The sequence below is a fragment of the Eulemur rufifrons genome, chromosome 20, assembly GCF_041146395.1.
Source record: "Eulemur rufifrons isolate Redbay chromosome 20, OSU_ERuf_1, whole genome shotgun sequence".
Taxonomy (NCBI): Eukaryota; Metazoa; Chordata; class Mammalia; order Primates; family Lemuridae; genus Eulemur; species Eulemur rufifrons.
The window spans coordinates 33,515,883-33,587,435 of NC_091002.1; the positions used below are offsets into that span (position 1 = coordinate 33,515,883).

Consider the following 71,553-nt stretch of genomic DNA (forward strand, 5'->3'; position numbering starts at 1 on the left):
ATAAACATCTCTCTCCCATGTATTAATTTCTCCATCTGTTTAAAAACAGTTTTCTACACTGGCAACATAGTGGAACCACCTGGATAGCTTCTAGCTAAATCAGAATCTCTGAGGTTTGGCCTCAGAGAGGTTTGGTATTTTTAAAGCTTGTAAAGTAATGATTCTCAGGAGACATCATAGTTAAGAACTATTGTTCAAAAATGTGGTGTGTGCATGTAAATACTGGATGTTGAAAGAGACGGGGTCGGCTAAGCGCTGTATGTCTTTTAGAAGAGGGGCCTTCAGCAAATCAGAAGTGAACTTACTTTGAGTAGGAAAGAAATGAGTAGGAAAGGCTTTGGGGACAAGGTGTCAGTCAACAGACATACATTTTAATCATACAAAGACATATTTTGTATGTGCCTGAAGGCCCCTGTACATTTCTTCTGCTTTAGACCCTGCACATCCAAACACACCCCTTCATCTTTGCCAACATTGAGAAAATTGTTACCCTCATTCAGAAGATGAGTTTTTAAAGCACCTAAATAATTGTCTGAAATCTTTACATAAACCTCTGGGGTTTGTCTTTGATCCATGATCATTAATACCATTAATAGACTCTCTAAAAGTGCGTGTGAATGTCAAGTTAGCATTTGGCAGGGCAGTGAAAGAATGAACGCTTTTAAAATAGTTTGGCTCAGAAAGTGCATCTGAAATAACCCTGTGGGAAAATCAGGAGAATTTCTCATCCTCCAAAGGATTACCTAGGATGAGATACTGACCTTGTATTTTAAGTTCAGTTACATTTCTTGAAACCTCATTCATTACCCAGCCTGATTTATTTTAGGGGGTGAAGTAGTCTATGGGAGGGGCCGTCTGATGATGCACGGTTTTTATGTTTGCTTTTTGTTTTCTGCATAGTTCCCAAAAGATTTTTATCATAACGTGTATATATATTTCTAAAAAAAAAAAAAAAAAGAGACTAGCTTCTTCATGAGATTTACTACAGTTTTTCTCTCAGAAATAAGAGCTGAAGAATTCTGTCCTCTTCAGGCTCTAAGGCGGTCAAACCCCAGAAGGCTGAGTGTGTACAGGGCGAGCAGAGCGCTGACCTCTGGCGGGGGAGAGGTCAGTTCAGCACACAAGACTCAAAAGGGAGGAAGAAAAAGCAACTCCTCAGCAGGGAGTTTGACTTGCTTTAAGGCAGAAGAGCTTTTATAAATGAGTTCCCAGTCTCCCACGCCCTCTTGCCTGCTCTTCTGTTACTATCCTGTCTCTGTGCTTAGACACACACACACACACACACACACACACACACAGCTCCTATTTCCACTCACTGCCTCACATCCGCTCTCCACCTGGCCCAGGAACTGTGGATAGACTGGCAGACCCTGCTCCAGAGGAGGCAGGTGATGGATTGACTGGGAATTTTTCTAGGCCCAGTGGCTCCCAAGGCCTTTTCAGTTCCTCCTTAACATGCTTGACTGGTGAGAAGAACGCAGAGGGCTCTTTCCCAAACTCACTACGGGTGCCTGGGAGGATTAATACCAGCTCCTCCATCCCTGTTGTCAGAGGCAGAAGGTGGAATGGTAAATCAGGGCGACCTCCAGCCAGCATGTGGGAGACTGGGCTGGGCGTTTGGGATGTGTCCCAGTAGGAGGAGCCTGGAAGGACCTTTCCTGAAACACTGCCAGAGGTTTGTGAAACAGCAGCGCTGCTTTATTCGCCTTCTCCTTAAAATGCTTCCCTGGTAAGCCTTGTCCCAGTGCCCTTCTGCTCAGCGTGTTCTGGAGAACAGTGGAAGCAGCCTGGGCAGAGCCTAGAGCATCTAGAAAAGCATTCCCAGGTGACTCTCCAGTGAAATGCCCAATTTCAAAGCATTTATGGGCAAAAGAGCTCTCTATGCCAGAGATGCAAGGGCTGGGCTCTCTGTGGCTGCCAGGGTTCTTGTTTTGATGTTAACAAGAATCTTCACTTGGAAGAACCTTGTGGAGCTCACCTTGAAATCTCTGTACAGGCTCAAAGACAAGCAGACTCTCCATCCATCTGTGTATTTTCTATAGCAAATTGTCCTTGCTTTCTCTTGAAGATAGTATTTCTTGGTATTAGTTTATCAACTCTCATATTCTCCTGGGGCCCTGGTTGTAGGAACGACTTTGACTCTTGTTTCCCATATTTGTCAGGTATAATTCCAGATCATAATAATATATTAGAAAAGCTCACTAAATGAGAGAAACTTTAACTCCCTGCCACCAGCGATGCATATCTGCCTAGGCCAGTTGCCCACCATATAAGGGCAATCCTAGTAGAGAGACGGTGGGAGAGAAAAGTTTGGCTTGACATTTAGCCCCTTCTCAGTCCGAAAGAAATGACCACACTGTGCAGTGACAACAGCCAAGGAGGGAACTTCCTTATAGGGAAAGGCCCTGGGGGTGGGAGATTCAAAAGTATTTCTAAATGTCCATCCCACTGAAAAACCTCATCAAGAAAACAAGAGTCAAACATTATTACGTTGTTTCTAAGGAGAGAAAACTGGCTCAAGACTTTTGTGTCCTGGAGGTCCTCCAAGGCCAGGCACCTGAGTTTCCCTCATTTGGCACTAATTTTATCAAACAGCAGCAAGGGGAGGGGATAGAGGAAAGAACTGTGTTGAATTCTTATTTGCAGACTGTAGACAGCTATCTACACTCGCAGACCACACACTGTTGTAGACTTTAATTGGGCACCAAGTTTTTGTTCAGCCCTGTAATTCATTCTTGTCTTGAATGAGCTTTTCTTTCTGCTACACTGGTAGGAGGCACTGAATTGATCAAGGAAAAAGCCGACGATTTGTATAGTCACAATTCAATACAGCCACCTACAAGTGACATAGTCTGGTATGATTCCCTTTAGAAGAGGCCTGTGTTAATGTTCTATTGCTGTGTAACAAATTACCATATATTTAGTGGCTTAAAACAACATAAATTTATTATCTCAATGTTTATGAAACCTTATAGTATGGTCCTCTGCTTAGGGTCTCATGGGGCTGAAATTAGGGTGTCCTCTGGATGTTCAACTAGAGAGAGATCTGCTTCCAAGTTCCCTTATGTTGTTAGCAGAATTCAGTTTCTTGCAGTTGTAGGACTAAGGTCCCTGTTGTCCTGCTGGCTGTTGGCCAGGGATTTCCTAGAAGCTGTTTCTCAGGTTGTTGCCACGTGACACCCTTCCCACCCCCTATTTCATCAATGGAGAAACTTCCTTTACATTGAATCACTTTCATGCCTTGAATCTCTCTGACTTAGGTGACCAGCCAGTTGAAAACTCTGCTTTTAAAAAGTTCCTGTAATTAGGTCAGCCCCACCCAGATAATCTGTATTTTAAGGCCAAGACGAGACTTTAATGACATCGGCAAAATCCCTTCACCGCAGTACCTGGATTAGAGTTTGATCAAATAACCAAGGGCCAGGAATCTTTGGGGGCCCTCATGGAATTCTGCCTACCACTAGATCCAACAACCCTTAGCTCTTCTCTGACTTGGGGCCCGCTTTAATGGTGAAAAAGACTGTCATTGGAAATTCACTGAATTCTTTGATCTTTTAATGGACTCTTACTGTTTAGAGAGAATACTGAAAGCAGTGTTCTTCCTACAGCTCTTTTAATATTAACAGTGGCACACACCATCGTGGCAGATGAGAAAGCTGAAGCACGAAGAATTTGAGAAACTTTCCCAAGTTATTAAGTGACAGAGCCTATTATCCAGATCTGCCCAACCCCCAAGACCCAGAAACTGTGTTGTTAGGCTACACAGGTAGAAAATTCCAAACCAGCAACTGGGAAAGAAGAGCTGCGATTGGAATCAAGGAGGAAGTCTGACTCCAGAGAGAGATGCGCTTGACCATTCAGCAGGGCAGCCTGGCTTTGCACACAAAGAAGGTGAAAGTAACAGTGGAGAAGGGTCAGACCCACGTGGAGGCAGAATACTCTGGAGGAAATGTTCAGGACGTCTTTTGTAACTGCACTGCAGCCAACACTGTCCGACTGAGAACTCACAGGAATCATAGAAATAACGGGACGTGGACGTGGAGAAAGCCGGAGGTTGCGGTGAGACCTCCTCCTCCTCCCCTCCCGCTCCCTTTCCTTTACCCGGAGACGCTTTTTCCTTAGTTTTGTGCAAACCTGCATGCTACATCACGTTTGTGCTGTTCCTTTCTGCTTTGTGCCTTGAATTCTTTCAAACAGTACTTCCAAAAAAACATCACTGCAAAGCCAGGGAGGGCTCCCAGAGGGCATCTGACTGTTCATATCCTCAACTTGGAGGATTTATGTTTCTGTCTCGGGGATGGGGTTTTCCAAGTCATTCAGCGTGGGTGCCTCAGCGTGGAGGAAACTTTTGCATAATATGTGTAATTCAGGCCTCTCCTGGCACGACAAACAGGTTAAGGACGACTTGTGGGATATGTTGCTAATCCACCAGCGCCGGGTGGGGAGAGAGGAGGCGTAGCCTTTTTGGGGTGTCAGGCGGAGGAACAGAGCTGCCCACAGGCTGTTCCAGAAACTCCCAGATATGTCTGTACCGGCCCAGTTGCACACCGGACGTGACGAACTTCGTCTCATTCAAGCGATCTGGATGCCAGTATTGTTAAATCCTCAGGTGATTTGTCCGCGATAACCTGGAAGGAACCTGCCAGGGGAAGCGAAAGTGGTTAGGAAACGTGGGGTGAGGCCAAATAACTGCTGTCTCTTGCATGACCGGGGACCTGGCCACAGCGCCTCAGACACTGGGCGACACTGCACTTCCGCAGTTGCCCGTAAGCTGTGCGCGCGCATGCGCAGGGAGGAATGGGACCTAGAGAGCCTGTCGCTTTCCTCTCTGAACCTTTCTCCTTGCGACTCGTAAGTCTGTGAAGCAGAAACTAAAAAGGAAATCTGAAACTTCTCAAGAACAAAGCAACAACCTACAAAGGAACGGGGCTTAATCTGCCTTTGATTCAGAAAACACCTATTGCTCCCGGATTTATAAAGATGTCACTCTCTAGGCAAAACCAGCTCAGATCGGCGACGCTGTCTTAGCGGCCGCTTCCTGTGGCCTCCCTTGAGCCTTTGTGTCCGTTTTTGTAAAGCGTTGATCTCCCAGTCCCTCACCTTTGAAAATCACGCCAAAAGCATGATCAACCTGGCAAATTCCCAGAAGCAGAAAACAGCAGCCCGGGAAGCAGTAGCCCCATTTTTAGTCCTGGCTGTTGCCAACTCTCTGTATGACCACGGGCAAGTCCCTGAACCTCTCTAGGCCTCAGTTTCCCCTTCTAGGAAAGTAGTGGGAGTTGGATCCTTTGATCAGTAAGGTCTCTGATTGCACTGACATCCAACGAGTCTGGGATGAAGGCTTTTCGACTGCACGTATCTCGGCAAGGATGAACTAAAGCAGCTTTTCACTCTTCAGGTGCGGAACAGAGAGGGGGCCAAGCCGTTTGGTTGCCTGAGTAGTCATTAGGAAGCCAGCTGCAAACCTGTATTTCCCTCCGGGATCACGGATGATCCCCACCAGCCCTGCCAAGAGAGCTTCTCTTTAAAACAAAGCTGTTACTTTCATGTTGCTGGCATCTGCGTTTACTCTCTGGATAATTCAACCCTTGGGTGCCCTGGTGTGGATATTTGCAGGAGGGTGGGTTGGGGGAAGCAGCGGGCAGACCTTAATTCAAGGTTCTTACTGGATTTAAGAACCTTTATTCTCCAAGTCAATTTAGCCTGACTTGCATATCACAGGTTAATACTGGACCTATTCGTAATGATACATAATTTGAGACTTGTAACAGCTGCCTTGGACTTGAAAGAAACACACTCTAAGCCAGGAGGTTGTGCCCAGCATGCAAGAGCAAGTAATACAGGTAGAACATATGTGCAAAGCAAGGGAGCCACGCCCTTTTGACACGATCTCGGAGGATGCCATGCAGGTGTTTGGGCCCCTTGGCTGCTAGGCAACCATACCACTGCAGACCTGCAAGCCTCACTACCCCCATCTTGCTCTTACTTTTAACCATTGGAAGGCAATTGTTCAAAAAGGGAAATTCGTTATTTTTAATAGACCCTGAAGTATTTCATGGACTTGAAGTGATGCAACAAGATTGCTCTAATGGTTTCTAAACTTTGTTTTTAAGACTTCTGGGGCCAGAACCATAAAGAACTGCCTCAGGCACCCTTCTACCTCAGATAACCAAGCTGTTTGTTGGCATTGTTGGAGACTGACATAGCCTGAGCTGGGATGTTTAGCTGCTTGTGGGGTGGAAAAAAAATGTTAAGAAAAATAATTGTTGTTTTTGCAAACTATCTATTTAAAAACAGAACCTCAGGAAGCAGATTTCTGTTCCAATGCTTGGATGAATCAGAGCTTACAAAGTATAAATACACATTAGCAGGAGGAGGCTTCCCATAACCCATGTGCTTGTGTGTCTTTCCAGACCAGGAACCTCTGAACTCCTGTTTCTCATTCCCAGTAGAGGCAAGAAAGAGATTCACAGTAGAAACGGAAATAGTGGAGCATTGCTCAGCCCAAGTTTCAAACCCCTGTAGGCCTGATTTCCGCCCCCACCCCCTTTGGAGGCAACTGATTTTAAGCTGCACACTTGCTCACTTTGGGGCAGACAGGTGTTAAGTTATTTAGAAAGATGGGAAACCTGTGCTCTGGAACCTTTGGCTCTTTGCTGCCTAAGAAATATTACTAAATAAGTTAACTTTGACTCTGACCCCTCAGATCAGGTAGTAAACATGAAGCACTTGGACCACAACTTGCTCAAGGGGTAGTGTAATTATTTTACTTAAAAATGATGTCAGGTGGCAATTTAGCAACAAACTGGCTTCCAGGCTATTTAATTCAGTTTAACAAGAAGGAAAAACATTATAATTAATGAAGAGCTTATACTTTAGCAGAGTTGTTCTAAATTTTTACATAAGCTGGAGAGGAGCATGGCTTGGTGAAACCTCAGATTCCCAGGCCCCACTTCTGATATATTTAGGGGTCTTGGGTTGGGCCTAGGAATCTGCGTCTCAAATGGAAACCTTAAACCCATTTGCAAGTCATACTTCTAATCATTACTGTCTCATTTGGCTTTTAGTCAATTAAGACATATCTCCCCTCCCCCACCTTCTATTGCAATTCCACAACGTGTAAGTCTAGAATCTCAGAACTGTTTCCTCCCCTAAAACATCCAACTTCAAGGCTTTCCTGGAGTTTCAAGATATATTCTAATGCTACAATTCTAGTCAGCCAAGTTTCTGGACTGAAAATTCTTTCTCTTCCAGAGCCCATGGGGAATGGTGAAGGCACTGAGTCCCTTCTTTTCCACTCTGATCCCAGGAAAACCAGGGCTCCATTGCCTGCTTCCTTTTCCCTGGAGAAAGGGAAAACTCACCCTTCAGAAGGTTCTGGCTTTGAGCCACACCCAGAGTAGCCCTCCCACCACCAAGAGCATCCCAGACAGAAGCCTCCTTAAGACAATACTCGTGAATATCAACATCACTTCCCTCCTGAAATGAAGAGTTACAGCGGCTCATTAAGCTATTTTTTTCTTGGCACAGCAGCATTTGGCAGCTACCCAAGGAATTCTGGGGTCCTGCAGAATCCAAGCTTACGAGCCGCCAGAACCAGCTATTGCTTCAGGATGGTGTTTGAAGCCAGTGCTGCTAAACCAGACTGTCTCCTGGCTAGTAAGGTCTGTACTTCTCCCTCCCTTCAACCCCACCTTGCAGAAACCAGCTGCTACCCACAGAGATTAGCGACAAAGGTTGCTACACTAGGTAAGGAGATGCCATGAGAAGCCAGACTCCTCATGGTCCAGGGTCCTTCAGGCTGCCTGTGCAATGAGCCAAAACGGTGTTGGCAGCTCCTAGGGCTGTCACAACTCAATCCTTCAAGGCCTTTGCTCATGCAGAGGACACTTAAAGCCTGTCATCCATTCTTACGCTAGATACCGATTAGAGAACACTGCTCCGAGCCTAGTAGAAAACAGCTTCCCCAAGAACGAAAGAAGAAAAATCCCATCAGCTTTTGCTCCAGTTTGTTGCACCAGATGAGTTCCACTATGAAAACCAGAGGAGGGGGATGGGCCTGACTGAGGCAGTGGGGGACAGCTCTGGGAAGGGTAAGCTTTGGCTTCCTGACCAGAAAGCAGGGAACTCCTGGCAGCTCTGCACAGCTGCTGGACGCTGTCCACGTGCTCGTCACCCTCAGCTCATTCCTCGGTGCAGAGGTGCCAGAGGCAAGTTTCCTCCACACCCCACTCCACAATGTGGGGACAGGGCCCTGAGCTTCCACCAATATGCCATAGTGACCTCAGGTCCCCAGAAGTCAAAATTGAGAACCACGGCTCTCCTGCCTTGTATAGGCAAGGACAGCCCGACACTGGAAACTTACGGAAAGCCAGAAACCCAGCACCCCAAGGCTGCATGGCCAGGCAAGCAGAACACTTACATGCCTTGGGAACAAGGTGAGGAGGAGATGGGCCTTAACACCAGAAGCTTCTAACTACTGTCTCCTGTGCAGCGAAGAAACCACCCCATGGATAAACATGCACAAACGTTGCAAGGGTGTGGTCTGTAATGATATAACAGGACATTAATATGAATCTAAGCCGCCAGGGGGTGGAAAAAAAAATAAAGCATTAAGTCTCCCTCTTCATCCCCCAACACCAATTCCAAACTCTTTAAAACCCTTTTAGCGCAGTGGCCAGTTCCCGTGAGTGCTCCCAAACAATTCACCTCCACACTGCAGGCCATTAATCCAGTGGTGTTTATTCAAGCAGTATTCACACTTGCTGTTGAATAACAAGGGAATCAAGGCTCCCCCTCGATGGGGCTCCCACCGCAGCCCCAGGTTTCTGAGAACTTCAGATGAATTTCGTGGTTGAAAAGCCTTTCAGTTCTTGTCGGTGCCCCTGTCAGGCACAGCCTGTTCGAGCCCGATTACCAGAACAGACTCAGTGGGGTGGCAAACGCAGAGCAAAGCCGAGAAGAGGCCACACTGTTCCATGTTTTCATACAAAAAATTTAATAAATATTACTTTTCAAAATTTATTGCCAGGAACAACACATCAAAGATGCATTTTTATGTTCATATAACACTAATAGGACAATACAAAGTATCCTCACGGTCTCAATGGTGAACCAACAAGATAACTCTGTTTTATAAGCCTTTTTGATCTTAAGCTTTGTAATAGCACTTTGATTTCCTCACTTAAGGCAGGCAGTGTACTCTATGGCAAATCTAAACAGTGATCTTACTGGACATTTTATGGTTCAAGTATTCAACTAGCTTATTAGAATACTCCCTAAATGCAGTAGATTAAAAAAAAAATTCTACAAGTGGTTCAGTATTACATACGAATGGTGAAAAGAAATCAGAATTTACAAAACAAGATTGGTGTGCTTCCAAAGTTTCACACAATTAATTTGATATTTTTAATGATATTCAACCACTCACGTTTTGGCTACGTTAAGTCATAGCTCAGCTTGTTCCCTTAAACTGCTCGGTAGCAGATCACCTGCCTGTCTCTTTTCAAGTCTAAAGCAGAAAAAAAAAAAAAAAACCTGTTCTAACCTGTTCTAGACTAATTCTCAAACTGCCTCAGTCAGTCCCTTAAAACATGTTTTAAAGTGATGCTATAAAGAAGGTGTTTTAAACATCTGACGTCATACAAAAAAATTCCATCAGTATTCCAGGCACAGAAGCCCATCCTATCGTTTTAAACTATCTTCAAACACCTTAATTTTGGCTTATAGGCAACAAGTAATGAGAAAATAAGTTCAAAAAAAAAATAAAGCCATACACTTACAATGCTATCAAAAACCTTCAATTCTAAACACGTACATATAAATAAAAAGGAATGATGTTTTAAGGCTCTTGATTATTAAGTTAATAAATCAAATATACACAGTGATTAATAAAAAAAAGAATTATTTACATAACTATACAAAATTCTACTTTTGACACATTTTTCCTCTTTAAATTCTTCATTTTACCAGCAACTGCTGACATCAAAGTTCCCCCCTCCCCCAACAACAAAAAATACAATAAAAAAAATAAATAATAAACTCATTTGTGATAGTTGCTGTGGTTCTGAGCTGCGAAAGGCACTTTCAAATACAGAACTACTTGTACGTCATCATAAAACTAATATACAAAAACAACTCAAGAGTCAATAAATATAAATAAAACTATGATCCTAAGGACTGCATCACCATTAGGACATCTGGCAGAAGTGGAAGCTCAAGGACTAGGAGCTGGGCGCTCTCCCGGGAGCCCGATCCGAGACACGTCGGCTGCAGGAGAACATACACCAGGGCACTGACTAGTTTTTGCATAGCTGTGAGATGCAGCGCTTGAATTCCCAGCCAACCACAGAAACTACCATTGCCAGTGTAAGCCAGCTTGTCGAAACTTAAATTAACACAGGGATTCTAAGTCAACACCAGCCTCAGACTCGAATATGACAACAGTTTTAAAGAACTACAAGCCCTCAGAGACTACCTAGTGGCAGCAGCACCTACTGTCTGCTATACGATGTACTCCATCCGGTTTAAGCTTTGGGCACTTTCCAAGTCTCTGTTGTCCTGTTTGTTTGTCCAGTTTGGGTGTTTTGTCGGCGTGCCGTTGGGGGGCTTCTCTTCTCTGTCTACCAGCGTGTACGCCGGCTGTTTGGCAAACCGGGCTTTCTGCTGGTGTTTATCCATGTCGTCCTCCTCCACTTCGGAGTTGTGTGTCCTTATTTTTGACATTTTGGAGTTTTTGTTCTCGTAATCCTTGATGGGGACCGTGTTGGCTCCATGTTTCTCGATGGGGTTTTTGATCTGGTTCAGCTGTTCCCGCACGTTGTTGGTGGTGTTGTCCTCAGAGGCTGAGTGAGTGTGGCTGCTTGGCTTCCGCCGTTTCCGTACGCACCAGTAGAAGGCCGTCACCAAGCAACAGATCCAAGCCACCGTTAAGACAGAGCTCAGCAAAGGAACCAGGAAATCTGTAAGGCAGGCACAAAACCAATGAACTCTCCCCCACCAAAAAAGAAAAAAAAGCAAAGCCATCATCATGGGAACAAAGAATACCAATAGTGGTTCTCCTGTCCTCAGTCCCTAAGAGGGGTGCCATGGGGACAAGTCCCTTTTCACAACTGCTATTGTCACTTCACAGCTTGATAAGCAAGTGCTGGGATCAGAGTCCTTGGAGACCTTACACTTGTGTCCCTGCAGAGAGCGAGTAGAACAGCAGCTCCCCCAGGCTCTCCAGTGGCACACGGGAAGGGCAGTGTCTGGTTAAGTCAAGGGCAGCTCATAGAGGAGCTGGTTTTCAGAATCACCAGAAACCTGATTCGAATCAGTACAGACAGTGCAAATGCCCCATGGTTGGAACAGTGATGCATGAGAGCCTCAAAAAAGGAAGTCTGGTCGTCCTGCAGGGCCATCAAGCCTTGCAGCACTCAGGAGTGGCCATCCCATGACACCAAAATGCCAAATCAGGCTTTGCACACAGCTTCAAACTCAAGGATAAGCGGTGTTCTGCCCCAGGGCGTAGTGATGATCTAGACACAATACCTGCTCTGCAGGGAGCCCACACAGCTTTTTGGCAGGAGAAAAGAAGTCAGGCAGCCCTCCAACCCCCATCAGCAATGTGACCTGGGTCAAGTACGCTGCCTCAGTTCTCCCACCAGTTACATTGGGGGCTCCACTGACGAGTAGGATACTACCAGGTAATTCCCCACCTGCTGGTTTCACCGAATGGTGAAATGACATCCATTTGCCAGTCATAAAAAGGGAGCATTCCTGCTAGACCCCTACCTGTTCTGTTCTTCAGAGGGCGCCTCTGAACTCTCACTTCCGCAACAGCAGCGATAAGCGAGCTGTTTCCGTCACGTTTACTAACGAGATCTATTATTTTGTCAGTGATTTCCTTGATTGGGTTTCCATCATCCCGTATGTCTTCAGCAGACTGGAAAAAAAATGTCAGACTTGAGAGTCAAGGCTACACTGAATATGTTGCCCTTACTCAAAGTTACACATGTATGTAAAGCTACCCCCGCAACCCCACATACCTGCGCCATTTGGATACTGGCTCACTGAAGTTTGTTAACTACCTTGCAATCAAATAATTAGGCGTCAGTGGGTCTTGTACTTACAATGGCCACATGTATTTCATTGTTCGCTGAAGGGGAAGGCTCACAAGCTATGTAGATTGAATATTCAGCCGAAACATTCTTCAAAATATTCAAATTCCTCAATTCGCTGCAAATGTGCTCAGTTGTAAGACCCTAAAATGATTTTTAAAAAAATCCACGTGTTTGAGACATTGAAAGAAAAAAAAGGCTGATGTTCTTTCTTTGAAGTTAGGCTAAGTTCAAGCCTCACGCTGCTGTAAGACAGGAATTTAGGCTAAGGAGATCCTAGCTTGTGACATTCCTTTAAAACGAGCCGACACACACCATTCCAAATTTTCAGAGTTACATACCGGTGACATCATCTCTTTGTTAAAGGTGAACGTGATGTTTGCACAGTTATCCTGGTAATAGGAGTCAGAGGTGCACTTCGTTTTCACCGGCTGGAGACTGGAAGACCGACACTCGCCCACACCAGTGCAGGGGCGGACAAAGCACTGGTCATCCAGGATGGGGATGCAGTTCTGTCCACTGGGGCACTCGCTGTGCCCTTTGTGGAGCAGGCAAGGTCGGGGGCCACACCAGACCTAGAAAGAGGAAGAGAGGAGCTAGGAAGCTTAGCAGGAAGACCCACCCCAATTCCAGAACACACGGGAACCACAGCGGCCATCACACCCTACCTTGGAGCAGGCAATCCGTCCATTCATGCACTGGCAAGTATTACAGTCGTCGTCCCACTTGGCCCCATCTGGTATCACACTCCCCATGGTGATGCAAGGTCGCCCTGAAACTGACAAGGTGGAGACCCACGAGCAGGAGTTTGTTTTTCTGTAGACCAGATCAATTCTCAACTCCTCACTCCCTCCCTCTTATGAAATGGCTACAACTGTGCCCTTTGTCACATAAAGATGGTTCTGCCCACAAAAACAGACACATGTCCTTCCTCCCCAGCCATGCTGAGGTTGGCCATGTGACCTGCGTGGACCAATGCAACGTCAGCAGATGTGATGTGGGCAGAGCCTTTCACCGGGCTTTCACTGTGCCTGGCCTCTTGTGTGCCTACCACCTGCCACGAAAATACACCTCATTGTTCAGTCTGCACCCAACCCACAGCATAGTCACTCTGTCTACCCTGCAGGTCATGGGCAGAAAAAAAAAAAAAAAAAAAAAAGTTTGCCGAAAGCCACCAAAGACTTAGGATAGCTTGGTTCACAGCACTGTAGCAATAGCTGAACCAAAGCAACAGCTACTCAGTTTGGGGGAGACCCCTCATGTTTCCCTTTCCTTGTAGCCTGCACTGTGTGTTCCTTCCTCGAGCACAGCACCCAGTCATGAACAATCAAATTGGTAACTGCAATGCCTGCTCAGCGCAGAAGACCTAGGGGCAGCTGGGCCTGGCACACGTACCTTCCTGGCACTTGGCACCACTGTGCCCTGGGGGACACACACACCGGTACCCGTTGATCTCATCCACACAGGTCGCCCCAAAGGCACAAGGTGAAGACTGGCATTCATTGATGTCTACAAGAAACGGAGTTCAAGTTTAGGGTCCAATAGGATGCACCAGTGGTTTTTGAAGTTTTTTATTGACAGAAAAGCAAATAAGTAAAATGTTCTCTCATGTAACCAAGTGCCCAAAGAAACAGATCAGCAGCATCCCAGAAGCCTCCCCTCTCAAAGATTACTACTATCCTGACTTCTAACAGCTGAGAATCATTTTGGGAGGCAGTATTTTTATTTAAGTTCCTTGCTTTCTGACAGCACAATATAGAGTAAGGCTGGCAAACTTTTCCTGAAAAGGGCCAGACAGTAAATAGTTCAGGCTTTGCAGGCCACACAGTCTCTGTCCCAACTACTCAACTCTGCTGTGGCATCATGAAAGTAGCCATACACAATACACAAACAAATGAGTGGGGCTGTGTGCCAATAAAACTTTATAAAGACAGACAGTGGGCTAGATTGGCCCCTAGGCCAGTTTGCCAATCCCTGACTTAGAAAAATGAAGCAGAGATAAGCTCCTGCATCCAGTGCCAAAGCCCAGTCAATCCCAGACGTTGAAATTTTACTGGTACTTGAAATCCAACAATTTGGGTACAAGAACAAACAAACACTAACAACTACTCTAGCATCTATTTTTCTGGGGGGGGGGGCGGGGGGCGGGCGGGCATAGAAGAGCATGTAAGAAAGCAGAGAAAAGCCTCAAAAGAATAAACTTTAAGCTTCCTGAAAAACTGCATTGCCTGCCCCAACTTTTCTGTTTTAATCACTTTCTCCAGGGCCTCATCATCAAACCCATCGCAGAGCGGCCTTTGGAAGCCACAGTCCCACCCCCTTCCATTTGCCTTAGCCCTATCCCACACCAGCACAGCTGCGGTTAACGTCCACTGGCCCATAATTCCATGTTAGTCACAGGGGAAAAGCACACTTTCCTCAGGGCCCCAGTGTAGATGAGCTGTCAAATCCTGTGGCTGGCACTCTCTCCCCAAGAACAGGTAGGGCTGCAAGATCCAGGCAACTACTGGTAGGTCCACCTGGGAGGATCCAGCCAGGGGCATCTTAATCCTAACTGCAGTTGGGAGATTACTGCTTTGTCAGGGCTACTTAAGGGGAAGTGTGGCTTTAATTGTTTTTAAAGAGGCAAAGTCTCTGGGGCTAAGGAGTGGAATGGGGGAATAAACCACTGGGAAAGCCAGACAGGGACAGTCCTTACTTATTCTGCAGTCGGGCCCAGCAAAACCTGGGGCGCATTCGCACCGGTACCAGTTGTCCCCATCTACGCAGGTGCCACTGTTGTAACTAAGAAGAAAGCAAAGACCACGTTGGTTACCAAACTGGCTGCCAATCAATCACACGTAGCCACACTAGTTGCCGTCAGCGGCTCTCAACCCCTGGCTGTACTCGCAGTGGCCTGGAGCTTTCAAAGTCTGATGCCTGGGTCCCACCTCCAGAGAGTCTAACTGCTTCGGGCTTGGTTGCAGCCCAGGCACTGGGACCTTTAAAAGCTCCCCAGGTGATACTGGTGTGCAGCCAACGTTGCAAATCACTGCTCTAAATGAAGACACAACCTGGCTAATTAAAGTGTGGTCCTCGAAGCAGCAGGATCGGCTTCACCTGGGAGCTCATTAGAAAAGCAGCGACTGACGCCCCACCCCAGACCTCCTGAATCAGAACCTGCATTTTGAACATGATCTCGGGGTGATTCCCACGCACACTATGGCCGACAAGTGCCAGCTTGAAAGGGGTCTGCCACACTCACCAGGGATGAGGGCTGCAGTCATTGGTGTCTGCAGAAGAAAAGACAAACTTAACAGTGAGGACTTCAACAGGGAAAGCTGTCGTAGCCCTAAGTAAAAACATCACTTATTTCCATAATGCCCAAATGATAAAGCTGTAGTTAACACCAGCAAAATACACTTAAGACCTCTGCTAAATTGGAACCAGGCCCGCACCACACTTGGTTTCATTTGCCGTGGGACACATGTACACAGGAAGAGGCCCGGTGGGGGCCGGGGGTGGGGGCAAGCATGGAAGGAGACAGGCTGCTGGTCGGACCCGGAGCTGGGAACTGAGACGCCATCTGTCTCCACTTATCTCATCGGCGACTTTCTCAGGCCCAGGTCAGGGCTGCAGCCCATCAAGTCATTAAGACAGACCCAGGTGATACAAGAGCAGACATCAAACAGCTCTGCTGCTGGTTTTGATTGCGAGTCCCCAAGGGTGTCAGGATATGCTCCCGCGGCCCTGGGAGAGCGAGGTCAAGGGGGAGGACACTCACTCTGCGTGCAGATGGGCCCCTCCCAGCCTTCCTTGCAGACACACGTGAAGGACTCGCCGTTGACCACACAGGTGCCCCCGTTATGGCAGGGGTTGGGCAGGCAGCTACTGTTTCGGGCTGTGAGACAAGAGCAGACAAGACCACCCTCCCTGAGGATCCAGAAACAACCTGGAGGGCCAACAGCCAGATGCAGAAAAACAAGCCCCCGGGGGCCGACCAGCAGACACGCTCAGGTGGCCGTGCCCACGGCAAATCCCACGTCGGGCAGAAAGTTACCTATGTTACAAGTCGTTCCTTCCCAGCCACCAGGACACATGCACTTAAAAGCATCCCCTTCGTCATAGCAGGTGCCACCATTGTTGCACGTGGCCTCATCACACTGACTGTCACCTGGAGGAAGAACAGGGGTGAGTCCTGTGAGTCCCAGCGACCCGCTCCCACGTTAGACGCAAAGGGTCGCAGAGACAGGCTCCAGGGCCAGCTACTACTTACGAGAGTGGCAGGTCTTCCCTTTCCACCCATTTTTACAGTCACAGTAGAAGTCATTGACCAGGTCGCGACACGTGCCCCCGTTGTGGCAGGGGTTCTGGCTGCAGTCGTTAATATCTAGAGTCAAAGAGGAGACACCAGCTGCAGACGAGTCCTGGGGCTGCTCACGACACGTAAGAACCAAGCCTTTCCTACTGCCACAGCCAGCCCCGTGTGTTCCCAGAACTTCCTCATAATCGCCCTTTGCTAGGAATAAAAAAACCCCCAACTGGGTTTCTTTGACTGCCTCAAGTTAAGCAAGACAAGGGGCAGGCCTCTGGAAGTCCCACGGAAATTAAAATCAAACAGAAAGATGGCTTTCCTTGCAAGCAGGGACATTTGGTGTCTTAATGACAGAGCCTGATTCTGCAGCTCCTCAGCAGAGGTCCCTCCCCCACAGCTGTCATCAGCATTAACAGAATACAGGGGATGCTGTCCCCTTGCAGAAACTGTTAAGTCTTGCTTCCAGAGATTTCCATCACCAAGAAAGGCTTCCCGAGTTGAAGTGGGGTCCTCCCACTGCAGTCCCCCACGTCCCAAAGCTGTGAAAAGTCCCCAAAGAAGGGCAGACTCACTGGTTTCACAGTAGGCCCCCTCCCAGCCGTCACTACAGATGCACTTGTAGGAGTTGACACCGTCGATGCAAGTGCCACCGTTTCTACAGGGGCTGCTCTCACAGTCGTTAATATCTGCGAAAGGAAGGGGACAGGAAAGCCATAGCTGAGCACTGTTTCCACGGCTGCCTCCCGACCAAAACGTACCCAGCACCTCAGCCTTCTAGGCCTCTCTTCAAGACCGTTTCTCCAGTTAGACAGGTGGCTGATCAAGCAGAGAATTCTAGAGAACACCCCGCCCATTTTTTTCCCATGCCCTCACTTGCTAAGTTACTTGGGAGGAGGGAAGAAACACTTCCAAAACAGAGGGACCACCCACACTAGTTAAGATTCCAGAACATTCCAACACAGACGTGGAGGGCTCAGAGGCAGAGTGATCTGGGCAAATTGAGCACGGCCTCCGTCTTAGATCCCAGATGCAATGATAAAACCTTTACAGGTTTCTCCAGTCTAAGTCTTAGTGTTTCTGATTAAAATGATTCAAACCCCCCAAAACCCCAGGGCTGGTGGGGGCAGGGTGGGGGAGCAGTGGGCCCCAGGCCCCATGAGGAGTCTTACTTTCATGACAGTATGTTCCCGTGAAGCCTTTGTTACAGTCACAGGTGAATTTGCCTCCCGACTGACTCTTGCACTTCCCGTGGGGACCACAGACGTTCGAGGAAATGTACCGCACCCCTTCTGGCGTGTCGTTGGAAGCCATGGCCACTGTGCAGCTGTCAATCACTAGAAGACAGGCTTGGGATCAGACCATAGCCGCGGCCCTACAGACACGGTGTTTCCAAGCCAAGGATGTCGGCCAAGCCCACTTTCCTAGAGACAGGCACCCTAGGGGCACCGTGGCATGTCGTGCTATGACAGGCAAAGTGGAGACTCCAGTCGGAGAGAATTTTTTTTTTTTTAAATATCTTCTCCCTATGTAGCCAAGAAGCCCACAGGCTCGTAGGTTCCCTTCCTTCCACCTTTGACATCTCCCCAATCTGGTAAATGACTGCTAAGGGAAAAGACCAGCTCTACTTCCTCCCTCAATCTTACTTTAAAGCAAGGCTAAAAGACAAACTATGGAAGATTTAAAGGCTGTGTCACCTAATGCGGCAGCCATGGGCCGCATGTGGCTATTTAAATGCATTAAAATCAAACCGGTTTCTAGTTGCACTAGTCACACTGTAAATGCTCAGGGGCCACACGTGGCTTGCGGCTGCCCTACCCGACAGAGCAGATACAGAACATTCCCACTGTTGCAGAAACCCCCGTCAACAGTGCTGCTCTGAGGAATGTCTCGGCGTTGCAAATCAGCCCACCCCAGCGCAGGAACGATAAATGGATTTCATGTCCTCGCCCCTAGGCTACTTGTAGACACGGTCCTCCCACTGGCCGGCCTCCATAGCGCGTTTCCACTTGTTCTGGCTTCCCTGTGTGGTCAGACAGGATCATTTCAATCTAGAAGTCCTCCTCACCTATACGCTATTTCTGAGAGTATCAAGAAGTGGTGGCAAATGGTGGGGGTGGGGAGGAGAAAGTATGGAGACAGCCAGGTCCTGGGGGAAGGAAGGTACCTTCACAGGGGGTCGTGCGGCAGTGGTCTTTCAGGTGCGAGCAGTTCTTGCCCTCATAGTCCTCAGGGCACTTGCAGAAATAGTCGCTGGCACGGTTGTAGCACTGGGCACCGTTCTGGCAGGGGTTGGGCTCGCAATAATCTATGTCCAGCTGCAAACATCAGGAGCAGGGGGGAGGGGGAGGGATCAGAGTAAAACGGAAGTGTGAGGATAACTTCTCCAGGGAAGGGAGACACTGGAGACTGACCCTCTGTTTGCTTCTAGTAGGAGACACCCTGTACGATACATCTTTACGCCCTAGGGACTTGCCAGTGTCTAGGTAAGTATTTTAAAAAACAAGGCAGAGCAGGAGAGCACGTGCTGGGCTGGATGAAACAGAACACAAAGCCCAAGACACTAAGAAGAAAATCATTCATCAATATGTCCTGCAAGCATTTGTCTAGCAGACATTCCCTAATCAAGGGATGTTAATAGATGACACAAAACACTCCAGACACAAGAGCCAAGAGAGGGCCAAGGGGGTAGGGGAGGGGAGGGGAGGGGAGGGGAGGGGAGGCTGCTCCACTGTAAAAACTCAAGTCATCTGAGGTTTTGCCACCACTCACCTGACAGAGGTTTCCAGAGAAACCAGTGGGACACAGACACTGGAATCTGTTGATTTCATTCTGACAGTGACCCCCATTCAAACAGGGGTTGCTGGCACATTCATCGATGTCTCTCTCACAGTGATCGCCTGCATAGCCAGGTGGACAGATACAGCGATAACTATTAACCAAATCCTGGAAGAGGAGAAGGAGGGGGGAGAAACACATGCTTTTTTTTCTATGTATTCCACAAACGCAAGGCTTCAGCGGTTTAGCATGACTGTTACAGTTCAGCTGATTCACTGGAATTGAAATAGCCAAATGCCAAGCCTCTTGAAATGGGTTAGAGGAATTTCTACGTGCATGCCTTCAAAATGACTCCCAGGAGGCTGGGGTAATGTGAGCCCTAGTGAAAACTTCCAGAGACTCAGTTTTCAACTGTGTTTTGAAATCTCACAGGGACAGAGCTTCTCCCAGCATCACGTATATCTTAAAGATTTGTTGTCAAATGTCAAGCTTTTGATTTAAGCAAAGATTTACATACCCGACAGGAGGCGTCATTCTGACACTGGCCAAGGCAGTCATTAATATCTAAAAAATAAATAAATAAATAAATACATAAGTCATCATATTAAGGAGACAATTTACATCGAAATTGGGCTTAATTGAAAAGCCGCCTCAGCTCAAGACAGATAAAAGTTTCAGATCAGATTTCCTGTGTGCTTCCCCTGAGATAAGGTTATTACACTGGGTAGGGACCCTCCCTAATTCTTCCAGACTGAGGGAGTGAAACTTCACATCATTGTTTTAGCCACCTTATCGGAATCTGGCCAGTTTTAGCAGCTAATGAGCCTGATAAAGTATGTTTTCACTGCTGCCCCAACAACTCCCTCTTAGAAAAAAACATTCCCACAATAAGGTTTTTTTTCCTTCTACTACTCAAGTCCTAGAACTGGAGCCGGGAGGATGGATTTGCAAGTCAACACCCAAGTTTCATGAAAATCAAAATCAAAACGAAGTCAACTCACTTATGTCACAATTCTGACCCATCCAGCCAGGAAGGCAATCACAGTAGTAGCTCGCAATTAGATTCTTACAGGATTTGGCATTTACACAAGGTTTGGCCTCGCATTCATTTGCATCTGAAAGAAAACAAGGATGAGCATGAGAAATGGAGTTCTAACCACATGCCCCCACCTTGGGGGCGGGGGGGGGGGGGGGGGGGGGAAGACACCACACTAATAGAGTTTTCTGGAACAGGAGATATTTTAAAAAGCTAGTTAAATAAAAGATACTAGGTTCCCTCTATACTAAGCATCTGATCCCTCTCCATAGACATTATCCAATAAGGAATGCTAATTGATAACCTTCCGGCTGCTAGTTAACAACCGGGCCCCCAACAGAATAGCAGGAAGCCACCAGGCATTTCTGTGCAAAACCCGGCGCAGCCTAGTTGCTGGGATTTAAATGTGGCAACAAGAATGCAGACAGCTCATTCCTCATGAGATCATCCCCGTTCGGAACCCAGCTGAACACTCCTCGGACAGACGATTGACATGGTTCAAGGAATCCCACGACTTTCCCACAGGGCCTCAAAGAACGAGTGCATTTGCATTCAAGTTATTTCTCCCAGGCCTGCTAGACTCTTGATAATAAATTACTTCTTAGCACGATGGAGTGGGAGCTCGCACCGCTGGCCACACGCTCGTCTTCCTTAATGGCTTTGCTTATCGAAAGCCGACCCTGGTACAGCAACTGCAGTCGGGCGATTTTCTTACCTAACTGGCACGTTTTGCCAGTCCACTGGGGGGGACACACACACTTAAACCCGTTCACCAGGTCCTGGCAGGTGCCCCCGTGGGAACAGTTATTCGGAGAACAGTCATCAATGTCTGGTCAACAAAAAAAAGGAGGAGGTTGACGATTTAATTTCAATCCATTTGACAATTAGATAATTTAACGCCACCGCCGACACGAGGGGCCTTCACCGAAGAGCCAGACACCTGCTACCAGTAAGGCTACCGCAGGACAAGTGGGACAGTGACAATAAGGCTGAAGCCTTGATTTTAGCTTTAAATCCCCCACTGCCCCAGTTCATTTAATCCCCAACCTAAGCAGTGGGTGGGGGGGGGAGGACAGCTGAGTACCCACAGAGCACCGACCCCGGGGTCACACGGGACACGTGCATCTGCCTAATCGTTATTTGTGAAGAAAAGTTTCATCACGGCTCAGAAGTAGCTAAGAAGGAAAAAAAAAAAAAATCATTCTTCACAGGTAGGAAACCTTGTTCTTATCTGCTTATAGTTTTCCCAAAATAACACCCAGGGGCGGTATTGCCCCCATCTCTGCACAGGGAGATCTAACAATTCATTTATAAGGCATGCCAGGGCTCCACTCAAAAATTCACTTCACGACAGCCCTCAGAGATGGGAATTGCTACTGTTCCATGTAAGCAGGGCCCGGAGAGCTTACGTGGCCTGCTGGAGTCCCACGGTGATGGGCGAGGGCCCTGGGGCCAGCCCAGGCAATGACTTTAAAACCCACATCTTGAACCACACCTTGGGGTGCTGCTGACAGCGGTTCTCAGGCCTGGCTGCACCGCGGTCCAGGAGCTTGTTAAAGACTATGGACTCCCTAATTCTGGAGGGAATCCGTAGGCCCAGAGATCTATTCTATAAAGCCCTGTAGGTGGTTCTGACATAGAGCCCAGGCCCACTGTCAGGGTAACTCTGTAGCTTGAATCCTTCTTTTGCGGTCCCCTGACCCTACGATAAAGTTCAGTAGTGAGTGACAACCTCCCCCAAAGGCAGCCTCCCCGTGGCTGCAAGGACAATAACCACAATGCAGAGAAGGCAATTCCAGGAGGCACGAGCAAGGGACTAAGCTATTCCATGTGGACATTTCATCCAGGGCAGGATGGGGCTGGAACACTTTCTGAGCACACAGCCACCAGACTGCCCACTGGATGGCACCTGCAGCCCTCCCCGCCCCGCTGAGACAGACATGTCACTAAGATGCTAATGTTGGACAAGTCTGGGTACCTCCCCCCCAACTCTGTATCTTGACATGACACGATTATCCTCTAGAACAGACACTAGCCAAACACTGGACTTACTTATGGAGCACGTGGGACCGGTCCAGCCTGGAGAACACTCGCACTCAAAGCCCAGGGAGGTCTCCCTGCAGCTGCCTCGGTTGTGGCAGGGATCGGACAGGCAAGCATGCTCAGCTGCAAAAACCGGGACAGCCGTCAGCAAGGGACGCCCGGCTCCATGCCACCCACACACTCTCCCCTGCAACCCAAACCCCACACCTTGGCCACTGGGCTCAAGCATATCTCAAAAACTAAGAGCAGGCGTATGATATAACCCTACTGCGTCTAGGAAGAAAGGCAGGCATCTTTCTCACTAAGCCATCTCCAGCCAGCCACATTCCAAGACACCTTGGAGCTGGGGTCACCTCATCTCCCGCCGCTTCCTATGCTAATCAGCATCACCCAAAAAACTTCAGGGACTTGAAAGAAGTTTCAGAGACCCACGGAATGGCTGGGATAACACCAGTCTTAATTTTGAAGGCTCTCTTCATTTTTCTTTTTTAAAAAACAAGTCCTTAAAGTGTATTTTTTTTTTTTAAAGATGCATGTACAGAAAAATTAAACAAAGGGATCTCACGCAGCTTGGACCACTTACCGATTTCGCAGTTGGGGCCCGAGTACCCCTCAGGGCAGGAACACTGATATTTGTCAGGACCTGTGTTGCTACAAGTTCCCCCGTTGAGACACGGCTGGTGAGTCCCACAGTAATTGAGATCTGCCAAAGAGATCCTAAGGTCACCAAGAGATGCCTGCAAAGACTGCTAGCTCACCGTGTTGCCAGCCCCAATCCTCTTCTCAAAATAAACCCAAAAAAGAATGAACGAACCCACAGACAAACCACAAAACCCCATAGCATTAAAGGAAAATTCAAACGGATCAGAATAAAAGCCCCTGCACACGAATAAATGCAAGTAAAACTCCAACTACCACCATCCTACCCCCCAAGATTCCACGTTCCTGTCAAGCAGGGCCCACATCCGGCCTTGGTGTCCCTTCCTGAGGGGCATACCTTTGTCACAGAGCTGGCCGCCCCAGTTGGTCTCGCACAGGCACTGCCAGGGCTCGTTACAGGTGCCGTGGACGCACCCGGGGTGCGGGATGCACTTGTCACAGTACAGGCCCTGCCAGCCATACTGGCACCTGGGGACAGACAGACACCCCCAGGTCAGCCTTCTGAACGTCACGGGAGAGCTGCACAATTCAAACTTAAGGCTGCAACGTCGAGGCCTTTTCTGCTTTGTTTCTGGGGATAGGATGGTAGACTCTCGAGGCTCACCGGGGGGGGGGGGGGGGGGGGGGGGGGGCTCCTCATAAACATTTTCACAGTTGGACCGAGGTCCCCTCCCAGCTGACTCCCGACAAAAAGAGGACTGTTTGGTGAGAGGCCAGGGTGGGGATGCCCTTCACAAAGCCACTCTCTTCTCAGGCTCCCAGGAATGAGCCGAGGGTGGGGGCACAGGATAAATCAACTCCCTCACCTCATGGGGACAGACCACAGAGGGGAAAGGACTCTCATGGTGGGGACAGCAATGGCTGTACCAAAGTCTGCACAAACGCTGCACCTGCAGCTCTGCTTGGTTCTCTGTCTACACAGCAAGTCACAACCCCCAGACCCCAGCACACAGAAATGCCACATGACACCCAGTGCGACAGGAAACCATCTCAAAATGATGCTTCTCAAACATCAAATAAGGAGAGAAGGCGGCACCTTCCATTGGCCAAGACCAGGGTAGGATCTCTAAACCCATTTCTGCAGGGAAGGTGAGGGAAACACAGCACTTGGAACCAATTCCATAGATAATTTATGACCCATTACTGTGCCTGGTCATGCTAATTTATAGTTATTTCTCACTTGGAAAAAAAAAAGAGGAGCAAAAAAAAAAAAAAAAAGGTCAGCTTAGTTTATCTAGTACTGGAGGAATTGAGTTTCCTTTATAAGCGCCTTGCTTAATCAGACTCTTTCTTTCGGGGCCAAATGGTGCCTTTGATCCCCAAACAAAAACACAAACATAAACCTTCACCTGGGGTGGGAGAGAGGGCAGGGTCCCAAACCATTCTCCCCTCCAGTTTCAAGCCCTCTGAAACTTTAACTGCCTTCTCAGAAATCAAGCTTTAACAATAAGAGGTGGGACAGGGCAGGGAGAAACACCAGCCAGCCTAATGGGGGATGGAGGTGGGTGCCCATGGGATGGGCGGAGTATTTCCAGAACGGGACCTGGGAAAAGCCATGATCGGCATCAACCCCCTAAGCCGCTCAGCTGTAACTCTGGAAAACAAACACCCCGCTTCTTCCACCTCCCCCCCCCACAAGGAGGAAAGGCTTTCAGTTTCCAGAGAGCTGGAGGCAGGCTAGCAAATCCTTGTCATGGGAAAATTATAGGGATCTAGCTAACAGCTAATCACCCACGGCTGAGAATCAACTTAACCCCTGAGAATACCGACTAACCACTTCCTAACTTCTAAAAACAAGCCGTCCACATCCAGATACAAAGCGCCATAGAATGTGTGGTTTAAAATTAATCAGACGCTGGATTCTGGTTTATGTAAAACAGAGTGTCAGTCCACATGACAAGTGACTATTTAAAGGAGTAATAAAATCTAGTAGAAATAATTTAAAAAGTGGACACCCAAGTTAGTGGGAGACGGTTTGGTGGGGTGGGGACATTCTGTAAAGGCTGATATTCTTAGCCTGAAGGACAGCAAGAGGAAATGGCAATATTGCTGCCATCTTCTCTTATTCTCATCCAAACTAAGGATCACTAGACCGCTTCAATTTCCCTCGTAAAAGCAAGGAGAGGCAGCTGAGGACCCAACCTCACCTCTTAATGAGAGCTCAATTCCCAGGCATAAAAAAGCAACCACAAGAGGCCATGGATGACTTCAAAAGAAAACAAATAAAAATACTGACCCTGACAGAGGCATCAACCGAGTTATCCCGGTTTAATAATATATGATTAAGATTCTCATGAGAAATTGAAGTGACTTTTCTCATACGATGATTCATAATTAAGTTTGATATTATTGGCAAGCTTGCAATAAAGCAAGCATGTGCACCCAGGAAAAGGGAATCTCAAGTCTACTTGGGAACCACAAAATCAGTAAAGAGGGGGAGGGGGGAAAAAAAAAAAAAAACAAAACCCTGTGTAATACATAATCCAAAAGACAACTTACAGGTAACTCGCCATGCAACTATTTCTGGAGCAGGACACAACCTGAACTTCCTTAGCTTGAAGGTTCTGTTTTGATTTTCTTTCAAGGTAAAGGGAATGAACTGGGCTGGAAGACTATGCAAATGACGTGTGGGAAAGTGGCACCTTAAGTAAATAAGGGCACCAGTGCGTGTCTGGGCAGGGAGTGGGAGGTGAGACTTCGAAAGAGAAAGGGCTAAATTCTGGAAACAAAGCCTGTTGTTCTGGCTCGGAGGGCCCTCCCCTGCAGAGCAGCGTGTTTATTCTGATGACAGAAGCACAAATCCTGGTCGCTGATACTCATCTGCGCAGGGAGCAGGCTCGGAGTCACTAATAGCACTGCCATTCTGACTTTCCCCAGAACACCCTTAATTACGAAGAGTTAAGGTAGGTGGATTCCTGCTCCACATTTGACAGTAATGCTATTAATACTACAGTCAGCTGCCACCAATGTTAGTAGGGGGGTTAGTAGGTAAAGCACCCCCCTCAGCCTTACAGAAAATAAACTATCTTCCTGAAATGTAGGAAGAGACAATTTCAGTACAACCTGTTTTTATTTTACTCCCATCCTCAGAGTTCAGTGTGCCCCTTGCACCGGGCAGGAACAGATGACGTGATGGAATCATAAAAGGTAAAAGCCAGATAATTTTTTTCCTCTCCAAAGCAGCAGCCTCGAAATTTACTGAGCAGCAAAATCATGTGGCAAGCTGGTCAAATGCAGATTCCTGGGCCAAACCAAGGGACAGGGAGTGGGGTGGAGCCCAGGAACCTGCATTTTAACAGTTCCCCACTTAATTCTGGGAATACACTTTGGTCTATGAGGCAATGATTCCTCAAGTATGGTCCCACCAGCAGCAGTGGCACTCGGGGGCTTGTTAGAAATGCAGACACTTGGGCCCACCCTAGACCTATGAAATCAGGGTCTGTGTTTTTAATAAGAGCCCCAGATAACATTAGTCTGAGATACACTGGTTTAGACTGTTTCATAAGCTTCCCTTTGCTACAGTCAGAGTAGCTTTGGGGACAAAAGTGACAGACCCAAAGGATCCATTTAGTGTCATATTAAATCTGTTAATCCTTATCCTTAAAATTTGGGAGGAGGGAGAGTAAAGCGTGAGACTATCAAAATGCCACAGACACCAGCCATATTTCCTGAAACGAGCCCTTCCCAAATTGGTATAATATAAATTTCAATAAGTTCCAGGACCCGTAATTGTGAAGTGGTCAGGGTAGGTCTCCGTTTGGCTTCTGCATTGTTCCTGGACCATAAAAGAACAGACTTCAAAGGCAGCAGCAAAAGTCTACATTCATCAGGCTCAACTGACAAGATTCCAGGGCAGCCATTAACCTCTCAGCACCGGCCCAGCTCCCGCCTGCAAAGGGGCCAGGAGATTGTACTAATCCCATTCTAAAGAATGCTGGACTTTCCCCTATTGATGGGAAAAGTGGGGGAGGGGGCCCGGAGAGGAAACCGGGTGGAGGAGGAAGGGGACTCACACAAACCCACATTTCTCCCCCAGCCCATTAGCACTTTAAGGGAAGATTATAAAAATGTGTTATCAATTTACAGAACAGTTAATACATGAAGTCACTAGCTATGCCCGTAAGAGTTTTTTTATTCCAAGAGAGAAGTGTGTGCATTCCACCAGACAGCTGGTATAATTTAATAAGCTTCGGATGTGCCTATCTGAATTTTTTTTTTTTTTTTTAAAGCTTTCTTGTTCTCCAGAGAAAGAGAGACATATTCACCATAAAGTCAGTCCCTCCCTTGCATTAAAGGAAAACTTTTCTAAACACTCACAAAAAACCAGTTTTGTCATTTACCTGCAGTCACCGGGGAGTTTGCAAGACCCATGCTTGAGACTGCAGCCCTGTCGGCAAATAGCTGTAAAAAACAAAAAAACAAAAAAAAAACAAACCACAGAGGGATGTGTCAGCACACTGCCTGTTCCTCGCACCGCCACTGTCATGAGAATGGCCTGGTGCGTTAAGCCCACAAAATCCTTGATTTTAAAAGATCTCATATCAAGTCCATTGTAAGGAGAGGAAGATGGGAGGGGCCCAAATAAATCTAGCTTCAAGGCCATGCTAGCAGATCCTCAAAACATGATATAGTTTGGGGACAAAAATGCAGGCAAGTTAATGGGGGAAGGGGATTTTCATCCAGTCTCTCCAAACAATAGCTACCCCGGCTCCCTGAGTGCAGCCTGGTCAGTTCCCACCCTGCCCACCCCCTTCGACCCAAAGGGAAAGAAAGGAAAAAAAAAAAAAAAAAAAAAAGGTATAGATAATCCTTTCCCAACCCACCCACTCTGTCCCATGAGGGCACATTCAGATGAGTCCCAGCCTCCTTAAAACCTCCCCAAATTGCCTGGATTCAAAAATCCTATGGGGCTAACACAGCCAAACTGGGCTGGGCCTTACTGAGCAGGCTAATCCAGCGGCCAGGTCTGGGGAGACTTGTCAAGTATCCTTGTAAAGCAATTCTTTACTTCATTAAAAAAAAAAAAAAAAAAAGAATTGAACTGACATTAAAAAATACCAAACATTAGGTAGTTTAAAAAAAAAAAAAAAAATCAGTGACAATTACACCTAAACACCAACTACTTAAAATATGATCAATTTAATTCCAGAAATGCCATCCTTTATTAAACTCTTGTCTCCAGTTATTTAAGAAAGCAGTATGGCCCAGGAGACCTGCGAATTCCTTTCCCCCATACCCTGGGGTCCCCTCCCATTATAATTCAAAAATTCATTTTTACATTTGAGTTTATCGTGGAAGTTTACCTAATGATCATATAAAATAAGCAGAGTACACTATTGTTCATAAGGGGATATTATCCTGTGAACCAGAATCACCCACCAGGTTGCTATGGATTGGCACCACTGAGTTCTAGAAGGGGCTGGGCTAGGAGATGATACCAGTTCTCTGAGAGCTCATGCCACCGTGGGTGGGCCCAATCCTACAGGAAGGAGTTGGACAGCTTGGGCTAACCGCTCAGCCTTCCCCGATCAATGCCACGGCCCCCGAAGGTGCCCAGCAAGTGTGCTGCAAGGCCACCTGGAGCTCAGGGGCTGTCATTTCCTACAGCACTGACTGTTCAGACATCAACTGGGCTAATCCAGTCCCATCTGGCATCTGTTTTGAGTCAGGTTCCTCAGAAGCAGAGCCTGAGAAGGGAATCTGGGCCCAGGAGAAAGGGACTGAGGGAAGCAGACAGGGCAGGAAAGGACATGGTCTCAGCTGGAGTCTGGCTTCAGCCTGATCCCAGGGGACACTCTGGAGTGTGAGCTGTACCACAGCGTTCGGGCAAAGGGGGCTGGCCTTTGGGCTCCTATGTCAGTTGCTCACTGACTGAGCTGGAGGGATGGGGCATAGGGTGGCTCTGGCTGGGCCAAGGACGATTCCCTGGAGAAGGAGCAGCTGTGAGCTGATAGCAGCCACCACTCACAGCAGCTGGGGCTAGGGACACCAGCCAGCCACGGGGACCTGGACAGGGCACCAACCTCATCCTTCCCATCCAGCACCTTTGTGCTTCAGGCCTAGAACAGCAGCCCAAATCCCACCCTGCCTAAGAGTGCCACATGCCACCTGACTGCTGGTACCCTGTGCCGGTTCATCTACCTGGCACACGCACGTACACATACCTTTGTTACACTCGGGGCCCATCCAGCCTTCCATGCAAGTCTTGTTGCCATTCTGGTCACAGGCATAGTGTCCAAAGAAGTCATCTCTGGGGCGGCAAAACTTATTGCAGCCAAAGCCATAGTAGTAGTCGTCGCAGGTCACCCGGATCTGATACTCAAAGTGGGCAACCCCCGTGTTCTGCTTCAGCGTCTGCCACTGCCGGCTGGGGTTGATCATGCCCGAGTGAGAAGCCTTTTCGATAATGCTGTCGGGTTCTAGGAGCAAAAGTGATGAATTGTGTTAACATCCACATCTGTGCCTTCTTCCCTGCCCATCTTGACTATTTAAAAAAAATAAAATAAAAACATGCACATGGTAGAAAATTCAAACAGCTACACAAAAAGGCAAAAAATGAGAAGTTCATGCTTCTCCCCTGTTACCACTTATCTATCTACCCTCTTCACAGGTGCATAGTATTTCATTATCTCAAAATACCAGTAAATAATTTACCTAGTTCCTGACATACAGGCATTCTGGTTGTTTTGGCCTCTTACTATTAAACAAAGCCACAACGTGCATCCTTGAATATATCTGCCTGTGTGTGATTCCAGTAGCAAGAAAAACCCTAGAAATGGAAGTGCTGAATCAAAGAGCATGTGCACAACCAATCCACAATCCACTTCTGTCCACAGACCATCCCGAACTACCCACTGGTGAAGCCCTGTCAGCTCACCCTCCCACCAGCACAGGAAACTGCGTTTCCCAACACCAGTGCCAGCACTGTACATTAGCAAACCTTCTGATCTGTGCCTGATAGATAAAGAGGCATCTCTTGTTTAATTAGCATTTAATTAAGTGATGGTGAGCACCCTTTCCGGTATTTATAAAGCCATTTGTATCTGTTCCTGTGACTGCAACCTGCTTCTCTGACGACTTTTCTATGACATCGTCATACTGACTTGCAAAGCTCTTTATGTATTAGGGAAGGTAGCCCCTTATGGAATGTTGCTCTAGAAATTTCATTACTCCAGATGAAGATTAGCAATTTTTCTGGTTTTAGATCACATGTCCTGTTTAGAAAAGTTTTGCCCATTTCAAAAGTTTTCACTGGAAGCCAAGGAGTGGACTAAGTTACATTTTTTAAAAAAATGTTAACACGGCCACCTTTTAAAGCCAGCATTTAAAACAGCAACACCATGAACTTGATGCATTTTACCTTTCTCCTCTGCCCAGAAGGCAGATGGGAAAATAATTTGCCCCAGTTTGGAGACAGGTTGAGTGAGGGCTTGGGTTTGTATTTTTTGAGCCGAGTCATGCCCCTTAAAGAATGTTTACCAAGGGAAAGCAACACCTTGAAGTCAAGAAGCTCTCAGGAGTAAGAAGTGGTCCCTGCCCTGAGGTCACTTATAATCTAGTCTGAGAAAAGAGACAGGTACAAAAATAGCTTCAGACACCAGGTGCCAGTTCAGGGGAGAGCTCTGAAGAGGCAGCAAGGTGCTAAGTCAGCGCCCCAGCCTGGCTTCGTGTTTGTTTTCTTAAACCTGCCAGCACTAACCCTTCACCACCTTGTCAAATTCAAGGCCATCTTAGAGACAGAATTAGGACCTACTCACGATGTCTTTGTGATTCTTACCCACCCACACTGCTGTTTTTCTAGGCCCTGGGCCTGGGCTCCTTCACAAAGCTAGGTAAGCCCTGCAGGTGACCAGGAGAGAAGGAACTCCTAGGTGGTTTCATCCACACACTCCACTTCCAACACGGCCCCGGCGTTCACCCTCTGGGGTTCTTGAGCTGTCGTGTGGGCAAGACAAGCCTTGAACAAGCCCACACACCTGCAGACTTACACCCCAACACGCACAGAACCACTTACAGATAACACCTTACTCACTTCAGTTTTTGCAAACAAACATGGGCCAAGGAATGACAAAAATGTTCCTCCATTAACAGCGTGTTTGCTCTGCTGGTTCAGTTAAAATGTGTAGTGGGCTATTAGCATGTGGTTACGAGACCTTCATAAAGGAGTCATTTAAACACGCAAGCCATGGCTCAAAGGCTTCCAACTTCTCTCAGTCTGGTATCAACAACAAACAGTTCACACAAGAGTCCAGGGCAGTCCTAAGAGTGCAGGCTGGCATGTGCTTCTCGGCTGCTCAGTACGCTTTCCGCTCATTTCCAGGAAACGCTATGTGACGACTTCAGAATCCTCGATGGGGCTAAAAGGGCTGCGTAAGTAACGTCACACCAGCCAAGGCAGGGAGGTGAGCATGTCTGGGTTAGAAAGAGCAAGTCTACTGCCTGCTTCTTCCAGTGCTGCCTGAATCACGCTTCCCATCACCTTGGGGCACTGTGATGTATCCAGGGTAGGTCCCTTGGAAGTCCAGCCTTCTGAGAGTGGACAGGACATCACCATGCCTCCCTGGGACCCCCAAACAGCATGGAGATGGGTCACGAGGCACCCTCAACAGCCTTGCAGGCTAAAGAGGTGACAAGGGACAGGTATGAGCACAACCCTGGGACCACACCAACCTGAAAACCTAGATGGGAGCCTTAGCCAAAGCGGCTAAGCTATAAGGAAAACCCGGTCCTAAGTGTGCCCATTTGTGTTTACGTATCTATTAAGCATAACAGGAAACTGAAACCATTTGCTGTGGGGGAGAATGAGAAATCTGGATCCTTCTATACCATTAGTCCTGAAATGTAACAGAAAGGACTCTGGAGGACTGAGAACAGGAGGGCCAGCCTTAGAAAATACCTAACACGTGAACAGCACCTGGGCTTCATCTGGGCCAGAGTCAGCTGGTAAGGGTTTACTGCAGAGTTGGAATTCTGTCCCCAAACTCAGGGCTCTGCACCTCTAGTATACATCCAAAGCCAGGATGTTTACAACTTGCTTGAGTCCCAAAGGGCAGCCAACTCCATTTGGGCTCCTCAGCTTCTGCCCTCGTGGAGTACAGTCCATTGGGAGGGGCTGAGGATGAAGAGTATGGAGCAAAGCATCTCAGGCAGAGCATATAGCACATGCAAAGGTCCTGAGGCAGCAGGGAAAGTTATGCATTTGAGGATGGCAAGGCTAGAGATATGACGGAAAATAACACAGTGTGTAAGACAAAGCCGGCAGGGAGAAAGGGCCGGGCTTTGCAGGCCACATGAAGATCTGTCCCAAGAGCAACAGGAAGCCACCAAGTGGCTGGCTTCTTATAGTAAGGGTGACAATCAAATGTTATGCTCTGAAAAAAACAGGAAGGCAGAAGAATGGAGAAAGCATTAGAAGGTGGACCAGAGCAGATATGGGCAGACCAGCTGGCAACTGCTCTCGGAGTTCGGGCATGAGCAGATGGTGACTTGACCAGGGTAGTGGTCGGGGAGATGGTGAGAGGTAGCTGATTCTAGTGAAGAGTTGGAGAGATGGTTTTCAGAACTTGGAGGCAGACTAGCTATGGATGCCAAGAGAAAGGAGGCACATAGCTCACCTGCAGATTTCTGGCTTATGGCACTGGGTATTCAAATACTGGTGCCAATCACCCAGAAAGGGCCCTAGGGAGGGGACTGCTTTTGAAGAGGGAAGATCCCAAATTTGGTTTTGACCTCACCGAGTTTGAGATTCTTTGGAAGCATCGCAAAAGAGGCCAAATAGGCAAATGGGAAAGCCACTCCCACCAAACCCACCCCCTCCTCTTCCTTCATCAGCGTTCAGCAAGAGAGCTTCAGTGACTTGCGATGGGCATCCCGTGACTTTGTGCCATCCCCTCTCTCCAAAGTAGAGGTCAGAAAGCACTTTATTCCTACCTCAGTCTTCCTTGTGCCCTTCCACGGATTCGGTTACCACCCCTTCCCCCAGCAAGAGACAAACACCCCAGAACCCCAAAACGGGGCTACTGGGAAACGCAGACGCTCGTGGGCAGCCCCAGATGGGTGCTGGCTTCCCAGGGTATAGCTCTCTGACCTGTGGGGCTGCGAAAAGCCCAGGAAAGGCCCTGCAGATGCTGAGGGGTCTCTCGCAGGTCCCTAACAACTGATCTGGCTCTTGTCACAGGCCAGGATCCACCCTCAAGGATGTTCACTCCACCAACTGGATTGTTCTAACAGCTAAAAAGGGAAGGAGAACACCATGCCTGGTCTGGAACATCAGAAGAGCCCATTTCTCCCCCCTCCCCACCTCCATCCTCCTACTGCTTAGTTACCATTGTAAGCAGGTCACAGTGACACGACGCTCACACAATCCTCAATGTTTGTGCCAGAGGGAGGGAGGGGAGAACCAGGTGTCTATGACCCTGATTGGCATCAGCCACAACCAAGGCCAGCAAAGCCCCTCTGTCACCACCACCCCCACCCACCCCTGCAGTGGCACAGGGGTGCCCTTCTGGGGATGCAGGCTTGGCTCCGGGACGTTCGCAAGCCCCTCTTCTCCAGGCAGGGATGACTTCAAACAGCAGGACTTAAGATGTCAAAGCAAGAGGCGTGACTCAAGCAGCCTGGGAGCCCCAGCAGGCCTGGGCTCAGCAAGGATTCTGTGGCCCCGGGTGGCTCGATGAGCCAGCCACGGCTGGAGGCTGCCGGCTGAGCAGCCCTCACTGCACCCACGCTGGGCATGCGGCATCCTCAGGGTCAGTAAACAGGCAAGGCAAGGGGAAAACTGCTCTTAGCAGTGAAAACAGGGGTCACTGAAAGGGTCAGAGACGTAGAAAAGCAAAAGGAACGTTCGGATAACAGAGGACAAAGACAACGAAGTGGGGTCAACTCTTCCTCATGCACAGCCCCAAAGATTTCACCGTGGATCAAGTTTTCCGATGACAACTACTCAGACTCTGCTGGCAAAAAAGGGAACTCGCAGTTTTGGCTCAGGAGGGAAAACGTTTTTTAAGTTGGAGTTAAAAAGCAAGACTACCTTTTAAGCCAGCCTGCTGCCATTTCCATACACACCCTCCACGGCTTCTCCACCAAAACCCACCCCTCACAGTCCTGAAAAGCGACCTGTGCTGAAAACAGAGCCATCTTTCAGAAGGGGACAAGGCAGGTAAGGGCTGGGAAGCTCTGGAATTCGGCCTCAATGAAAGGTCTGTCGTGCGCAGTGTGGGAAACCCGGACGGGCTTGAAGCTCACCTGCTCACCAAGTGAAATTCAAGGTCGGTCTTTAGAGCCCAGCGCCACCTTTATGGCTTTATCTTTCTGATGAGAGATTAAACGCTCACTTAAAGTTTAAATGGACTTTTAAAAAGTCACTACTTTGATCCTTTAGCCGTCTACACGGTTTTAAAGTTGTAAAACCATTAAGATCTCTATCCCAAAGATAATCTAGGTTTCATAATCAGGGACTGAGTTAACTGGGAGTCTGTTTTGGCCACTTAATATTCCAAGCTAAAATTCTAGGGGAAGTCAAGGAATAGATTCCATTGACAGGTTTGCCCTGGGTGGGGGTTGGGGGAGGGGTAGTGGCAGCAGATGGCAGTGGGTGGCAGAAGTTCTCCTAAGTACTGAGGACACAGATCTGGCTCTGACTGCTTGGCCAAGCACTGCACTTCCACGTGCATTTAAGGGAAAAGTCCATTAATGTGATACTTACGAGCAGTGTCATTACTGGAATCCCATGCCTCCACAAGCAACGTGTAGGACCTCTGCAAGACAGATAAAGAGCAGCTTAGTGATTGCGAAACCAGAATCGGCTCTCCAACGTTGTACTTTCTTGGCCTCCCAGCACACCCCCAACCCAAACCATGAAGCCAAAATGAAAATTCTACTGGCCGTCGCACTGGGATCTTGGGTGTCTAAATCCAAAACAACTCTCCTTTTTCAACATTCTCCCTAGGTTGACAAATGACCCCTCTCACCTGGCAGGAGCCCACTAGTGTGAACATGCATGCAGGTGGCCCAAAGTCGTGATCAGGAAATGCCACCTCCCCATGTGGGAGTGCTTAGCATGGAGTTTTCCAAAACTTTCCAGATCCCAACCTCAGTGCATGAAGGAGGGAAAAGAAAAAAAAAAAAAAAGGCCACACAAAGAAATTATTCTAAGCTAACCTAACCAGGTATTTGTACTGAGGGGGTATTGCTAAGGTTACACTTTGGGCCCTGGTGGGGCAGTCCCCAGGGAGGCCCCCTTTTCCTTTTCAGAACCCCTGTGAAAGCTCTGTCTGTGTGAGACCATCCTGGCTCCCACAAGTATCAGGTAACTCTAGGAAACAGGAGGGGGCAGGTGCAGGGAGGCCGGGTAAGACAAAGAAGGCAACCTCACTTGGGCAGTGGGCTGGGGTCAGACCCTGGGAGAGAAAGTACAAAGGGAGAAATAACCACACACCTTCAGGTTATATTTATTGATGAACTTATCTGTTAATAAGGTCTAACATTCCAGGAATAATCGGAGTCCACTAACTAAACAGATTCCCTGGATATTGGCGAGATGCCAGCTAATATGCTGAAGGCACCTTTTATCTACCAGGCTTATCTCAGAAGTATGCCTCCCCCCGCAAGACCCAGACTATTAGCACATTCCCTCTTTTACACAACTCTTCATTCGTAATTTACACTAAGGTCAAGTTTGACCAAACACCAAGATTTAAATAAACCTTTTGCTATCTCGGTGCCGGAGAAGTATACTCGAGGCAGGTGGGGAGAAAAGGAATATGAACATGTTTAAGCATTCCTGCTTTGCCACCATCAGAAAGCAATCCTTCGGAAATGGTAGTATATATTGATTAAATGACATTGTGCCGTGCCACCAGGAGCACACTGCTGCCAAGAGAAGGCACCTATAAGGTAAAGGTAAAAAAAGAAAAAAGCGAGTTTCATTCATAACTGAGGCCAGCTTACTGCTCTCACGGTGACACAGCAGGTTGTCTTTGAATATAAAAATATCTTGTGATAGACCCTGCCTTGGAATTCAGCCGAAATATGTTTCATACTCAAAGCAGAGTAGGATTCCATTTCGTTCACTGATAACTGTGGGAAAATGTTCAGAAAAGCAAGCAAAACCGGGCAAGCCAGGGCACATACACCCAGCCCTCTCTTGTTAGTGGCCAGAGGTCCAAATTCATTGTTGTCGTCATTAATATTTTATTGGTGAAAGTTATACCGTATTTACGGCCTCTTTAAGTTACCTAGGACTTCCTGCAAATTACAGGACTCTTCCTTAAGAGCGCCAAATTATATTTCTCTACCGATTTGAGGCAAGAGCCAAGTCGAAATGAGGCCAGATGTGTGGCTGATTCTGTATAATTAAGCCCTTCATGCGCTGGTCACGTTGAGGCCCACATCCTTCACTTCAACAATATTGTTGTAATTAATCCTCTGATTAAATGCATTGATACCAGGAGTTTTGACAGACTTGCACAAGCGCTAAACACATAATACCCGCAAACCCCACTGCAGGGGAAGGTGCCGGGACAGAGCTGGCATGGCGGTATTAACTCCGCTTAATACCCAAGGAGGAAGGCACCCTTCGTTCTTGCACAAGAACTTGGAAGACCAGGCAGTCTACCAGGCTCATCCTCACCTGGGCTGGGAAGACCTCAGAAGTTGCTAACCAACACCACCCCACCTTCAGGGAAAAGAACAGCGCACACAGCCATAGATGACTGGCTTTTCTTGGCGATTTTCCACAAATTGCCTTCTCTCTCAGGGATGGAGATGGGGTGAGGGTAGAGAGCTTCAGTGATGGCAACAAAGCCTGGACCTCCTCTCTCCCTTGCTTCAGGGAGAGGATCAGGGTTCCAGGACTGGTCTCCTGGGGCAGGAGGAGCCTTCAGAGGAAGGGAGTCCTTCCCTCCAAGGCTCCTGTTAGGAGGCACTCTCACCACCTCCCTCTCCATCCCCACACTATAGATCAACAATCAAGATAATTTGGCAATGATTATTAGTTGCTAGGAAACTGTAATTTTTCCCAGGCCCACGCTTGACCTCTGTACATCCCTGAATATACATCCAGACGCTGAGACCCCAGACCGTGCATACTTCATACTATCAAACCATGTACCAGGCCACAAGTCAGAGATCTACTCTCCCCAAGTCACACCTAATTAGCCACTGCAAATCTGACCCCGGCAGAGGCAGAGTCCCCAGGCTCAGGCAGGCCTGGCAAGGCAAGTGTTCACACTTAACAGGTTCATGCCAATAAACAGACCAAAAAGTCAGCAAATACCTGGGTTTTTCTTGGTTTCAAATTATTAAACTAAGCCTCTGACGAGCCCCCTTGGCTTTCCTCTTTTTTCCTTATGTTTGCCCAGAATATTCTGGGGGCAAAGCAGGAGGGATGGGTAGCCAACAGATCTTTAGTCTGGATTTGCAAAGTGACTTATTTCTGCCCCATCCCAGCTCCAGGCCTAAGGAAATCTGGCAACCCAGCAGTGGGTGCCCCTCCTCGTGCGGCATCGAAGAGGAAAGGTCAACTTTCCAAATTGCCTTTTGGGAGATTTCCGTGGAATTTTACCTGGAGGAGAGTCCTGGCATCAGAGCCCCAAGGCAGCCCAGGGCCACCAGGTTCCTCCCAAGGCCAGATCCCCCACGCCTCCCTCCTGCCCTCTACACAGGCTGCTGCTTGAGGGTTATTCTCTGCCCTGTCCCACTCCACGGCGGTTACCTTGGCACTGGGCAGAGCGGTAAGCACTTAATTGCCACATTAAGCAAGGGGGATGTAAGAAACAAAGGTAATTGTGTTGGCAGCTGGGAGCTTCCTTTTCCTGGCAACAGTGACGGCCAAACCAAGCCCTGAGAAGCGGCTGCCTCCCCTCCTGCCAAGCTGACGGACACAAACAAACCGCCATCCAAACGGCACGCGTGCGGCGTCCAAAACCCCAGGCTACTGCGACAGGCAGGCCCGCCAGCAGCACGCACATCCTGGGAATGCCCGACGTGCCAACTCGGGCATTGTGCGAAGTCAGTCGGCCCCTGGGTTTGTCGGGGGCCCTGCGCCCTGCTGACTCAACTGTTGCTTCCTGTCGCTTGCCCTGTATTAGCATTATTTTTGGAGAGGCCCCATTATTCTCCATAATCCTCATTTCAGTCAATTCGGCCAACTCTATTGTCCTGCCTGCGTCTGGGTGGCCAGAGTATAAAATATTCCAGTCACAACACATATGAAACAAAAAAGGTTTCGGAGAGTCCATGGATGGGCACACGCACACCGACTTGGGCACACGATTCACCCAGCATAGGGTTTTGGCAAGGTGAGATGAGAAAGGACAACTATCCTATAGCATCTAAGCTAATACTCCAGTCAGAGAAAGCAATCGAGTCTGCAGGGCTTGACATATCAATAGAGCCCGATCTGGTTACAAAGGGCGATTTTCTCATCAAAGCCCACCTCAAAGGCTCACCAAGGGGCCCCAAAGCTCATATCCAGATTTGAGACTCTCAATGAGACACCCCCACCCCCTTTCCCAGCATTACCCTTACCTGTTTGAAAAGCATCCCACTGATAATTAAATGCACCAGTTACAAAAGGGTGGCGAGGTTAATAGATAGAATACCGAGAAGCCAGCCAAGCACAACGGTCCCGTTCACACAGAGCAAGCCCGAACAAGAATCCTTTCTACTTATTTACCAAAAGTGCATAAAAACTGGGGTGAGCTGGTAGAGGACTCTGAATGTTTGACTATTTACGTACCCATTTAACCACTGGGAGCCACCTTGTGGAATTTCTTCCCTGCACGCACACTATACCAATAGTAGATGTCACTGACACACATAAAAGTCAGCCACAGGGCTTCTGCAGTCCACACAGTGATCAGAAACCACCAAGGAAGTCACAACACGGCTCCTAGGCCCCACGCACCAAAGTAAAGGTGGGACATTTCTGAACCCAGGATGTCTTGTCCTCCATGCCTACCACCATTCTGGAATCACTACTTTCCATGCATCCCAATATATCTTCCAACAATTGGAAGAAAATGTTAAGTTTGTATTATTTTTTTAAAAAAATATATATATTTAAGAGGTGGAGCCAAGTGTCACTTCTCTCTCAGCATCTTGGAGCCTAACCTTGGAGGGGTTTTTTTTGGGGGGGGGGAGGTGGGGGGGACATGCCTCTAGAAATCTATCAAGGGAGAATTCACAGGAACATTTGCTTTTATGGACTACAATGCTAACTGTATGCACAGAGACTATGCATTCTTATCATAAGAAATCTTTAAAGCATGACATTGAGACCAACTTCTGGCCTTTCTACAATGGAGCTGGGGGCTGCTATGAATCCAGCCAAGGCTTCTGTGTGCATTTCTGTTTTCAGATCAGGAACAGGAAAGACTCCTTGTTACCCTGGCTCTGTTTTTTTTTTTTTTTGGTGAATAACTTTTTTCCGCATGCTAAACTTCCCACAAGCCTCCTATCCAAAAGGTCCCTGAAGGCACCACTATTTGGTGTAAAGATTTTAGGCAGCATTCAGATTGCTGGTGTTCTGGGAGGTTACAGAAAACCTTTTAAGTTGCTGCTGACACTTTTTACCCACTCAACTCCCCCAACAGCTTCTATGCCAAAAGCTTCACTGCTTTCTAAAAATGGTTTAAGTCTCTAGAGAATTATGGGTGTGGAAGTGGTGGGTTGCAAATTCATTTAATGACTGAGGGTTTGAATAAGTTGCTAAGAAACAAGGCAACGAGGAGGAAGAAAACACAGGTTATACCTGTAAGACAAAAGACATATAGATATTAGAAACCAAGTACCTGGAATAGGGATTCCATGTTGGGAACGACATTCTGCAGATAGCGCAGCCCTTTCAAGAAAGAGGTCAAGCCTAGCTCCACTTCCCCACCCCCCCAAAAAGCCTGGTGTTGCAATGCAGACACGTCATTTCCTCACCTTAGTTTGAGGTAGGTTTCTTAGGGCAAAAGGTGTTTTCTCTGCATGCAAAAAGTCCCTTGCTCTGAGCATGTACGCATGTGTGCTGTTTGTATAAATGCTGACTACACAAGCAGGTTGCAAATACTGGCTGCAGAAAAGAGCCAGCTCAAATGAGAATCCCATCCCTCTGCCTTCCACATGCCCACACCACAGCTACAGAAGCTCAGGGACTAGAAAAGACAACATAAAGGCAAGGACTTGTCAATTACATTCTGTGGCCAATATTGTGGCAGTTGAATTCCCAAACCCCTGGCAACTGGTCATCGAGGCCTTAAGTGCCAAGGAGGCCAAAGCTGGCATCTCTTGTATGCAAGAGTCACATTTCATTGGATTTTCATTAAAAAAAAATTAAGTTGATCTCAGCAAACCTTTATAATAGGGTCAATGATGTTTAACTATGGGGTGAATAAACCAGATACCCCAATTGCTTCCCCCAGTTTCCTTAGATGCATTCTACTCTAGGGCCACCAGTGCAATACAGCTAACTGGGGTTTTGGGGTACCCCAAAAGCTTTTGGGGACAGGTAGTGGTAATTACCCTAATGCATTTTTAATAGGCAGGCACTACTGGGATTTAGCAGTAATTTGGAGAGGTGCAAATTAACCATTTCAGTGATTTATAAGTGGTTATTCCCAGATCATTTCTTGTTAAGCCCAATTACCTCTTACAGTGATGTTCTTATCACTTGGTCACCCTATTTGGGAATCATAAATTAGTCTTGTTGCTTCAAGTCAAGCCCCTTGGAGCAGCAACAGTATGGTGAATAGAAGCTACTGATAAAAAACTACCACAAGACCAGGGCTGGGGCAGTGGACACCGAGTGGGACACACTTGGGTACGATGTGGCAGGCAGGTCCCCCTCTATAGAGATTCACACGCACACTGCAATGTGAACTACATTTCACATCTGACCCAACTGTTTCTTCTTCCTCTCCAGAACATGAACAGTTGCTTGATTAGGGTCATGATTCCAAACAAAAGGCATGAATTACATGACCTTCTACACTGACCCACCCCTGCACTCTGCACCCCAGCTCTTCTAGCATCAGCAACTTTGGAAACACAAATGGTAATTGTGGCTGCCTAGGGGTTGGAAGCTTAGGTGGTTGGGAGTCCAAGGTGGTTTGGAGGGTTTTGTTTTTTTTTTTTTAACCCATATATTCTTCTCTTGTTACCTTTTGAATTCTGTGCCAAGTTCAGTTATGACCTATTCAAGAAACTCACACTTAATAGTTAATTGTCAAACTGAATGAAGCTGTGCTCCCTACTGCAATCCTTACTCAGCTACCTAAGTGCTTTAAGTTTTACACTCTCCCTGGAATCATTCTTGAAAGTTATGGGCTGTCATGGTTCTCCAACCACATTCAGGAAAATAAAATACACCCAAACTCCAATTTCTCTTGGGAAGTAAAGCTTATGTTTCACAGGAGGCTTTTTGGGGGCAAATGGGTGGAGACTTGTTTATGAGTGATACACACATTTGGCCCAACTTCAAAAGAACCACATTCTCAGTGTTGCCCCGTGGGTCTTCCCCTACTCTACAAAAGTCGAGAGTATTTCATGGTTGGTGACCCGTGGGGCCTGAAACCGCAGAAAACCACCAGCAAATGCAAATCAATTGCCTCTCCTGTCCTCCCACACCATTTCTGCTCCTTTTCCATGTAGGACTCTCTGGTCAAGTGTCAAAAGGCGACAGACACACCTTCTAGGTCACTTTTCCCCAGCCAGCCTACTGAGCAAGCCTCCCTGTTTTCATCCAAGCCATCCTCTGACCCTATTCTCCAAAATAAACCTCAGCCAGGCTGCTGCTTTTCCACATCACTAATAAGATTCCTTTTATGGTCTTGTGAAAGGCGAGGGGCTCCGGACTGATCCTCCGGAGGGTGGAACCACCTGCAGGCCCCTTCCCCCTAAACTCCAAACACACGTTCAAGGGCAGTCAGCATTCGCGGTCAGCTTGGGCCCAGCCAGATTTAAAGGTGGCCAACCTCTTTAGCTTAAAGTTCTCCCTAATAGGGGATTAGCAAACAAGATAAACACTTTCTAAAAATGAAATCCCACGACAGTAACAGCCTTTGGACCTCAAAAGAACTTCACAAACCACAGTGTTTTGTTTCAGTTTTTCATATGTATCTAAAGCCCCTTTTAATGGCATGTTTTTGATAACTGCCTTATCTCACCCATGCAGAGGGCACTTTATAATGTCATCTGCTATAAACTGGACGTTAAGAGCCACCCCAAGCTTCACACAAACCTAGCTAGACACCCTCCCCTCTCCTCTCCTCCCAGAGCTGTGAATCACAGCCTAAGTCCACGGACAGGAGGCAGCAGAGTGCACCCCATCAGAGCACGTGGTGGCGGAAAGCAATCCCCTGGGGTCCCAAGCTCCCCCTCTCACCACCCACTCTCCCAGCACAGGCTGGGCCAAGCCCCAGTCCTGGCAATGAGTCATGCCTCCTGGACAGAGGGAGCCAGGCAGAAGGCACACCCCCAACATTTCCCTTTCCTCCCCTTCTGCAATCGCACCCATCTTCCTTCCACCCATTTTGGGATGTTGCAAGGGCCTCGCTGCAGGGTCTGCCAGCTGGGCCCAGGCCTGGAGCTACTCTGGGGGCGGTGTAGGGGCTGAGGGTCTATGCACTATGCACCCGTAGGCATTACCTCAAGGAAGCCAACCCTTCCAAGCCTTGGCACTGCCCCCAAGGCTTGCGGGGGCCTTCTGCCCGCCCTTCCCGGGGAAGTTTGCAAACACAGCTGTTCCAGAGCCCGGGAACCGCTGGAAATGAGGCCACAAGAGCTACACCGCGCGGGGGCGGGGGCAGGAAGGGGCCGGCAGGGAGCGAGGGTTCCAGAGTCTACAGCCCCGGCGACGGCCGTGAGAAACCCCCCTGCGGCGGGCCGCCCCCAGGCCCTTGCGCGAGCCCCGAGAGCGCCCCCGCACACACCAAAATCTCCCGGGGAGCAGCGGGAAACGGACTGCCCCCACACCCTCCAGGAAGGACACACCCGCCCTCCCGGCCATTCACGGAAAACGGGAGGTTGCCAATTTGGACCGCGTTCGCAGGCCAGAACCGCGCCGAGTCGCCTTCCACGGCGCACCAGGTTTCACGGGTTAAAGCAAAAAAGCCAGCTATAATGACCTCCTGGCGCGGGGGCGGCGGCGGCGGCGGCGGCGGCGGCGGCGGCGGCGCGGGGGCTGGCAGGGCGGGGGGGGGGGGCACTCTGGGAACTTCAAGTTGCAAGTTTAAGCCAGCCTTCCTGGGAGCTCTGCCCCACAATCAGCTCTGAGGTCCCCCCACTTTTGTACGCTAAGCAAACAGTAGCGGGGATGGGACTAGCCTCAGCTGGCCCTGCCGAGGTCTAACTACAGAGTCTAGGCTCCCTAACCCGCCACCTCAAGAGACTTCCCCCAGTTAGCGCCTAGTTTCAAGCCAAGACCCTTTAAATCTCTCTCGCACGGGAAAGCAGGGCTTGGCCAAACGCGGGTGCAAGTCTCTGCCCGGCCTCCTCTCCGGAGTCGGTCACTCACCGGCCAGGCGAAACTGAAAGGCAGCACGATGCGGTTTCGGTCGTTGCTGCGGCTGGCCTTAAGGTTGAAGGTGTTGCCCCCGATGACAGGCGTGGACCCTGAGCCGAAGCTGCAGGGTCCCCCGGCCGTGACGCGGGACTGATACTCCTTGAGGCACACTTTGAAGTACGTGTCACACTCGTCGCGGGTGCACTTGCGGTCTCCCGGGTTCCGGGCGCCGCCGCAGCAATTCCCGTTCTGCAGCTCCCCGTTCACGTTCTGCATGGACAGGATCTCCAACTCGAACTGACCCGAGGCCCCGCACACCTGCCGGCGAGGGAGGGAGGAAAGTCAGCGCGGGAGAAAGCTGTTTTCCTCAAGTGTGGAGGTAGCGACTTCTCCTCCCCGCCCGCCCCGACGAGACCTCGGCGCCAAGTGAAAATAATTTTGCAAAATTAGCTTCAAGGGGCCAAAAAAAAAAAAAAAAAAAGCACGAGTGTGGGAGATGTCCGACGACTGCCCGCGGGGCAAGAGCTGAGTGAACGCGCCCCTGCCCAGCCTGGAGGGGTCACACTTTGGAGGCCGGGGCTCTCAAGGGGGAGTTGGCGCGCTCAGCCCAGGTGCAGCCTCTCGGGCGCGGGGAGTCGAGCACCCGAGGGCTCCCGAGCCTGCTCTTTGGGCTCAACCGCCAGAGGCCAGGGCGCCGCGAGAAAAGGGAAAGGACCGCCAGAAGAGAACCCCAGAGAGAGGTTCCTACCTTAGCTCGCAGGGCACAGAGTAGGGCGAGCAAGAGGCTCAGGGGGCGCCCGGGCCGGCCGCGCGTCCGTGGGGACCGCATCGCTGCGCCGCGCGCCGCGGGCACTCGGGACGCCGCCGCTGCTGCTCGCGCTGGTGCTCCCGCCGGTGCTGCCGTCGCCGCTGCCCCTGCGGCCGCCGCGTCCCGGCTCTAATATACTCCGCCGATTGGAGCATGCACGACTGGAAAACAACACCACTTTTCAAAAGCCCTTTCAAGAGCGGCCCGTTCCAGAAGGCAAAGAGCCCGGCCTCCTTTTATTATTCTGATCGCTTCTTTGAGGCGCTCCCCCTCCTCTTCCACCTCCCGGCTTTCTTTCCTTCTCTCGCGCTCCCCTTCTTTTATTATTATGATTATGCGCAGCCTTTTATTCCCTTTCAGATCAGCTGCATAGAAAGGGGGGAGGGAGGGGAGAAAAAAAAAAACCCGAGCCTTGCTCGCGGGCCGGCCGCAGGTAACACAATGACGCGTGCCCGCCCGGCTCTCGGAGAGGGACCCGGAGAGCCCGTCTGGCAGCCGCTGCCGGGGCTGGCCACCTCTACCCAGCACGCCAGGCAAAGCGCATGCGCGCTTATTAATATTCATGGGGGGCGTGACCTCTAAACACGCCCCTCCCCTTCACGTTGATGGGCAAGGGGCACTGTGGGGAGGAACTTGGAAGGGGCAGGGGGTTCGGGGACGCGCAGGGCGGCGTAGACATCTAGGGGCCCCGTGCGGACCCCCACCCTCGGGGGCTTCGGGCCAGGCGGGAAGGGAGAGTCCTGGGAGGAACTTGAAAGGGATCGTTGTTCAGGGACGCTTGGGAGCCCCCAGCGGGGACCGCCCCCTCGAGCGCCCCGGGCCGGGCGCCTCTGGACTCCCGGCCAGGCCCCAGGTGTAGGCGCCGCGGCGCTGGCCGGGCGGTCTAAGCGGGACAGCTTCCGCCTTCCGAGCCGCCTGCGTCAGCTGCGGCTTTCGCCCCAGGAGGAGGGCCTGCCTGCCCGCCAGGAGCCCGGCCCGATTCCCGCGAGCGAGCGAGCTGCCCAGAGCGCAGAGCGCAGAGCGCTCTGCTGGCGGCGGTAGCGGCAGAGGCGGCGGCGGCGAGGCTGGCGCGCTTGCCGCCGTCTGCTTGCCCCGCGGAGGCGACCTGGGCAGACGCTGCTGGGAACTTTGAAAAACTTTCCTGGAGCCAGGCTTGCCGCAGATTCGAAGGGAAGCCTCGGCCGCGCCCCACCCCCTTCCAAATCCGAGTCTGTGGAGCCTGGGAGGGCTCCCAGCTTCCTTTCCAAACCGCGCCAAGACGGAGGAGCGGGGAAACCGGGGGTAAAGGGCGGCGGGCACGCGGGGGCCCGGCTCAGGCTTTGGGAAGGGCAGGCTGAGATGCTGGTGGGCTTGGACACCCTCCCCGCGGCCCGGGCCGCAGTGCCGGGATTGCACCTGTAGGCGGCCTCCGAGCAGCTCCCTGGGTGGCAGGAGATGGGCCTGGAAAGGACCGTCTCGCCATCATCGTCAGCAGCAGAACTTGGCTTCTCTGGGGAGGCAGTGGAAACCGATGCCGTTTCCCACCTTAAAGCGATCCTCGCAATTAACAGCGGCACCCCTGGTTATAATCAAGGTCAAAGAAAACCCGTGGGCTGGCCAGAGCTTCTACCAGCTCCTCTCCCAGCAGGCTTGCTGTGCATTCAAGGGAACCTCTTTAGGAAAACATTGACCTCCTTGGAAGGGTGGACAAAGTTTTGGCCCTAATAGTGGGTGTGTCCCACGCAGAAAAGCGTTGACTATTCAGCAGCTGGTTTGGGGCTCGAGTCCTCCCGGGCTGGGGCGTGATGGGCTGCAGCGGGTCAAGGGAAAATAGTTTCCAACATGCTGAGTTATGAGAGCATAGGAGGGTGGGTGTTTGTGGTTATCTACTTATTGCATTTGATGGGAGGCTCAACATGAACAATATTTTCAGTGCTAGAACTCATCATTCTGGAGAAAAAAATAAGGCAGCTAACTGACTTATTTACATAGGTTCAAAACGAACAAGGATGGTTTAGGGATCTTGGCATTTCAACAGCCCCAAAAATGCTCCTAGGAAAGGTGCCTTCTTCATGGTAATGTGTCCCATCTTGAGCGTTGGTGAAAGAATTAATCTGTATTTTGGAAGGGACTTATCCAAGAGCAGAGCAAGTTTACAATTGGTCACATGTGAGCAGCTGGCATAGGCAGTAGCAATCTGGGAGTTTCTCTTAATGTGCCCCAGCCTCTCCTCTCCCAATTATTCTAAATGCAAGGCATCCAGTTGTCAACTGTAATCCCATCTGCTTTTCTCCCTGAAGTTGCCATAAACAGCAGTCTCCCCAACTTTCTGTCCTATTCCCGCCTCTACCTCCACATCTCCCTGAGTTGGGGTGCTATGTAATGGTTCAAAAGCAAAATGCCAGTGCCTGAAAAAAAATTCATAAAGACCAGTATGGTCTTCAAATGCACACTCCTTGCAATTCCCCATGTCTGAATCTGTTTTAATTCTGTACCTTGCTCCCCACACACTCCTCAGAAAGGCTATGGAGCCAGGCTTTTAGTTGAAGAGTTTAGATCCAGCCACCTGGCTTCACAGGGGCTGGGGGTGGGGCACTACCTGAGGTTGCAGGTGCCTCCAGGTAGAAATCTCAGCTGCATGTAAGCTGAGGTCAGCTCCAGTGCACCCTTCAATTTAGCCCATTTGACTAACAGGAAAGAGAATATAGATTTCGGAGGGGTTCAAACTCCCTGTTTAACCCTAACAGGAATGTCAGATCACTAATAAAATAAACACAAAAAAATTCTCACGTCAAATAGCACGGAGTCCCTCGCCCTTCCTGAGCCTGGGAACCCACTTTTGGAAAAGACAGTTGTGGCTAGGGGGGATTCTTTTGAAAATTTTCAGTTGGGGCTCTTCCAACTAATTGGGACTCCCCCAAAAAGCCAGTCACGTTTATTGCAATAGACACTGAGTGGAAGCTCTAGCCTCTACTTCCTCGAGGGTAGTTCTCAGCCCCGCTCCCCAGAGAATGGGGAACTGCTACTGAAAGAACTCAGATATGGAGATTCCCCCTAGGCCAAGCCCATATCCTTTCTTTGGTAAAGCCTTCCAAGTGTAAATGAACATTCCAGAAAAATGTTCCTGTGAAGAATGCTACCGTTAGCCTCATACCTACACCTGAGAGAAGGGGGAGAGGCTTGTAGTCAGTTACTGTCTGACCTGTTGTACGTGCTCAAATCAACCATCCTTGGATATCTTTCTCCCTTAATTTAAAAAGATGATGCCTCATTTTTCCATTTTGTACAAAACTTGCCCCACCTTTACTGAATTTTCAACAAACAGCAGTGCTGAACCCCCAAAAGGCTTCATGAAAGACACTCAAGCTACATTAACTGTATTTAAATACATTTAATCAGCTGAAATCCCTGGTAAATCAACATTCTGATAAAAATCAGCTAATCAATATTTATTGAGAACTGCTGTGATAAGCAGTAACCTGGATGATCTAAAAAATACCATGCTGAGTGAAAAAAGCCAGACACAAAAGACTACATCCTGTCTGAATCCATTTATATGAAGTTCCAGAACAAGCAAAACTATGGCGAAAAAAATATGACAAGAGTGATTTCGTGGGAGCTGGGAGAGTAGAGATTAACTGCAATGGGCTTGAAGCTCTTCTGGGGATGCGTTGGGGTAATGTTCTGTATCTTAAGAGGGGTTTGGGTTACACAGGTGTATGTATTTGTCAAAATTCATTAAATGGTATATTTAAGATAGGTGCATCTCATTATATGGTCAACAGAGAAAAGAATTGTAAAGAAATATCCACCTCCAGTTACTTACGGGAAGCATTTAGGGGGAAGTGAAAGAGTATCTGTAATTTACTTTGAAATGCTTAAAACATTAGAGGGATTAGAGAGGATGGCTGGGAGGAGGGATATATGCTAAAGCAAAATAGTAAAGTGTTAATGGTAGAATCCAGGTGTTATAGTGGTGTTCACTGCAAAATTCTAATTTATCTATGTTTGAAAATTTTCATTACAAAATGTTGGAGAAAATAGTTATTGGTATGCCAGATATTGTGCAGGGTGCCAGGAATATGGTGGACAAGACTAAAATATAGGACTTACGTATTAGAGAGTGTGTTTGTAAGGAACAGTGATGGTGTAGACTGTAATAGTGAATGAAAGGAAGGTAGTTCTTTCCCCCATTCCTTTTCTACCTAATTCCTTTCTTCATTCCAATAGAGAGAGAAAGATCTCCAATAAGAGAGAAATATCCAGATTGTAGGTAAAGGACATGTGACATAGCCATTGATATCTTCCGTATTCCTTGTTTGAACATTGCAGAGAATTTAACACACGTTTGCAAGTCCTATTCTGAGGATATGATATCTTTTTCTCCCTTTTCAGCAGAGCCAAAGGATGCTCGTGTCCTACACAAAAAACCAAAACAAACAAACAAAAAACCCCCAAACCAACCACAACCTATAGACAACGAATTAGACATCAAAAATCAGGGTAAAGTTATAGCTTCCATAGCAACCATAACCAGGCCACAAGTTTATTCATTCAAGCATAAATTGAGTAGGTAGGTCCAGCCATTTTTTTTCAAAGCTTCATCTCACATACACAAGAGATCTGAATTAATTTTTTTAGAAACCTAAAACTATGAATTTCCTACCTTATCATCTGTAATTTTATATGAGCTTGTTTTGCCTTGAGCTCAGGTATTTATGATTTTGCCTGCCCTGCCCCCATCCTGTCTCATGGTCATTATGTGGAAAACTATTAGGATGACAGAAAGTCACTAAAAACATGCAAAATCCAGGAACTGAGGGACTAATATCCTCATTTTACTCCTTGAGTTAAAATCAGACATTGTTTGTGATCTTTTATAGTTTTATTGAAGCTGAGGGGAACAGTTCCACTTATAAAATGTACTTTTTTCTTAGAGTTAAGTCTTTTTTGAAAAAAAAAAAAATCCTGGGTGTAAGTTGCTGTTAAATTGGCATTTGCAAAACACCTGTAAATGATTCACTTTAGCCTTTTTTGTGGTGCTGACGTAGTGAATCTTCTGTTCTATGAACGGCACCTGAATGACTTGACCCATAGAAATTCTGGGGTAGCATTTTTTTTAAACCAAATTGGCCCATTTGTACAGTTGACTGATTTAAATGCAACTAACAATTTTCTATAATTGCAAAGTGTGACTGAGCTCTTACAAGTCTTTTCATCTCCTAAAAGGCTCTGGAAATTATACTTCCAGAAGCAGGTAGCATTTGGAAACTACCACAATACAATTCACTCCATGAACACCTTTTCATCTTGCTTGCCTTTGGCTTTTCCAGATAAATGCAAACCCAAATCCGCCTCCAGATCTCAAAATAAATAAATAAATAAAAGTAGTTGTTGGAACTGGAGGAAAGGAGAGCTAAATATATTTAATTATCTGAGAGACGTTCAAAACGTACATAGATGTAAGAGTCAAAGAAAGGTGATTACACCTGCCAATGGCAGGAAAGTAATAGGGCATCAAATCACAGAATTTCATGTTTGGGTTAATGGTCCTCAATAAATTACAAGACTGTCTGTGTTTGACACTTTTGTTCTCAAGCCAGTGGTTTCTTTACTGATGGCTTCCTCTAAATCAAAAGGTATTAAGAACATCAAAAGTGGATGATTGCAATGCTTATGTTTAATTTTTCTTTCTTTCTATTTTTTTTTTAAGACAGGGTCTCGCTCTGTCACCTGGACTAGAGTACAGTGGTGTCATCATAGCTCACTGCAACCTCAAACTCCTGGATTCAAGTGGTCCTCCTGCCTCAGCCTCCCAAGTAGCTGGGACTACAGGTGTGTACTACCACATCCAGCTAATTTTTCTATTTTTTGTAGAGATGGGGTTTTGCTGTTGTTCAGGCTGGTCTCCAACTCCTGGCCTCAAGCAAGCCTCCTGCCTTGGCCTCCCAAAGTGCTAGGATTACAGGTCTGAGCCACCTTGCCCCACCTAATTTTTCATTTTGAAGGTCAATAGTTGTTTCTATTATTGTTTTATGCTAAGAGCACTTAAGGATGGCTAAATAAAGACATTAGCTTGAGCACAGAAATATTGGCACAAATACTACCTATACATTTCTAGATACTTAGATATTAGGCCTAACACAGGTTTACTGATATGCAGATTTTCATAAGCTTCAATCAAATGATTTCAGAGCAAGATCAAAAATTCTTTTTTGTTTTTGAAATAAAGCCAAGGCATAGAAGACTTAGAATTACTATAAAGGAGAGAGTTTAATTTCCAAAAGATGGTTATTTCATCCACTGCAGTGATAATATTTTTAAAAAGCCAGGTAAAAACTAGAGAGGTCCATTACACTATTTCAGGATAGCTTGGCAGAAATTCATGCTAAAAGCAGTTGGGGGCTTTACCAGACCGCACATGTAAGATGCCTTCATAGTGCAATGCAGCTACTAAGACGGGTTGGGACCGCAGTCTGAAACACTCTAAATGTCCCAGAGCTGGTCATCCCACAGTCAGGAATGCAGGGAGTTGTCCGTCAACGAAAAATCATAGCCTCAGCATATTCTGCAGTAGCCTCAACACATCTGGAAGGTTCTGTTCAGCTCTGTGCACTATTTTTTTTAATTGTAGTCAAATACACGTAACATAAAATTTGCTATACTAACCATTTTTAAATTCCGCAGCATTCAGCATAGTCACGTTTATGCAACAATCTCCAGAACTTTTTCATCTTGCAAAACTGAAATTCTATACCCATTAAATAACAATTCCTTTTTACCTTCTTCCCCCAACCCCAGCCCCTGGTAACCACCATTCTACTTTCTGTCTCTATGAATTTGACTCCCGTAGGTGCCTTATATAAGTGGAATCATATAATATTTGTCCCTTTGTGACCAGTTTATCTCACTTAGCAGTGACCTCAAAGTTCATCCATGTTGTAGCATGTGTCAGGATTCCCTTCCTTTATAAGGCTGAATAATATTCCACTGTATGTTTGGATTACATTTTGTGTATTCATTCATCCATGGATGGACACTTGAGTTGCTTCTACCTTTTGGCTACTGTGAATAATGCTGCTATGAACATGGGTGTACTAATATATTAGAGTCTATACTAGCCACCATTTTTTAAAAGAGGAATATTGACTAACTGGGCCATGCTCAGAAAAGGGTGGTGAAAGGTCTAAAAACATACACCTTTAAGCAGAGCAATTGAAGGATTGAAGGAGTCTAATTGGAGAAGAGGAAAAAGGAAGCAAAGCAGCTCTCTTCAGTGATGACTGCAGAGAAGGCTGACTTGAGTAAGAGAGCCAGCTTGAAGTGCCACAAATGGCAGACGAGGCTCAATGGGTGGAGGGTACAAGGAAGTTGATTTTGACTCAGCAGAAAAATAAACTTTGTTTTCATTAAGAGCCATTCCTTAATGTAACAGGCTTCCCTGGAGATAGTGAGTCCCTGCCATTGATGATTATCAAACAGAGGCTGCTGTGAACCACGGTCAGCAGCAGGAGAGAGAAGGAGATTTCCTGTCCTGGGTGGGAGGTTGAACGAGGTGATTTCCCAGGAACCTCATCTCTATGGCCATGGCAAAATATATGGATGGAGTGGAAATTTAGGTCTATAAACACAAAATCTAGGAGACAGCTTTTAGACAAATGCAATGTTGATGCCGTGGATTGAGGATTAGCAGAACCTGGAATGCAGGGGTGACAATTTTACACAGATTCATCTGCTTTTCCAACTGACTTTGTAGGGATCAATCGCACACATGTTTACCAAATAGCTGCAGCAAGTAAGTCAACTCTAAATGTCCCAGAGCTGGTGATCATAGCCTTCAGCTTTTTATTATACTCTAATCTTTGCTATTATCAATGCAATCTGAGGACCAGCAGCATTGGTGTCACCTGGGAGCATGATAGAACTTCAGAATCTCAGACCCCCATCACAGACCTTCTGGCTCAGAATCTGCAATTTCATAAGATCCTCAGGTAATTTGTATGCACATTAAGGTCTAAGAGGCCCTGATCTAACCCACATCAAGCATGGAAATAGTTCAGAGTTAGATGGAAGTTATAAAATGATCTTTCCATTGAATGGTTAAAATATTATATCATTGGATAAAATATTGATTAGTCAAATCCACCTTTGTCCCATTACAAGCCCAGTCCCATAATGGGAATTTATCACAGTTATCTATCTAAGGATATATTTATATACTAGCATATTCTTTAAAAAAAATTGCAAGCAACTTTCAGGTAAAATATATAAGCCAACAGAAGAATATAAGTGAAATATAATAAATTTCAAGCTCAAGGAAAATGGAGCTGAAGATGGAAGATCAAGATCAGAGACAGGCAGACCGAGCACAACTACCTGAGTTGAGTGTTGGATGCTCAGCTTCCTGATAACCAAAGTAACCAAGGAAACACAGCCAGCTGCAAGACTAACATTATCCATGCAGAGTCAACAAGCCAGTCCCTCAGATGAAGCAAAACATTTCCTGGCATTTTGTTATGAAAGATATTCACATATGTGGAGGTCTATGATTATAAATATTTGGGAGGAACCTGGGTCTTACTTATATGGAATGCTAAGGAGATGCAGTTGTCTCTTAGAATGATGCACTCTAGGAATTGAGGGCATCACACCAAGGCACAGCTCAGAGAGAGACGTTTGGGGGTGGTGGAGTGGGGGTGGCTTCAGGACTCTGTCACTGCCCTGGGAGAAGCTGGACTAACCTACTGGAGGATGAGAGATTGTGTGGAGAACTGTCAGGCTGCATCTGACGTACCAGTTGACTGCAGACACGTGAGCAAGCCCAGCTGATATCAGCCTAATCAGCCCAGATGAACAGAACCTTCCAGCCAACCCATAGACTTGTGAGCAACAACAACTGGTTCTTTGAATTCAAGCTTGGAGCTGGTTTGTTATACAGCACTATTATGGCCATGGGTAACTGATACAGCTTCCATAGGTAAAATTTTAAATAAAACAGAACCATAAAATGTAGGCTTGCAAGCATTCAATGAGTGATAATTGCTACTAGTAAACTTCTGCGGACTAATCATAGCCTAGGCTGACCAACCTTAACTCAGTAGCCTCCACCTGAGAAAGCAAGTTGAAATGTGAGTTGGTATTATTATAGAAATAATCTTGAGTCTATTCTAACTTCTCCCCTAAAACAATCCTGATAGAGACTTATCACAGCCTCTACTTAAACTAATCACTCGGTTGACCAATGTTCCCTATCCCTTCTTTAATAAATACTGACTGCTCCCCACAGCATGCAGAACTCTTACAGTTAACAGACTGAGTTCTTCTGTTCCTGTGCAATTATGTTGCAACGAGGGATGGGGTGTTAAACTTTCCAGTAGTCAGTTGGGAGTGTTCCCAAACCTGTATGTGCCAGTTGTACTTGTTATTGCAATTAAATCATTCAACTCAACACTACAGAAAACTGATGAAATATAAGTGCTTCAAAAAAAAATTTCTATGCAAACTAAATGTAACTTGATAAAAAATAAATGTGAATAACTAAAAATAAATTTTCATTGAACAAATGTGACCAAGACAATTTTTAAAAGAATAGAAAAAAATCTGAAAAATCTAGAGGAATCTGCTTTCAAATTGCTTTCTGTCTTTTAACTTTCATTCCAATTTAAGAATAAAAACTATAAAATGATGTGTTATGGATGTGATCAGTGGTAATACTGCGACTTAGGTCAAAAGACAGGCAAATATCCATTTACATCTTTTATGTTAAAGTAAAACATTTGCATATCATATTTTATGATTCCCTCTTTAAACAATGTTTTTGATTAACCAATTACTGGTGATGATTGCATCACTTAGGAAGATTTTATTCTATTAGTAGAGCCTGAACCAATGCCTGACACATAATAGGAATGCTGTTTCTAGTTGCTGAATGAATTTGTTGAGGGAATTAGGTACAAATTACTGGCAGTATACATCACAACCAAACCAGACATGTTTTCACATGTGTTTTAATATTGGTTTAAAAACCAGAAAACCTACAAGCTGAAAGAATGACTTAGCTTTCCAGAAAACCTTTCTAAATATTGCTGCTTTATACCAGGCCTTCAACAAAGACCAAAATCGCAGATTTTTGATATGATTGACAATGTCCTACTAGCATGTATCAGAATCACCTGGAGGGCTTGTTAAACTACAAATAGCTAGACTCCATCCTGGCGTTTCCATTTACTAAATTTGAGGTAGGATGCTAGAATGTATATTTCTAACAAGTTCCTAGGTGATGCTATTCTAAGGACCAAACTTTGAGAGTCACTGACCTGGTGTATCCCGAAAATAGATAATTACCAAGGTCATCTGCCTCTCCCTCTGACCATTCACCACCCACCCCACCCCCAGCCCATTTAATTCCTCTCACCTGATTTAGGATTTGACTTTAATGTTCTCACAAGTATGGAATTGGCTGGGTAGATTGAGCAGTGGGATAAGGCAACCCAGATATATAAACCTAAGTTATGTGGCAGATATAGGGTTATTTCCTTAAATTTTGTCATTTAACTCCATGGCAACACTATAAAGTTTGTACTAATACTATTATTTCCATTCTACAGATTTGCAGACTGAGGCTTAGAGAGATTAAGTAACTTGCCCACGATTACAGAGCTAATCAGTAGTAAAGCTGGGATTCTAACCCAAGTCTGACTTTTATTCTCTTACTTTATTGTCTCCATATTTGCAAGAATAGAGAAATGTGAAAGTAATCCTAGCCTGCAAAGCTCTATCCTCAAGGAATATATTTTTCTAAGGACTCCCCTAGTTTTTCTGCTCTCTCCATTATTCATACCCATTCTCCACTTGACAAATGTCAAATGTGGCATTTTCTCAGTTTCTCTTTCACACAACTCCCAATCCCAGTCTTGGGTCCTAAAGCTTCATCTCCCGTAACTTTCCTGGACCACTATACCATGAAGCACACATCAGATGGGCCCTCTGTGGAAGAGAAGGCTCTGGTAAAGTCATTAATTCATCCACCTTGCTTAGTACTTGGTCTGTTCAGCTAGAACAGTGGGTTTCAACCTTAGCTACACGGTGGAAGATTTAAACAGTCTCAGTACCATGGCTGCAACACAGACCAATTAAATCAGGATCTCTGGGGGTGGGACCCAGGCATCAATAATTTTTAAAGTTCCCCAGGTGATTCTAACGTGTAGCAAAGGTTGTGCATGTTGACTACGGGTTTAATATCCCTGCCACTGTTCTGATGTTTTTTCATGTACCTTACAATTACGAAGGCTTCCGGGATAGCCTTTACATTTGTGTTTCTCCCGTGTGCCTCCGGGACCAGCCTACCTTTATCAGAAGTTTAATAAATATTTTGCCTACCAGGGGATTGAGATTTTCATGGGGGTTCTTATAATAATTTTCCTTATAAGGAAGTCACCCTTAATTAGCCACCTGGGATCATTTATTCTCCCAATACTGTTTGGGTCCTGAAGCAGCCATAAAGAATTTATTCTTTGGCTATGGATGAAATTTCACATGCTCTTTTGCTTTCTCTGTCACTGTAGGAACCATAGAACTCTTAGGGGGAGTCTTCTCCTAGCCTGGAAAGACCTGAGAAGGTCTGAGAGCGTGTTGCTAGTGATGCTTATCAATGAGTTGTGGGATAAAAAGAATAGATTCAATACTCATTCTGGATATCTGATGTCCAAATTTCTTAAAAATTAAAGAAGATAAATATAAGATCTCACACTTCTTGGTGGCAAAAGAGAGAACTAAAGTATGTGGCCATGCTTGGTCACAGGGGAAAATGATCATAAGGTGTTTTTTTTGCTATAGCTAGGATAAAGTGAAAAAACCTGGTAGCTCCTTAAGCTGAATGATGCGTAGTTAAAAGAGCGCTCACCCCCGCCCCCAAACCATCTCTACTTTGCCTCTGCTCTTTTGCTGTCTTTTCTAAAGTGAATGCATAGTAAGAGAAAACCCCAATGTTGCTTTTCCTTGAAGACCTTAACCACTGTCAAACGAGGGTTATGAGTGGAAGCTTCTAGATTAAGGAAGAGCCAGTTTCCTGAATAGAAAGTCAATCATGTGACACCTTTCATCTGCTCTCCAACATATGAATTAAGCCCAGGTTTACCTCGGCCGACCACACCTCAGTGAGAGAGCACGAAGAGGATTTTCAACAGGATTAAATGATATGAATAGCTTTCAGGTTTCCACTGGGGACAGAGCTGGGGGGGAGGGCGGGGTGCGGTGGCAGCAGCAGCTGCTCAGAAGAGAGAATAAAGGATTTTCTGGAGCTTTGTGACTCCTATATCTGTTGAGGATTGATCTGAGAGCCTTTCTTAGCCTCCTTTTCAGCGGGGAGGGAAGGGGGTGCTTTTCAAAGTCACATTATCTGGCAACAAAGCCTAAACCAGGAGGGTGGTGTTTTGGGGATTGCACACTTGCTGGGGAGAGAGGTGGGCTCAAAGCCTCCTTCAAGGAGGAGGCACCAGAGCCTCAGCATATGGGCCTAAGCCCAGTCTCTCTGGCTTTCCCAAAACCTCTGACCTCGTCTTCTCCTAGATGGCTTGTACTACCTCACTGAGATCCCTCAGTGGAGGGTGTCCTTACTCGTGTGTCCAAGCACCAGGGAAGGGGGAGTATGTGGCTCACACAGTGCAAAAGGATCATTCGTCCATTGCTGGGAGAAATGCAAAATGGTGCAGTCACTTTGAAAATCAGTTCGGCAGTTTCCTGTAAAGTAATACATTTCTCATAGGACCTGGCAATCCCAATCCTGCATATTTACCTAAGAAAAATACAAATGTATGTTCAGCCTAAAACCTGTACACAAATGTTTACAGGGGCTCTATTCATAATCCATAAGAAATGAAACAATCCAAAGATTTCAACTGGGGCTGAGTAAACAAACCGTGAAACACCCTTGTAGTGGAATACTAGCAATAGAAAAGGATCAAACTGTTGTTGATACGCACAAGAACGTGGATGAATGGCAGCTACCTTATGTCAAGTGAAAGAAACCAAACTCAAAAGGTTGCATACTGTTTGGTTCCATCTGTGGAACATTCTAGAAAAGGCAAAGCTGTGAGACCTGGGGGAGGGGTTGAGGACCAAGGGGTAGCATGAGGGGATTTGGGGAGTGATGGAAATGTCCGTGTCTTAAATATGGTAGTGATTACATGACTGCATGCACTTGTCAAAATTCATAGGATGGTAGACCAAAAAGAATGAAATTTATTATCTGTAAATAAGAAAAATAAATTAGTAACAGTTATGCCATGAAAGGTATGAAGAGGGGTTTTAAAGCTCCCAGCCCTTCTAGCCACTGTCACTATAATTCCACATCCCCTTTTCCTGACAGTGGTAACTAGGAGGGTAGAGGGGAGTGTTCTAGATTCTCATGATGTGCTCCTACAGTTGATGAACATGTGACTGTATCTCCTAGTTGTACCCAGAGGAGATGGTGGTCGCCCAGGCAATCCCAAATCCTTCTCTCAGCTCATCCTCCTTTCTCTCAAGAAGAATATATGGCCTTGGCATTTCTCCTCACACTCATTCTTTTAATACAGATTCCCCTTTTGTTCTCTCTTCCAATTCTTCATTGAGAAAAGGAAAGGCAGATTGTATCGTGTGTAAGGACCATTCAGGACCTCCACTTCCTGCCAAGGGACATCCCAGGCTCTGCACTGATGCTGATGGGGTTGAGAGCATCACTCTTCTGGGACCAGCAGTATCACCTGGGAGTTTGTGAAGAAATGCAAAATCTTAGGCCTGCTCTAGACCTATAGAACAAGAAGCTGCATTTTAACAAGATGTCCAGGGGATTCATATGCACATTAAAGTCCAAGAAGTTCTGTTTTAGATTTAAGTGTCTATCCTAATGATGTGATAATTTAGATCCCTACTAGCTGTTGCAATAGTACCTTCCTTATAGGGTGGCTGGGAAAATTAAATAATATCAAATACTTAGCCCAATGCCTGGCACATGGTGAACTCTCCACGTGTTTGAGTTGCCATTACTATTATCATCAGCATGCTCGTCATTGTTTTTGGTGTAGGACTAAGGTCCACCTTAGTCAAGGGGTATAGGGAAATGAGCAATGAGTGAAGTTTACGCTGAATGAACACAGTAGGAATTAACAAATATAAAAATATCCCAGAAACCAAGGCTGAAGGAGCTCTCACAAAAGATGTCATGATTGGTTCATTTGAGCTCTGAGAGGCTTCATTTCTCTATGAAGAAATCTGTGTTTGCATGACATTTTCAGAGGAAGGGAGGGATGGGTCAATAAGTTATTTATATAATAGTTACTCAATTAAAAACTTGCTGGGTTGCTTTGAGTTGAAATGGAAGCATCTAGGGAAGAAATAACGCAGACTTTTTGATGAAACTTGACTCTGCTTGAGCAAACAGCATGGAGGGGTGGGGCCAGGCCATGATCAGTGACAGATAGCGGAGTCCTGGGCTTGAGTGAATGCACCTGGGAAAGAGCACGATGAATGAGGAGAAAGGGTACTGGTGTGTGTGTTTGAGAGCTTGCTGGTAGGTCATAAGCCATAGAATTATTTGAATGGGCAGCTAAGGATGAAGTTGAGATAGTCTCAAATTAGTGAGGAGCTGCTTTCATTTGAGATCATTCCTTAGGCCCTTGAACCTGCTCTTCCTTTGCACTGCAGGAAAAATGGGAAGGGTTGCAGGAAGGGTCCTACCTTCCTCCGGAGATCAAAGGTAATGTATCCTTGTTGGTTTTATGGCCTCAGACCAAGGCACAGGTAGCAATTACCAACCTCCTTTTTCACTCCTAGGTCCTGGGCACCCAGTCTCTTCTTACTGTACTGTCCCCACCCCCACGCAATGTCCTTTCTGCCATTTACAAAGTCCTTCAGGGGCTGATCTCTCAGAGGGCTGCTAGACAGTTCTCTAAGATCCCTCTAGCTTAGTGCTGGTCAGTGAAGTATCCCTAAGAGTCACCTTGAGAAGTTGTTAAACAGATTTGTGCCCCTCTCCCTACCGAGAGTCTGATTCAACAAGTCTAGGGTGGGGCCAGATGCTGCTGCTGCTGCTGGTCCGAGGTCCACACTTTGAGTAGCCCCGACCTGACACATCCCCCCCTGCCCTCATTCTTGCTTATCTGCCAGGGAAGGGATTAAACTTTAGTAAATTCTCTAGGGGATGTTAGTTGGGATTCTGGCCTCAGATGGGGGCTTCTCAATGGAAGTTTGTTACGACTCAAATGTTGGTCCTTTTGGAGGAGACTTTGTGGAAAACATGCCAAAGTTCTTTCAAGGAGAGACACCATTTTATATTGTGTCCCATCTAAGCACAAGAGATAGGTAAGTGTAAGATGACGGTGAGATCTGTTATGAAATTTTGTAAATTTTAAAGTCTATACCAATGATTTTTTTTTTTTCACCTGGGGGAAGTTTTGAGCAAGAAGACATCCTCCTCCTCTTAACAATCATCTTTTTTGACAATTTTTTCCATTCTGTTGAGCTTCCTTTGAAGTTTGAGTCTCAAAACCAAAACTTTCCACAAGGGCTTCTTTTGTTTCTCCTTGATCTTCCAGGACAGAATCTTCAGTTGGGTTTGACCCTACCTCACTTTCTTTCTGGATCTCATTAATAGCTCTTATAACATATATAGATGCCTTTTTTTAAAGGAGCAAAATGCAATCTAAATGTTCTGCCAAAACAAAGCCTTCTGGTTTAACAATAGTCCTAGTTTCCTCCAACACATGGACTTTTTGGGATTGGTCACCAAAGAGGGTATAAGGTTCTGTTGGTTCTCAGAGACTCAATGGTCTCCCTATGGATGGCCAAGCTGAGAAATTAGAGCAGGCCAGAGTTTGGTGTAAACATGTCTTTCTTAATCCCTATTTGGGGTCTGTAATTGCTTGACTAGCTGAGAAGCCTCAGTGTGGAACTGTATTACCTAACCAGTCCCATTTTGTGGACTTGCCACCTGTCCCAAGGCAGCCTAAATTGAGTGAGGCCCCAGTGTCCTTGCAAAGGAGGTGGTTCTTAGACAACAACTGGAGTTTATTTTGATCTCTATCTTTTGAAGCCAGAAACTGCTCATGTGTAACTTTAAAGAAAACTGTGACTTTTTTTTTTTCTTCCTAGAGCAAAGCTGCAATTTGAAGGCAGTATTCTATTAAAAACAGACAAATAATTCCCATTCCTTCCTGGTCCTGCCTATTGTTTTCCTAAGTTTGTTTGGATTCCCAGATTGAATCCTTCTGGCTACCCCTCCGAAGAGAGGGTCCTGGCCACTACCACCCCGTGAGGTCGACTGTCTCATAAGGTCCTTGGGGAACACATCCTGTTTCTCCCTCAAAGAGGCTTTTGGAGGATGTGAGAGAATGTCTTCTGTCTTCTCCATTCAGAGAGCCTTTTTATTTCCTCCCTATGTTTTGTCTATACATGACTTCAGTCTTCCTAAGAAGAACTGTTCCTAGGAAGAATTTTGGATGAGAGCCAGTATCACTTCTAGGTAATAAGTGGTAGACTATAGAGTTGGTTTAAGGGACCTAGGACCCTGTCCCCAACAAGTAATCCACCCTATGCATTAGACAAACACATCAAAGACAACTATATGATACCGGCCATGTGCTTTTAGATGCATTCATCTGATCGTGCCCTATGTGTGTCACATACTTTCATGCCATGGAAGGCATTCCTAATCGCACGACTGTGGCTCCTTTTTCCCAAGGAGCGCCTATATGCTCGGCATTCCTCATGCAGCCATTGCCCATCAACCGGAACTGGGATGCTAGTTGCAACCTAGGAGCCATCTCTGAGTCAAGTGTTGACTTTTCTTTTAAAAGGAAAATATTCTGGAGATAATGACAGTGTGATATTGTCACGCTCATGTAGTTCGACTTTCTTTTTTCTTAGATCCACATTACCACGCTGGCCGAGATAAGGAGCACAGTGCCACACTGTCCTAGATTTCCTTTCTCTGTGGAGGGTGCAGGTTCTTACCAGTAAAGGCTGATGCTGTTGGTCATGCACACAAGTTGGTGCACGCTTGCTGAGAAAATTCCTAACTGACAAATACCGAGAGCGGAAATAATGTTTTCTCAGTCTAAACATGAAAGAGCCACCACTGATTAAATATATCTGGTAAAGAATCGCTTTTCTTAAGCTTTAAACTGAAACCTCTAAAACCTCTTCCCCAGAATATCCCAAATACAGATGGGCAAGTTGTATTATTTCCAAGTTGCCTTTTCCTGAGGGAAAACGAGTGATGTCTGAGACTGGCAGACACAGAGCTCTGTGCATCCTGATAAAGATAGGAACTTTAGGCTAGCAAAAAATCCAAATAAACAGATTTTTCAAACAAACCAGCTTTCCTTTTGGTAGCTGAAAAGGAAACCCCACATCCAGGAGGAATGCAGATCAAAGCAAAGTCTACAAATGATGCAGAAACACATAAAATAACAAACAAGCCTGGTGGGAAGAGGGAACTTTTTGTAAAAGAATAGCCCTCTTCATATTACACTGAAATTGAATGCAAGATTGCAAGCAAAGATACATGAGTTGGGAATACAAAGCTATAGTTTCTTTCCCCTTTTTTGGAGGCTGAGGGTATACCTTTAACAGGTCACATTTGAAGCCACTAAAAGCAAAGGACAAAAGATAGGCCCCTTGTTGGAAATCTTGCCTAGTTTACCTTTTGCAGTTGCCTTTGCCTCTCTTTCTTGGTATAAAGTGGACAGAATAATTAATCCATTTCGGCTGTAAAAGTGGAAGCTGATTTACCCCGGTCTCTAAGCATTTCATGTCAAAAGCTGAGCCTTTTTCATTCTTGAAAACCTGGTTCCATTTACCGGTGTTCTCAGGTGAGATCCAGATTTAAAATTGTTGACATGATTTAATTCCAAGGTTGTCCTTTTCCCTGTTAAAATTTATTTAGGCTAAACTCTCAGTTAGCTCATACTTAGCAAGGTACACACCTACTCTTATGATACTTTATCCTTGAAATTAAGCCCATTTAAATCATATCTGTGTTCTGATAGTGAGCTGCTAAATGGCTATTGGATGCTGTTACTATGTAAAAATCAAGATTACTGTCATTGTTAAGTGTCTTATATTTTTTGAGAACCATTGGAATGAATACTTGGTGGTGTTAGAGTCCTTTTTAAAGACCTCGAGGTGTTAAGTGGACATTTCATTGAGTCTCTAACTCCTTTGTTACGTCTATTTAGCAAGGGGAGTTGACTGCTAATTACTACCCTGAGTAATTTTTAGTAACTTGCCCCTTAAAGCAGGCTTAGCATTGCCTAGGAACATTACTTGGAGTAGATTCCTCAGACTGAAATTTTGAGTCACTGCATATATTAATCTTCAAATATAAGTATTAGCTATTGCCAAATTGTTCTCCCCAGTGGTCGTATCAATTTACATTCCTACATCTGTGTAACAATTCTATGTCCTGCTGTTTCATATTCTTCCTAACACTATTATCATACTTACATTATTTTTTTTTACCAATTTTTGTGAATTGACTGGGAAATGGTATTTTGTTTTTATTGTACTTCTCTGATTACTTGTGAAATTGATACTTTTTATAGAAGTTACTTAAAGGACATTAGTATTTCCTCTTCAGTGGATTACATGTTTTGCCCCCTTTTTTTTCCCTCATGGGTTGTTTTTTCTTACAGATTTGTGGGAATGATTTAAATTTTCTGGACAGTGATTCTTTATCATTACAAGCACTAAAAATATCCTTTTCTTTTCTCATTCTTGGCAGATGAAAAAAAGATTTAAAAAGCAAAAAAACAAACAAACAAACAAACAAAAAAAAAACCCAAAAACCCAAAAAACCCCAAGCCATCCTCTTCTAGTCTGTGGTTTGACTTTTTCATTTTTATTTATTTATTTTATTTATTTATTTTTGCTCCTCTCCCCCTCCGACTTTTTAATTTCTAAATGATGTCTTTTGATATACACACATGTTAAATTTTGATGTAATTTATTTATCTTTACTTTTGTGATTTGTGTTTTTTGGTATGTTGTTAGGAAAATCTTCCTTACCCTCAAATCATAAGCAGATCTGCATAGCTTGTCATCGTTGGGTCCTTAGACCCCTGGACTGGATTTGTGTATGCTGTAGAGCAAGGGTGGCCATCTAACAAGCAAACCCCCAGACCCATTAATACATGGTCCATTGTTTTCTCAATAATCTCTGGTGCCTCTTCTGCTACATGTCACATTTTCATGTATGAATGGGACTGTTTCAAGGGTCTTTATTCTGTTCCATTTACTTTTGTTTATCCCTGTGCCAATAACATACCATATTCATCACTATCGGTATATGCAAATATATTTGATATTTGGTAGAATGGGTTTCTCTGTTCATCTTCATTCTTCCCTCTTAAAATCAGCTTGGCTAATCTTGGGCCTTTGCTTTTCCATACAGATTTTATAATGTGTTTGTCAAAGTCTATAAAAAAACTGGGTAGACATTTTCACGGGAATTACATTTAAATTTTAATTTGCACATTGACATTTTTGCAATTTTAAGTCTTCCCACCCATGAACATGGCATATGTATTGCTTTGCTTATTAGAGTTATTTATTGGTACCCTTTGATAAAGGATTTGTCTATAAAATACTTGCATATCTTTTGTTAGATTCCTAGGTACCTTACACTTTTTTGTTGCTATTGGTTTTTTTTTGTTTGTTTGTTTGCAACCAAGAACTCTGATGTATGCATTCATATTTATGCTCCAAATTTAAAATGTATTAGGTGCTTAGAAGGCTGTATAAAATACAGTTCTTGTCTTTGTATCTCACTGAATAGCAAAGACATATGGAACAATGGGAATACCTGGGCATTCTATGATGAAGTACCATTCATCATCAGAATTGGTTGATACTGAGTAGTGCAGAAGTGAGTAAAGGTCATGGGTGGGCTGGTTCAGTTGGAGAAGGCCTCATCACAGAGAGGGGCTTGAAGGTTGAGTAGCATTTTGATGAACAGATGAAATATGTAAGTTGGAGAAAGCTTATGAACATAAACCTGTATACATTTAGGTGACAGAGAGTTGAGGACAGTGAGAGAGAAGATTGTAGCCAGATGATGGATGACTTTGGATGCTAGAATGAAGAGTTTGCACTTTATCTTCTACTCCACAGAAAGCTTTCAAAAGTTGGATGATACATTGAACCTTAATAGTCTGTCTATTCCCTTTCTACAAAGAAGCAAGTTGGACAGGAAAAGTAGGCTTACCTTATGATAAACCTTTTAAATTGATTTTGATTCAGAACTGGGTGTGAACTGAAGCAAAGCAGTTGTTCTACATGAAATCAAATGCATTCCAAACAGGTGGTAGCGTTAGGATTTAGAGAAGGCATCGATCTCAAATGTGAAGAAGAGCTGGAGTTCTAGGAAATGCCAAGGACAGATGGCTCAAGGTCTAGCACACAGTATAACCTCTTTTTATGTTCATTTTCTTTCTGTAAAAAGTATTTTATTTATTTGGAGTTTTCAAAGTATTCCTCTTGGGGTTTGTTGAGGTCACAAGGTAGCAGTATGAGTTAGAGCTGACTGAGAAATATGAAGGTATCTCTAGGTATCTGTGATGCTCATAAAAAAACCTTCATTATTTTCCACTGCTTGACAAGTGATTTATTTTCTTCCCCTCTCAAAATTTCTTTTCAGTTTCATTGAAAGTTATACGTGTTCTTTTCTCCATTAAGCGTCATCCATTCTGTTTCCTTAAAGAGCTAGATTGTGGAAGAAAGAGACATAGCTCAGACCCACTGACTGTTCTGCCTTGAAAGTGATGGGGGAGGTGACAGGGCTAAAACAGGGACAAACAACATGAACCAGAGGTGTTGCTGCCAGCTGTCAGAGGAGGCCTCAAGGATGTGTGCGTTTCTTTTTTTAAAGCTCAGGAAATACCCATGGAGCATGCTTGCCAGAAACATCCAGCTCCATGGAAATCCAAGGAGTTGTCACTTTTTGGGAATGTCCACGGTCCACAAAGTAGAGGAAGACCACTCTGCAGCACATTTCACCCTCGAAATCAACTAAAGGGCCCGAGACACCAGCAGCCTTCACTTCCTTGCCCTCACCCTGCATCCCTGCTCATTCAGCGGTCCAATTGCATTCCTCCTTCAGCGTGTATCCTCTGCAGTGGGGGAAAGAATTCCCTGCCATTTCACCATGAGAAGAGGACAGTAAAAGTGTACCCTGTTATCCAAAGGACCCCTTCACTGTGAATGAGCCACTGCAAACCATTCAATGTACACTCTGTGTCAGATTTCTAGGCAAAGGACAGCCCCAAAAGATATTACTTCTGAGACCACATAAGATACCTTGGATATGATAGCTCCAAATAACCTTGGCAGTTATTAAGCTATTGTCTCTCAACTCTAAACCCACCTTCCTGTATTTGGCTCTGTGACGCTGGAGCTGAGGCTCTGTTAATCTCATATCAGCCTTGCCAGCTGCTACCAATAGGAGGTGCTAGACTGAAACTACAAGACTTGGGGAAGGAAAAGGGCCTTCATGTTTGGGTGGGCGTCACCTGAGCACAGTTTGTTCTCTGGGGCAGCTTCAGTTAGTTCTAGTAGCAGCAGTTGGTTCCAGTTTGCAGTTTTTCACCACTCACAGAACCAGCATCATCATCTGCCCTTAGAGACACCACCGCCAGCTGCCAGAGCCCCTTCCTCGGGTGCCTGGGTCCACCACTTCTGCCATATTCTATTGGTTAGTTAGAGCCATCAAAAGCCCCAGCCCAGATTCAAGAGGAGGGAGTACAGACCGCATGTCTCAGGGTCAAGAGTGGTAAAGTTCTGAAGAGTATAAGGGACCAAAAATATCGCTATGGACATTTGTAGAAAAAACAGTCTGCCATACTCTTTAACTTAATCTGCACCCCTGCCCAAACCCCCATATCACCTTTATGCAAGGCAATCAATCCTATTCTCCTTTGGTCTCTGATGATTGGACCAGAGGCCAACCCCTGACATGGGAACTGGGCTCATTGGATTTTGTCCTGATCAAGAATTTAAACAAAGGAACCAGGAGAATGTACTTCTGGAGCCAGCACTGTTTATGGACTCCGGGACTTCAATAGGCACTTTTGGTCCATGTTCAGAGAGAAGCAGAGATCCAAAAGTAAGTAGAGAAAGAAAGGAAGAAAAAGGGAAACAAGTGCACTGCATTTGTTCCTGATGGTTCTACAGCTTCCTTGTGGTGCCACACTAGATTTTGCAATCTCTAGTTCTATCTGTGCACACTCTTGAATCACAAAAGCAATTGCCTCTCTTCTTAAGCGAGCTTGTGTGGATTTCTGCCGTCCAGGTAGATTGCAGGGCAGGAGAAGACAGTTCTCCAAGTAGACTGGTTTGCTCTAGATGTCCCTGAATCTGTTTTCCGTGGTTCCTGGCCTTTGAATTTATGCTCCTTATCAAGGGTGGCCCCACCCACCCCACCCATTATTCCTCAACTGATATTGCAGGTCAAGCAAATATCTCTTTACACTGGGAAGAGGCCAGTGTAAATAAATGAGCATTTATACTGAATCAGGTACATTTTCAGGTTTTATTTATACAAAGGCAAAAGGGGGAGATGTTTAATGAACACATTTTAGAAAGAACGGTAAGGTAAAATATTCTGTCGTGGTTTCTGTTGGGCCTGCACCTAGATGTTCTTTGACCCCTTTTACTGGCCTGTGTGTGGTTTGATTCCAGAAGTGTGAACTGTTGGCCTTCTTCATAGGACAGCCCTTGGGCTACCAGCACTGCTTTGTCCATGCAACAAGCAGATGTTCAGAAGTACCTGGGAGTTTGTGTCCACCTGGCGTAGCCTGTAGCCAATGACTAATGGGTATGGGTATATGAAAGCCTCATTCTCTTATCTCCAGGTGGGCCAAAGCCTGTGGTGTAAATTAAGCTCCAGGGTGCCCTGCAAGACGAGCCTGAGGCTGGGACTTTGCCTGAAATTGTAACCTCTCTTGATTCCTTCTTCCCTGTTCTGGTTTCTTCATTCTTTTACTAGTTTTTCCCTGAAAGCTCCTCCTTAATCAATCATGTGCATGTGAATTCTTGTCTCAGGCTCGGCTTCTGTAGAACCCAACCTAAGACACAAAATCAAATGTCATGGTAAAAGAGGAGTCTTTAAAACAATTAAACTTGTGTTTAAATCTCTACTTAGAGCATTGATTTATTATATGGCCATGGACCCAGTTCACCTTTCTAATTTTGTCTCCCTACTCAAAAAAACAAACGAGAAAAAAATGGAGGTAGTAATTACTACCTTTAGGCCTCCTGTAAGAGACAAAGTTTTCAGCTCTATAAATCTATAGCTATATCCTAATAGGCTTGAAAGATATAGACCAGCACTAATCAACAGGACTTCCTATGATATAGTGTTCTTCGCACTATCCAACATACTAGTCACTAATCATGTGTGACTGTTAAGCACTTTAAATATGGCTAGTGTGACCAAGGAACTGAATGTTTAATTATTATTATTTTAATTATTTTAAATTTAAATGTAAAAATAGCCACATGTAGCTAAATGTCTACCACATTGGACAGTACAAGATAGATTAGATAATAGTATTATAAAGTTGATTTCCTGATTTTTGATCATTGCACCATGCTTATATAAGCCTTGGTTTTATAAATATACACAGAAATATTTAGGAGTAAAGAAGAATCATGTCTGTGACTTACATGATTTTGAGAAAAATATATGTATATAAACAGTTGTGGTAAAATGTTACCATTTAGAGAATTTGGGTGAAATGTGTATGGTAACTTTTTTGTAGCAAGTAAATTGGTAAAAAAGGTAAATTCTTAATTGTCATAATAATAAACCAGAAGATAGTATTTAAAATTGATTATTTAAGAGATAGCCATATATAAATATTATTTTGAAATATGGAGAAAAGTGCTAGAAGAAAACAAATTAAATGATCTGAAATGTTGAAAATGCCCATAAATTCTTCCCATTCCATTCTTTGTGCCCCTTTGCAATATAACTTTGAAGCTGTGCACACCTGTTTCTTCCTTTTGCAACTGGGGTTAGTCATGTGATCTGCTTTGGCCAGTGGAATAGTAGCAAATGTGACACAAAACCGTTAATTGAGAAGTACTTGTGTTTTGGGACTTGCCTTTCTTGATGCTCTTGGGCTCCTGGGAACTCTGCAACTAACCCTGTGGGAACAAGCCTTGGCTAGCCTGTTCTAGGATGAGAGACCATGTGAAGAGAGGCCCCATGGTGTCAGTGATCCTACTCTCCTGGCTAAAGTCCCAGATAAGATGGTGAAACCATCTAGCTTGTCTTAGTCACCAGCTAACCTCACACACATAAGCCAGCCCAGCCAAGACCAGCAGAAGAACTGCCCAGCTGAGCCCAGTTCAAATTGCTACCCCACAGCACCATGGGCTGAATAAGTTGTTGTAGTTTTAAGCTACCATGTTTTAGGGTGGTTTGTTTCTTAGGAAAAGCTACAAAAGTGTTTGTCTCTAGGGTGAAAGACAAGATTGTCATTGGAAATATAATATGATTTTTGAGAACATGGGTTTTGAGTTATACCCTACCTTCCATTTTTATCTTTTTTTTTTTTTTGATACTTTCCATTTTTTAGCTACGTGGCTCTGAGGAATTTCATTAATCTCTCTGTGCCTTGATTTTCACATCTTAAAGATAAAGATAATAATATAACCTTGTATATGTATTATAAAATTAACTTTAAAAATGAAAATAAAATACCCAGCATAGTACTCGGCATATAATAGAGGTACACAAATTGCTAGAGATTGTGGGGTGGGGGTCAAGGCATAATAATAGTGTGCGTTGGCAATAAGAGATGATGGATGGTGCTGTCGAGGGCACAGTATTTGGAAGTACGAAAGGAGAGGTTGAGTCTTCTCCCTACTATCTTCTTGCTGATGAATTTAGCAAGTTATTTATCTTTTCTAGACCTTGGCTACCTTGAAAAAAATTCTGCCGATGGACTACATTTCCTCAGTGGATTTCTTCAACTCCCATTGACTATAATTACATTTATTTTAATTCTATTATTTATAAACTGTCCATTACTTTCCCAAGAAGTTTATGGAGACAAGAGCTATAACTTTCTAGGGTGTGAGATTTAAGTTAAGAGCCAGGCAAGTTCAGACACAATCACAGTTACACAAGTCAATGTTGTTAGACAAAGCTAATAGGACTTGGGGAGGGAGAGGGACCTTAAAACACCTACCTTTGAGTGTCTGAGTCTGGGACCTGATTTAATATCTATGGACCCTTAGTTCTCACCCTACATTGAACCAGTCATGATTAATCCCTTCGAAAGGCACCATTTTGTGTAGAAATCAACCCACCATGAACTTCAAGAGATGTACTTCCTCCCTGGACCTCTCTAGTGAGTAGCTTTGTCTAACAACATTGACTTGTGTAGCTGTGATTGTGTCAGTTTAGACATCTGAATTGATATGTAATATATCTTGATTTAAAATGTTGGTGATGAATTTATAAAACAAACACTGTAGAGAATAATTAAAATTCACTTTCGGGCCTGATGTGGTCTGTGTGTTCTAGGCTGCTCATTTACAATATCTATGTTGGGCTATGTTCCTTGGGAAAGGCCTAGAAAATCAGATAATCTGTGGGTGACAGCCAGGCCTGGGAATGCTCCAGGCAGAAGGGTAAAGGGCAGAAATCAGCCTGGGCTCTTGTTAGGTCTTCATCCCAGGGCCAAGGAGGAGACACAAGGAAGTAGAGAAAGGCCTTTGGTTAGAGATTTCCAGAGCCCTTGCAAAAAAGAAACTGCCTTCTATGCCAGGCAGGGGCAGACAGTAAGGCTGAGAAAGATAGGTAAGAAAGGAGCAAAATGTGAAATGACTGTGAGGCCAGGGGACATCTGTCTACCTGCTTTCAGCCATGCCATGCCTGCCTGCATTGTCCCAGGGACAGCCAGGAGAGGAGCCAGGGCATGGTCTCAGCAAAAAAGTGATTTCACCATTAGTCATAGGCGCTGTCGGTATTTACCGCTCCGAGACAGAGACCTTGTGTGGACACACATTTCCTGTAACTCTGTGAGTGGCTGTCAGGTTTGAGGTTTATACAAAGCTGTAGTCGTGTTCTCATCACACCTTGGGTGATTTAGAAAGACTGCAAACAATGGAACAGAAAGCCTATTATGTTCTTGGTAAGTTGGAGATGACCTTGAAGGCAAGCCACGGATGCATATTTACATTGTATATAAGTACAACGGATTCTGTCTGTCTCATGTTTTCAGGTCCATCCTAATCAGTCAGCGACACACCTATGGAATGCCAGTCTCTGCTAGGAATGGGATGGTGATAACCCACACCAGCCCTACCCTTGAGGGCTTGATGGTCTAGGGAAGGATGGAAGAAATACATAGTCCTGGAAAAAGCAAAGCAGTGTCCAATGCTGGCAGGGCGTGGTAAGTGAGACAAGAGTGGTGGGAATGGAAGGAGCCTGAGGCCTGGAGGGGTGGGGAGAAGGAGGGCCGCAAGGAGCTACTTGGAGGGTCCCGTAGGACCCACTTCCTCTCTCGTGCAGAGATGATGCTTAAGGATATGGCAAATATCATCATTCTTGATTGTCTCACACATAGATTGATTGTGACTTCAGGCCCTTTTAGAAAATAAAAAGAAATAAAAGCATTTTAAGCAGGTACTCGGGATATTTTCTTGCATTGGGGGCCCATTTTATCAGAGTAACTTCAGTTTTGTGGAATGTGGTGGGTACTGGTGTGGTGAGGTCAGGCGGCTGTGTTGACGAGGGAACTATTGCTGTCCATCAAAGGAGCGACCTCCTGGATTGGAAACTTAGCAATGTCCTTTCCTCTGAAAATTCCTCCTCAAAGAAATCAGCAAAGCACCCAGAAGTCTCGTCCTAGTAGGGGTGAGTAAAACCCTTCTTAGGTTCTGTTCACGATTTACGCTAAGGTGAAAAACGTGTTCTTTACTCACGGTGAGAAGTGTTTCAACCTTTTTCATGGTTGTAGTTCCAAGTACTTGAGACTGTGCTCTCCATTTGGCAGTGCGATAAGTTGAGAACGGAGAAACATGCCAACTTTGGACAAAATATGATTGTGTATTTTCAGTTACTGTCCAAAGGCACAATTTGGACCATGAAGCTGGTTCTACTTCTTTGCCAAGTTGGGCAAGGAATCTTGGCTGAAAGATGTTTTTTAAAGACGTGGCGTGTCAGAGTGGATGTCAAGACATTTGTATTTGGGCTTCTTTGGTGCCACTGTTTGAAAAAACAAAGGCATCCTGGCTTTGCCATTTCTTTCCATTTTAATGCAGAATGGATGATTCCTGATCCCCCTTACAGAATGATGTATGGCTAACTCACAACTTCAT

General features: G+C 46.1%; 2 protein-coding genes across 2 annotated transcripts in view; one reads left to right on the forward strand and one right to left on the reverse strand.

The window, feature by feature from the left end:
* The window catches only part of SLX4IP (SLX4 interacting protein), a 183,677-nt gene extending 180,806 nt beyond the window's left edge, over positions 1-2,871 (forward strand). Inside the window, 2 exon segments of the mRNA XM_069495770.1 lie at positions 1,033-1,107; positions 2,774-2,871. Of these exon segments, the coding sequence (XP_069351871.1) occupies positions 1,033-1,107; positions 2,774-2,871 (173 nt within the window).
* Positions 2,872-8,637: 5,766 nt separating this feature from the next.
* On the reverse strand, positions 8,638-44,695 carry JAG1 (jagged canonical Notch ligand 1). Its single transcript, XM_069495801.1, has 26 exons — positions 44,146-44,695; positions 43,410-43,715; positions 34,614-34,665; positions 29,074-29,328; positions 27,250-27,310; positions 23,247-23,377; positions 22,833-22,952; positions 22,259-22,372; positions 20,922-21,035; positions 20,172-20,285; positions 19,688-19,734; positions 19,165-19,338; positions 18,560-18,710; positions 17,565-17,729; positions 16,968-17,081; positions 16,357-16,470; positions 16,141-16,254; positions 15,865-15,981; positions 15,346-15,373; positions 14,800-14,885; positions 13,497-13,610; positions 12,770-12,879; positions 12,443-12,676; positions 12,114-12,245; positions 11,776-11,926; positions 8,638-10,961 (listed from the first exon to the last, which is right to left on the reverse strand). The coding sequence occupies exons 1-26, from the start codon at positions 44,224-44,226 to the stop codon at positions 10,504-10,506; spliced, it is 3,657 nt and encodes a 1,218-aa protein (XP_069351902.1). The 5' UTR covers positions 44,227-44,695; the 3' UTR covers positions 8,638-10,503.
* Positions 44,696-71,553: the final 26,858 nt, after the last annotated feature.

Coding starts and splice junctions, on each gene's coding strand:
- JAG1 (XM_069495801.1), bottom strand. CDS start 44,226: ATGCGGTCCCCACGGACGCGCGGCCGGCCCGGGCGCCCCCTGAGCCTC. Junction 14,886..15,345: donor GACTGCAGCCCTCATCCCTG/GTGAGTGTGGCA, acceptor CTTTCTTCTTAG/TTACAACAGTGGCACCTGCG. Junction 12,246..12,442: donor ACAAAGAGATGATGTCACCG/GTATGTAACTCT, acceptor AAATCATTTTAG/GGTCTTACAACTGAGCACAT.